This window comes from Platalea leucorodia (genome assembly GCF_965183815.1).
Source record: "Platalea leucorodia genome assembly, chromosome: 3".
In the NCBI taxonomy this organism is placed as follows: Eukaryota; Metazoa; Chordata; class Aves; order Pelecaniformes; family Threskiornithidae; genus Platalea; species Platalea leucorodia.
The window spans coordinates 113,074,909-113,146,997 of NC_138825.1; positions in this window are offsets into that span (position 1 = coordinate 113,074,909).

Consider the following 72,089-nt stretch of genomic DNA (forward strand, 5'->3'; position numbering starts at 1 on the left):
GAATTTGTTTTATCTTTTTGTGGATTAATCTTATTAAGAGTTATGACACTACTTAGAACTCTAGATTTAAAGCAGCTCAGTCTTCTGCAGACATACAGTTTTCATTCCATGGGTTAAAAACAATGATGTTGCACATTCAGTCTGCTAATAATCTCCTCAGAATCAATGGAGTGGTAAAAACAGGTAAAACCTCACTTATGAGGAATACATGAAATGGAGGCCATTTTCCATTGAGAGCTGTCAGGCTGAATATGGGATGTGTGCATAAACGGCAGCCCAGACATACCTTTTAATTCCGGAAATATGTGATAAATCATGCATACCAGTTGCTCTAGGACTTCACCAGTAAAACCATTATACAAATTTTTTCCAGCTTTGTGCATATCTAGAGAAGTTGTCTGAAAACCACATATAAAGGGAATTAGGTTAACTTTCAAAGATTAGGCTATAGCAAAGAACTGGAGTAATTTAACGTTATTCATATCTACAACTATATATGTAAATTGGTCTATTAAGGTGCTTGATTACCCAGGCACTTCTACACAGTTTTCAGGAGGTGGTTCATGGTGTGAAGGTGATTTCTGATGAAAGTAAACCACACAAGCCATTTAGTTGAACTAGCCTTAATTTTAATATTTTCCCCGCTTGGTTCTTTAATACTTAAACTGCGTGAGCAATACGTAGTAGTTAACCCAAGAGAGAATTAAAAAAAAAAAAAGAAAAAAGCAAAAAAAAAAGAGAGAGAGAAAGAGAAATTAAATATAAGGTTCCTTCCAGATTCACTCAAAACTGAATGACGTTTCACAAAAAGTTTCCATTTGTGCTTTTTCATGCAAGTGTTTGATCAAAATGTTTGGACGTATGAACTTTTTTTTCCTTTTCATCTTTTCTTTTTCCCCTTAAGGTTTCACACTATTTCCCTAATATTTTGCTGCAGAAACTCGATCGTGTTTTTGACAGCAAAATCAATTCTACAAGATAGAAAGGAGAATCACAGCACATCAGCCAACAATAAAGCATTTAGATGAAGCGCCAAGCGGAGGAGCGTAGTTGTTTTGAGGCTTCCTTCTAAAAGCAGGCACAGCAGGGAGATGCAGCTACCTCCAGGGAGCAACCTCCCAAGGGTAGGCGAGTCAGGGCGAGCCGTGGGCTGGAGCTGCCTGTCCCCTTGACTCCAGAGGAAGCTTGCAGCAGCTCCTTCCCTAATTTAAATACCTTGGTTGTGCATTTGTGGTTCAGCAGGGTGAATCTGAACCTAGCGGCATGCTGCAAAGGGGTTAAAGAACATTTTGGCTCCTTTTGTTTATAGGGCTTCACTGGTGAATGAAAGTGACAAAAAATGCTTATGTACACATGTCTAAAACACGCACAGTATCTGATATAATGTTGGGTAAATCCCTCTAATCCTGCCTCATAACAAACACGTTACATAGTCATGCTCAGCATTACTTTAGGAATGAATTCTGAATGCGAGATCATATTCCTCCAAAATCTGTAAAGCTACAAAAGTTCAGAGGATTAGGTTTGCAATTCAGTCTATTTACAGCTCAGTTAAAATGTACACCCATTTGAATTTGTTTGATGGAAATACTGAGCATGACTCACTGGTTCCATAATTTGTATTTTATTAAACCCTGTCAAAATACGATTTACGGCTAACCCAAGGCAGCCTTGAGACACAAAAGCACAAATCTTTTGTAGGTGTTATATGACAGATGTTAGTCTGAGTTTGTTTCTCGTGTTCACAATCCATAATTTGCATGAGAATAAGCACTCTGATTTCAGCTAATTGATAGGTGCCTCTAACTGTCATGTCAATCTTCTCTGTGGCAGGGCAGACACCTTCAATAGCGCAGGTGACATCCAAAAGTAACATTGCAAATGCACAGCCATGCTCTAGCCTGCCACCAGTTTCAGCCCACTGCTGAGGGAGTTTTAAATTCAAGGCATCCCTTTTTTTCCTCACAGCCCTTAGAAGAACTATACTGATCTAAACATGAACTAAATACTTCATGCTATTCCTGAGCACATGAGCAGGGTTTGCTAACATAGAGAAGATAAGAATAGTAGGACTGAGTCTGAAAATAGAGAGGGTAGGATGTCCCAGGCTTAGGTATTATTTGGTAAGGATGAAAAGGACCTTTCTGAGCATTCAGGGAATCAGTCATCTCTAAAGTATACAATGAATGGCAGTTCAATTTTAATTACTGGTACTCTAGCTATACAGCATTTGAAATTTTCTACATGCCGCCTTCTAAAAGTGGGTTTCTGAAAGAATTCTCTCCGTAAGTGCTGTAAGGATCCAATTAGAGGCAATTGCTTCATTTCTGAATCCTTTTGATCAGCCTTCGGTAGTGGCCCACTTCTGAATTCCTCAGGAGCTTTCAGCTTCATTGACAGTCCAGAAATAATGCCTCGGTAGGATCTCACTTGGTGCTCTGAGCTTGATACACCCTCTATTCAGGCACCTGCACTAGACATTATCAGGCCACAGCAAGGATCTTTTTCTAACAGCAATAAAGCTAGCCGAAAAATAGGAGGACTGGAATTGTTAAGCACTTTCCAAAGCTTCAGCATTTCAAAGACAAACAGCCGAGTCCTGTCTTCAGCGAACTATGGTGTCTTGCTGAAATCAATAGAAAGCTCCCGTTTTTATGTTTTTGTATGCTTAGGAGATTCAAACAAGAAGCATGAACGATGTAACATAGATACAATTCTCCTTTAAAAGGAACTTACAGAATAAGCACCACACATCTTCCTAGAAGAGTGTGATTTACATCATTATGTTAAAGACGAGTGAGGAGAATTCTGCTTTTCTTTTAGCTGTTAGGCAAACAGTGGGAATAACTCATATAACCAGATGGAACAGGTCAATACCATACCCAGTGAAATGTCCTGCTCTGTTCACAGAATCACATTTCCTACATTTTCACTGCATAGTTTTTTCCTTCTTCTGAAAGACTCTGGTGATAAAGAGGCTGGGAAAACTTATAGATTTCAGCACTCATCCTGGTTTCAAGTGGACAGTAGTGGGCTAAATATAACAGTCCACAAATCAGAAGAATTCCAAGACTCCTGCACGTAGACTGATGCTTTCTTCTGCCTTCAGCTGATAAGAAGACACTGCTTGCAGGATATTAAACACCCTTTAACTTGGATATAGCACCTTGGCTGCAACCTCAGTATTGCACATATCTGAGATTACTTAGTGTTTTTAAGGAAAGAGGCAGACCATATGAAAAGTCCCTTCCCCTGGAAAAAAAAAAAAACAACAGTTGTAAGTGGAAAATACTGCCTCGTAGTATGCCTTTGAAGATTAAGACTAGCTAAGCAACCATCCTTTCAGAAGTGAATGTGGTTTTGGAGTTTCATCTTGTGGAAAAGTAGTCTTTAAAACATAGTATAATTCTTTTTTCTCTTGCCTTTTTTACCGATGACAAGCCAAACCAAAAATCTTGTTATTCTAAAAGTTTGGCAGGACTCTGCAATGCCATAGTACTTCAACAAAAACACATTTTTCAACAATGTTTTCCTTCAGTTTTCTTAAAGTGTGAATGCTATACCATGTAAATTTGTCAGGCGTTTGTGAAATGTGTGTATTTAACTGCTTCCTTTCTATAAAAGCATATATTATTTTTACAGCTGATAGCAACTTTTCTTTAAGGGTGTTTTAGTTCCAATGGGAATGAAAGAACATGCTGGTCAGATGAGTTAGTGTTGTCAATATTCTTATAGCAACTGGTTTTAATGGAGAGAGCTCCTGTAGGATTAATTACAGTAATAAAATAAAAGAGTTAACACTTCTGTAACATTTTACATCTTCAATATCTAACCTACATGTGAATTAATGATGATCCATCCAAGTATGAGGAGCTATAGCAATTTACATCAACTGAGAATGTTATAGTTACATTTTAAACTATCACTTATGTAACAAAACTTTTATTTTGTGAGAAAACTTTTCTAAATACAATCCCAAAATGTAAGTGGAAGATGTTTTTAGGAAAAAAACAGATGAGTTAGAATAAATGATTGGGTCAAAACCTTCTTTTTAAATAAGTCTATGCTGGCTTAGCCGACATATCCACAGCTTGTTTTTTAACATCTTGATCTTTCTTTGTGACCTAGTGGCAATCTAGTGTTCAAAAACAACCTCTGTTATAAACAAGTTTAATTTGATGAGTCACATACTATTAAATGTTGTTTTTAAATGCATCTACCAAGCTAATAGGAATGGACTCTTCAGCTACTCCCACAGACTTTTGAAATAGTTTGCCCCAATTCTTCCCTGATTTATATTGGTATAAATCAAGAATAATGTGTTGCAGAGGTGTAAAAATTGCTTAAATGAGGATATAATCAAGGTAATACTGTGAGCATTTGGGGGGAATACTTTTGGTGAGTACATATAATGTAGATAGAAATATTATCTTTTTCCTAATGTAGAATTTTAATAGATTTCTTTGTTCCTTGCATGTTTCTCAATGGAGTGGAAATTTAATACTGAATATTGATCCATAAAAGAATTATGTCCGTGTAAGACTTTGTTAAACTCTGTTTTTGCTGTCTCAGTTCTGTTAGATCATCTCACCCCAAGCACCGAAAAAAACCAGTTAGTAGAACTGTAGTGTGGCCTTTGCACCAGCAAAGTACTGAAATACATAACCAGTCACATTGATTTGAGGAAGACGATTTCTTGAATGCTAGTACATTTCCAGTGGGGTAACTGCTGTGTTTAAAAACATGCATAACTATAAGTGCTTTTCAAATCTGAGGTTTGAAAAGTATATTTTGTATTCTATACTCTGCATCCACAATTAGAATATTTCATGGAATTTCCTGGATTCATTTAAAAAAGCAAGTTGTTTTCCTAGATTTTCTACAAGAGAAACCTGAGCCTGTTTTCCCAGAGAGAAAAGAAAAAAAAAAAAAAAAGCGTCAATTAAAGGCTAGCTTCCCTACAGCAATACTATATTTGGTCAAGCTCCATGACTCATCTTTCCTAGAAATACTACAATGATATCACAAAGTCCATTTCCTTCTTGGTCCAAGTAGGTTTAGGCTCCTAAGTATACAGGGAATTCAGTTTTCTGAAAGCTCTTTGATTTCTAATGCAGCAATGTTTCATAGTGCATTGGACATGTAGCAAAGTAAGCATTAGGCGGCTCTTCTCTCACTGTAGCAATTTTAAGACCCTGTTTTCTCCACTGGTTGAGCCAAAAGTTGTAACATCAACTCCAAAAATAGCCCATGTAACCTTTGTATAAAGGTCTAAAGTAAAATTTTGTGAAAAAACATACCTTTTTTTAACACCCTTTAAAGATATTTATGTAAATCTTTCAACTGTGTTTGTTTGTTTAAAAAATCTCATCTCTTGACAAAAAAATTAACTTGGAGGCTGAATTTTAATTTTTCATTCTGTAATTCAATGCAGCTTAAGTTTGTATATAGGGGCATTCTGGGATAAAAGACAAGCCTCCATGGTTTGCCTAGCACTGGGTATACATGACTGCTAGCAGGAGCATGTTGCAAAGCAGAACTTTTTCCACAAATAGAAGGAATAGTCTGGAGAAATCTGATATTCCTCACAACAGTTAGGAAGTCCTCTAGCAGTCCTCCCTTTGTTACTGAAGAAGCCATTGGAGCCTGGGTGGAGCAGTGGGGCACTAAGTAGCTAAACTTTGTGTAACTGATAAAGACAATTATCTGACTGTATCTGTCTCGTTTCCCCTTAAGCTTACTGGCTGAGAGAGGAAAGACACAACAGTCAGTGATGGTGGGGAGCACGTAAACCAGGAATAGAGTGAATGTCCTTGGAGACCTACTGGAAGTGAAATTATGGCTATAGCCTGCAGCAATAGGACTGTAATGTATGCTTAGCAAAGGAAAAAAGGATTAGAGCCTGGCTGTGTGGCAGAACTTTGTGTTTTATTCTAAGTCTGGCCTATTGCTTTCAAAGACAGTATCTAACATTCACTGATAATTATGAGGCTAAAATGCACAACAAAATGGCTCCCGTTAAGTCAGCAGATGGTGCATTTCCTGGGATTTTAAAAGTATACAGAATAACTGGTTTTCAATGCTACCAGTGAGTGAAGATTTTTTTCTGCAGCCACTGATTTACTCAAACTGAGAACAAATGGATTTAGTAAGAGAAAGATACCTAAGATGTTAGTGCTGCAATAACGATGTGAAATCTATGTGGCAGACCACTAGGGGTCAAACAAAAAGCACAGCGTGGAGCACTGTCAAAGGTCAAGTGCTTATGTTTTGGGAAATAATCTCGTGATATTAACTGTTGTCAATTTTGTGATAAATATTGTGGAGTCTGCAAGAAGTTAGGGCTCTTAGAAGATGTGCAGGTCAATACAAAAAGCACAATCACTGTGATATAAGAGTAATGCCGGAAGATTTCACCGTCATCAGTTTACAGATGAGTGTGAAGCTCATGGGCAATACAGAAGCAGTTGTATAACTGACAATGAATTGTTATATGGATTCTTCCCCTTTATAAGGGGAAGAAACAAGACGAAACATAGAACTTGATAAGGACCTTTTTGATCTATTCTGTCACAACAAGGTTATTAATGCCTACTTTACAAGGAGATGTCTTAAAAGCAACTGAGCTTTTGGTGCCTGCAAAAAGGAAGTCTTTTCTTCCATAAATATTACAGAGAAGACATATGTTTAGTACATGACATGTACTAAACATCTATGTTGTGTTCATATCATCATGAACAACATTATGTGGTAGAGAATAACCAAGAAAAAGTCTGTTGAACTGGCAAATTGAATAAGATTTAAATTCCTTAACTGCAGCCACCTAGGTATTAGGGACTGATCTAAGCTGGTTTCTAGTTTGCCTCTACAGCTAACGGGGAAGAAATTATCTGAGGCTGGGAAAAGGACCTGATGTTTGTAGATGCCTGTCTCTTTCCATTGACAGTGGCTGATACACCAGATGGGTGTGCTGTCATTCAGAGGGACCTGGAAATTTTGGAGAAATGGGCAGAAAGGAACCTCATGAAGTTCAAAAAACGAAATGCCAAGTCCTGGACCTAGGGAAGAACAACCTCATGTATTAGTACATACTGAGGGGACTGACAAGCTGGAAAGCAGCTTTGCAGAGAAGGAGCCGGGGGTCTTGGTGGGCAACGAGATGAACAATGTGTCCTCAGGGTGAAGAAGCCTAACAGCATCTTGGGCTGCATTAGGCAGAGTGTTGCCAGCAGGTCAAAGGAGGTGATCCTTCTTCTCTGCTCAGAACTTGATGAGGCCATACCTGGAGTACTGTGTCTAGTTCTGGGCTCCTTAGTACAAGAGAGATATGGAGCTACAGGAGAGTGGGCAGCAAGGGACCACTAAGATGATTAAGTGACTAGAGTACCTTTCATACATGGAAAGACTGAAAGACGTGGAACTGTTCAGCCTAGAACAGAGAAGGCTCAGGGGGATCTTATCCATGTGTATAAGTGCCTGCTGCAGCAGGACTAAAGAAGGTAGAGCCAGGCTCTTTTCAGTGGTGTGCTCAGTGATAGGATAAGAGGCAAGGAACTGAATGGAAATACAGCAGATTTTGTCTAAATGTAAGAAAGAGCTTTTTTACTGTAAGGGTGGTCAAACACCGGAACAGGCTGTTCAGAGACTTTGTGGAGTCTCTTTTGGTAGAGATATTCAAAACCTGACTGGTCACAGTCCTGGGCAACATGTTGCAGGTGACCCTGCTTTGACCAGGGAGGCTGGACTAGGTGATCTCCAGAGGTCCCTGTCAACCTCAACTGTTTTGTGATTCTGTGTAAGGAGCTCCTACCTAGCTCACTAACTAACCGGGATGCTGAACTTTTAGAAGTTAGGGAACATGGCTTTAGCACAGAATATCTTCAGCTTTGGAAAAAGAATCAAACAAAATTTGGACAAGGCAACTGATGGATTCTGGGTTTGCACTGCAACTTTTACACACATGAAGACAAAAATTGATTATGAAGAATGAATGATTACTGAATTTTACAAAAAGTTTCTCAAGCATCCCAGTCAGCACCTTGATACTACTAAAGATGCTTTCAAATCTTAAACCCTTCTAAAACTCTGAACTTATCTCAAAGACTAGACTGCATGCAACACTGCAAAAGAATCATTAAAAACAATGGGGACATTCATATTTGTGATGGTTTCTGTGCATATGCTTGTACTGTGCATGTAACAGACAGCAAAACATTTCTGGGTGAAAGTATTTATCCAAAAGCAACTCAGGATAGACCTATCTGTGAAGGAAACTGAAGACAGGGACAAAAAAAATATGTGATGCAATACTTGTGAATTTACGGAGTCTTTATATTAGCTGTATTTTATGAAGAATATAATTTAAGGTCTTACTGGAATTTACTAAATATAAATCTACAGAAGCACATATGTTTTCAGTTTTAATGTAAAAAGAAGATATCCTACTACTGAAATCTTACTGAAATACTGAACTACTGAAATTAAAAATAGGTATTTAAGATGTGGGCTAGTTGGACTAATGCAGGCTCTGCTTCACCAAACCCCTGCCTACCTTAAAGAGGGGGCAGGGGCAGTCCACTCTTCTTAATTAAATAATATCAGTGGACACAGCTGGAAAATTCTCATCTGAAGAGCTGTCATGCAGCTCAGATAGGTGAGCCTTGCTCCCTGTGGAACACAGGCAATTCTAGAGGGTTTTCTAGTCCACCTGGGTTGGTGCCTAAGGAGTACAAGGCAGGCAGCACATCATCTATCTATGGTGCAACTCCAGCCACAATCAGCTGAAGCTGGGATTACTCACAATTTGTTAAAATTGAGATAGGTTTTTCCATGTCAAATGTCTCTGATTCATTGAGCTGACCTACCACTCTAGCTTGTTGTGCGAACAAATACAGTAGACTAGAGCTACTCAAATCAGCTCTGATGCTGGAAGCAACACCTTTACTTTGCCTAATTAGCCTTTCTTCTCGCCCTGAGATTGGGCAAGGAGAAAAAGGTTAGTCCCTGTGATGCTCCATGCTAACACAGAACTGTTGTTTCTAGAGCTCGGGCTAGCGTACCGCTGCACAGCACTGCACAGTGTTGTGGAGAAACGCTAGCAAAAGAGCTGTCTCGGGCATCTCCGCATGCCACTGACTGCACCCTGTGAATCTGTCTTCTCAGTGCTGCACAGAAGCCTGACAGGCAAAAGTAGCTATTGAACTCACTCTTTCTCAGTACTTAATTAAATACAGAATGTTCTCCACTCTCTATGCTCTGCTTCATTTTCTCTATATTTCCAGTTTTTCACAGGAGCAAGGTTAGGGTCCTAGAGCCAACAGTCTCTCTTGCCGCAGTTACTTTTTCTCAGCTCACAGACCAACATGTTTTCTGACATATTCTTTCCCCAGTGTCATTTTTGACAACAGCTGAACTATTTTAGCCGTGTCTTCCTCTAAGAAAGAATTCAGAGACAGAAAACTGGCCTAAAAACTTGAGCTTGAATTGCTGAATTTGACAAGTATACAACGAATGAGAACAGACTCTCACTGTGAAACATTGTCAAATGATTTTCCTCTAGCTGGAGCTGCTGGGTCTGCCTGCTATATTCTTGTGGTTTATTGTGAGGACCTGTCATGGTTTAACCCCAGCCAGCAACTAAGCACCACGCAGCTGCTCGCTCACTCCCCACCAGTGGGATGGGGGAGAGAATCAGAAGGGTAAAAGGGAGAAAACTCGTGGGTTGAGATAAGAACAGTTTAATAATTGAAGTAAAATAAATTAGAACAGTTAAACAGGCAAAGCAAAAACCGTGCACGCAAACAAAGCAAAACAAGGAATTCATTCACTGCTTCCCACCAGCAGGCAGGTGTTCAGCCATCCCCAGGAAAGCAGGGCTCCATCACACACAGCGGTTACTCAGAAAGACAAACGCCATCACACCCCATATCCCTCTTTCCTTCTTCTTCCCCCAGCTTATATACTGAGCATGACGTCATACGGTATGGAATAGCCCTTGGGCCAGTCTGGGTCAGCTGTCCTGGCTGTGCCCCCTCCCAGCTCCTTGTGCCCCCGGCAGAGCAGGGGAAGCTGAAAAGTCCTTGACCAGTGTGAGCGCCACTTAGCACCTATTTAGCAACAGCTTAGCACTACTTAGCAAGAACCAAAGCATCAGTGTATCATCGACATTGTTCTCATCCTAAACCCAAAACACAGCACCATACCGGCTACCAAGACGAAAATTAACTCTATCCCAGCTGAAACCAGGACAGTCCCCTAATTTCATCCATTTTGATAGAAAGCAGTAATATAAGAGTTAAGAGTTGATGTCTGGCTCTAAACAGGTGTAGATGAATAAGTCAGTTCTTTCTTGATGTTTCCTTTCTTTTTTATTTTGCAATTAATTAGTGTGTACTGGATGCTCTCTTTCATTATAGAACCACTTCTCTCTGTTTTCATATCACCTATGGTATTTAATTTAGTTTTAAATAATTTTGCTCAGCCATGGTCAACCCTTGCCACCACAACATCTTAATTTCCTACCCTCCTCTGAACCACCCACGTGCTACAGCAAAAAGAGTCTATGTGGTTTTATCTTCATTTGCAAAAGCAGCTGGTCTCAACCTGTTCCTACACTGAGCATTTCATTTCATGCTGAGAGTGTTGCTCCACTTTTGTTTTATCATTCTAGGCTCTAAGAGGCTCCCGATAGACCGCAAAAAATCCCAGCAATGCAATGGAAGGAACTAGCTCCTTAGCAGCAATCTAAATGCCTTCAGATGTCACTTTTCGTCTGCAGCACAGCACGAGGCTTTAGAGATTTCTGGCAATTAAAACAATGCTATTAAGGGGCATGTCAGATAAAGTCTGCCATGTCTTTGCTATCTGAGGCCTCATTACCTGGGTTGTTCAAAGTTGATCATACTGTCTGCTTTGAAGAGAGGGAAGCCCAAGCCTGCAATTACTTATCTACATGTTTGAAGCCTGATAAGGCTTGGTTTTCTTTAGCACCTCATTCACTAAGAAAGAAACCTTTCTAAGATTTATAGTTTTCAGATTTGCATTTTTTCAGTCTTTGCCAATTGCAATATGACCTTTTTCATCTTTTTTTCTCAAATTATAGATAGCTTATCATATCTTAAATTGATGTTCTGTCACATGATGAAGGCATCCCCCATCTCAAGCTCCCCAAAGAGGTGTTCAGTCCTGGTAACTGTCATTTGTTGCTGACCTGCGTCAGTGCTGGGCTAGCACAGTCCTAAGGTTTGACTTCAGTTCCCATACATGTGGTCTGTAATGTTGAGGAACCATCAACATGTGTTCCCAGCACTGCAGCAAGGGAAGGAGTTTGCTGATGGAGCAGTAAAAATGACAGTGTAATAAATATGAAATCTGACTGTGCAATGCTGCAGAACTATGTGATGATAGTGAGTCAAAACAGCAGATAAAATATAATTTTAAACACTGAAGAATTATGGTAACATTAATAAGTGTAATGTACATTGGAAAAATATTTCCTCTACTATACATAATTAGTGTAGTTAGCTCTGAGGTAGTTATAACTACTAAGAAAAGGGATCTTGTAGTGTCTCTAGTCAGAAATACAAACCTCAGGTCAGTCATCAGTGGCACGCAGAAACAAACTGCATGATACAGTGTTAGAAACAAAACCAAATGTCACTGCAACACCCTATGAATCTACGGTTTGTCCCTCTCCTCTCCTCTCCTTTCCTCTCCTCTCCTCTCCTCTCCTCTCCTCTCCTCTCCTCTCCTCTCCTCTCCTCTCCTCTCCTCTCCTCTCCTCTCCTCTCCTCTCCTCTCCTCTCCTCTCCTCTCCTCTCCTCTCCTCTCCTCTCCTTTGATATGTTATAGTCAAATGAGAAAAAACAAATTACAAAAAGTAATGTTGGAGAAGTATATTGGCCAACATTCATGCAAGTCCTAAATAGACTATGACTGGATAGCCAGAAAATGGATGACTGAAGAGGGATATGATAGTTGTTTACAAATTGCACCAAGAAAAGTTATTCATGATTCTTATAATACCAGAAGTAGAAGGAACTACATGAGGTTACCAGGTGGCAGCAATAAAACAATCTGGAAAAGGTTCTTGTCCATACTACATTTATATAAATTGTGGGACACATTGCTTGGAACACTGTGATTGTCAAACTTGGCTTCAAAAGCCAAAATACCCATTAAACATGGGATGACAACTCAGGCGCAGGGAACCCCTGAGTGGCAGATCGCTGCAGCCTGGGAGGTGCCAATGAAGCCCTGCTATGCACTCGCCCAGATCCCATGCATTCCCACAGGGACTGCTAGTAAGCCAAAAGTTTTTTCTCTGGGTAGCCCAAAATGGCAGTTCTGCTGTCTACTACAGCAGTATATTCCAATTTTGGTATGTGTGCCATGGATTTTACATCTCATCCCTCTGTTGTGCTTTTTTCCCCCTTTAGATTAAGGACATTAAGTCCTAATATGATGAGATAAGTGCAAGAAGGTGGCAAATTTTATTGTTGGCCAAAAAAAAAAAAAGTAATTCCTAATGTAGGCTTGAAAAAAAGATAATGTGAGCTACTGATTACTACTCCATTCTTTTTTTAACAAATGCTGTTTTCAGTTCTGAAGGTCTCTCATCAAATCTCAGTAGCAACAGGTGACATCAACAAAGCACATCAGGCACTCAGCTCATGTAAAGCTGTTGTTATTTTATTTTTTTCCAAGGGCTCATCTATTTGTACTATTTACAATATCATTTAAACCCACTTTTTTTACTTAAGTGAACAAAATGGCTTATGACCTGAAGAGAAAGTATGTGTATTACTGAGAAAGAGACTGATTTAATCTGTGTTAAAGATTAAAGGACCACAATCTATAACTCTTTTTCACAGGTATAGTGCTATTCCCTTTGGCAAATAACTTGAGAGGAAAGATTGTTTAAACTTCTGGACAAGTCACCAGACTGGTTTCAAACCTCTGCTTTGGAAACAGACTTCTTGTGTGTTGATTCCAAGCTGAAAAATGAGGATACTACTTTTTCTTTTCACCTAATTTTCAACAATTTCTTTCTCCAGTCAATCAAGACTATTTCGTTATGTGTAAGAGTAGCTTCTATCAAGACAGAATCCTGATTTTGTTTGAGGTTCTTAGGTATTGATACAATATCACTGATGTGAATAATTAAAATAAGTAATAATTTGGCTCTGGTAGTTTTGCATTTCAAATGTATTAATTAAATATTTTTCTGTCATAGGACAGAGTAACTGAGAACTGGAATTCCCTACCAAATATACAGTATTGCAAATGACACATGTGCCAGCTGAACACAAGCATCTGAAATATATCAGAAATCCATTCAGCCATGTTTTTTGTTGTGTTGGAAGAATGATACAATTGAGCAGTTCTGTAATTTCATCAGCCTCTTGGATATAAGCTAATTCAAAATTTATTGTACCGAGAAATATTTATTCAAAGATTTAGGAAAACAATATAGAATATAAACCATTAAAGCCACCCTCAGGTTATGTCTCTATATTCTATTAACTTTGTACAATGATTCCAGGTTTTATCTGTTTTAGTTTAATTCAGATAAAGGAATGAAATGCAGCTATTTTGTTCTGTAAGTTTTGAGAGAATAGAAGCAATAAAGTGTATAATCTAGCAGAGTTGTCTCTTTTGATTTTATGCATTTATGCAATATTGCATTAACAGCTTCATGTTTTTTTCCTTGTTGTCTAATAGTGATTTAGCTCCCAGTTCTCTAAAAGCCTTGACTAGAGGCACCTGACGAGTCCCATTGAGGCCAGCCTAAGCAATGTTTGAAGGTAAGTAAACTTGTGTACGAGTCTATGCAGTCCATCCCTCTCATTAGCACCTTCTTCCTGTGTTGTTGAGTCTTGTGGCCCATCACTGTTTTTGTGTCTCACTGAGCATGCAGTCCTCAACACTGCAATGCTGAACTGCTGCAGCCCAGCCTTCACCAAGCAGATTCCTTTCTGTGTTTCCAGAGATGATTGTTCCCACAGCAGCTGATGTTTCTTGCTTCCGCTGAACTTTGTCTTCTTTGCCCTGCCTCTTTTGATGCCTGTCTCAGTAGCTTCGTGCCTGCCTTTTTCCAGCCACTCCAGACTTCCCCATGGAAACTTCCCTCCGACCCTACAGCACTGCTTGCCAGCAGCTCCTGTCCAGCTTTCCTCAGAGCCTGTGCCAGCTTTCCCACTTCTAATTTACAACCCAGACCAACATCTTCCTCAGTAATCATGCCCCTGTGGCTCCTCTCCCTCCCCTCTCTCTCGCCTGCTCCTTCCCCTTGCTCTGCAAACAGCCCTTCTCCTCTAGTCCTACATGGCTCCACTGCTCCTCCCAGGAGCTTGCGGTGGGGAGCAGGCAATGTGGCAGGCCATGTCTGTGACAATGGCTTTTGTTGTCAGAAGCTCTGTTCCAATATCAACACATTTGGCAACAAAGTATACAGAGTTTGGACAAGAGTATCATGGGCCTGATCCAATTTCCATTGAAGTCAGTGGAAGTCTTTGACTTTAGTGGGTGCTGGATCAGCCTCTGATGGCTGGTGACTAATGCTCTTTTCATTGTATATTTCATAATGCAAATATTCACAGAGGAACATGACCCAGAGAAATATAAGGTACTTATTTTTCAGTATTCATTCCCAACTCTTGGCAACAGCAGTCTAACACAAATATTGTTTTTAAATGCTATCCAAGGAGCTTGTTTATCTCTATTCTTCACCTAGCAGCCTAGAAAAACAAACTTCCAGTTTAGAAATCTGTTTGACTAAGGTGACATTTATATGAAAACAGACTCATTGAATCTTTGTTAAAATAGAATATATATTATCTTTTACTGCCAAGTTGAAACTCTTTGCTACCTGGGCTCCCTTCCTACTTCCAGTAAAGCTGTCACTTGCAGAACACAGGACCATCACTTTGCTGCTGATAAAACATTTACTGTGGACTGCATCTTAATCTTATCCTACATATTTATCATGTTAATTCCTACACTTGGAATCTGAAATTAGTGTATTATCTTGACCAAAATAAATAGCAGTTAGAAATCCATTGACATTTTTTCATCCTTCTGCAGACATATTCCTCATCTAATTTGGGGTGTGTACAGTAGAACTTATGAACTATTCAAGTTAGTATCAACTACTCCCATAAATAATATAGATATTTTCCATCCTTACTACTCTACTGTATAGTGAGAAACACTTGTCTGTGGTGCAGTAGGACACAACATGTGAATATGAATGTAAAATCTACAGCCACTTCAGTAAAATGCATAATGAAGATATAAAAAAGTAATCCAGGCTCTGCATACACTTAGATTTAGCCTCAAGTAATTGGCAGCTAATATCTTCAAAGATTTCATCTCTACTGAAGATGCTTCTGGCCCTCACAGGTTATTAAAAAAGAAAAGAAATAATTATGTCTCAATCTTTGTCTCCTTAGTTCTCTATCTATAAAACGGGAATAACACTGCCACCTAATCTTAAATTGATACTTTAAAAATAAGTGGATAGATGTATCTATGAAGTACCCACACTTAACGGCAAGGTCATATCCAGGATATAATTAATAAATTTGTCTATATTGCAGACTTCAGATTAGCTACGCTAAAAAAAAAAAAAAAAAAACCACCAAAAAAAACCTTAAGCAAAGAATAACTAAGTAACAAGAAACAGTGGATATCTCACCATTCAGTGGATAGGGGAAAAATAGGATTTTGCAGTGTGATAGTATTATGATACATTTCATCATGAAGATTAACACTCATTGCCAAGCTAAGCTCACATTTTATATTTCATGAGTTCTTGCTTTGTATTCTTAAAATCCTATTAACTTTGAGTGGTGTTGCTCAATTAGTAGATCAGAGAGAGGCTCTCAGGAGATGTCACCTTGCCTGTACCTTGGCACCTTGTTTCTGCAGGTTCCTGGGGGACGGTGGGAGCTGGCCGTGCCTGGGATGCACCATCCTGGCAGAGGACACCCTCGCTCCCCAGGGCTCTGCAGGCAAACACACGCCCATGGTGGATGCTGGGTCTTTTCTTGTGTGTGCATTCAATGGTTTTCTTGCATCAGGGCATAACAACAGAAACTTTGGGCATTTCAGATTGAAAATAATGCCAATATTTACTGAATTTTATTTTTTATGACTATATCTTAGTCCGTTCTCCTAAAACAGAATGTAAACTTGTAAATTCATATGTTGGTATTGAAATGAAATACGGAAGATACAGGTGTTAAAAACAATATATGGAATGTGTGCATATGTCTAAAGTATTATAGTACCCTTAACTGTGAATTTCAGTGATATCTGTGCAACACTAAAGTATAAAACTTCAGTAAATAAAATACTAAAATTGTAAGAAGATGGGCCTGTTTTCTCCATATAAGTTATCTTTATCGCTATAAATTCATGTTAGCATGTTTTGTTAGCCTTTTTCATGACAATAAGATTTGTGTTGTCTAATTTATTATATTGATTACACAATGATGAACTGCTTTGGCCTTTTCAATATGTTGTTATGGGATTGGTTATCCATTCCAGTTCATTACTACAAGTTACTTTGGTTTAAACATGAAAGAAGTGGAAAAGCCAGCCAATAAAATGACATAGCTGTAGAAAGGTTAAAGAACTATGCATCGTTCGACTAAAGCTGACAAGCATTGAAGTCTGGATTTCTCATTCTTATGACAAAGATGGTAATGGGAAGAGAAAACAGCAGTATCTAATCCATTTTTATGACAGTGATTGTAATTAAATTGGAAAGGATATAAAAGCAACGTGTTCTTATTATAATTTATATATCCTTATCTTACGGCCCTTCCTTGATTCTTCTAATTTAGAGTCAGTATACCAGTGTAACCTTTGGACAGTGATTCTTTGGGAAACATGCAAGATGATATGCACAGACCACTGTGTTGTAAAGTGGCTTATATATTTCTAAAGAGATTCATATCTACTGATATTAATATTCTAGACTAGAAAAAGAGTGGTTTAAAGTATAGATAACAATTTTACTGCTTGATGTTCCCCAAAGTGAGCATGTATGTCATATGAATCTTTTGTGAATCATTATTCACAGCATTTAATAGGATTGATCCTTACTTTGGAGTGACCAGTGATTCTAGATTCAGGAGTTTCTGTCTTCTATTAACTCAGACATTAACTTTTCTTAAGAAAATGGACGATAAAAGTGAAATAAAATTATAAGAATCAATCATTTTTATCAGTATGGTAATATATAAAGGAACCCGCTTCCTACAGAACTGAATGAAAATGTGGGACTGACTAAATATTTCACTATGAAAAATTAAATTTTGATTAAATTATTTTTTTTAAAAGGCTGTCCTACGTAGAAAATATAAGGTTTTAATTAAATTTATCATTGTGATCTATATATTGGCATAAAGTTTATTTTTCATAGACCAAATAAAGGTCGTGTTTGGCAAAGTAATTTCTTGTATCCCCTACACAGACAGTTCTAAACAATTCCTGAGAATTAATGACTGACTGGCTATCATTTAAAGCCTCAGTCATGCAAAAATTTTTAACATATGTTCACCTATAAGCATAGGTACAGAAGATTATCCATGCTGAGTTAGCTCAGCTTCTTGCAGTAACCAGAAGCGGAAGCTTATGGCAGAGCACAAGGAATAAGATGTCTATACAAGTATAAGAAATGTCTGTGTCGTGAAGTGCCAAACACAAATGACATTTGAGAATGACCTTAGGTACTGATACAGCTGAATTTATGGAGGTCCTACTGGTCCTAGACATACAGTATATATAGCACTATGGCTTTGCTCCTCTCCCGTGTGTGTGTGTCATGCTCTTTATGTTTAAGGATACAAAGCTACTAGAGAGTGTCCAGAGGAGAGCCACAAAGATGGTGAAGAGTTTAGAGGGGAAGCTGTATGAGGAGGGGCTGAAGTCACTTGGTCTGTTCAGCCTGGAGAAGAGGAGACTGAGGGGAGACCTCATCGTGGTCTACAGCTTCCTCACAAGGGAAGGAGAAGGGGCAGGTGCTGATCAATTCTCCCTGATGACCAATGATAGAACCCGAGGGAATGGCAGGAAGATATGCCAGGGGAGGTTTAGGTTGGATATTAGGACAAAGCTCTTCACCCAAAGGGTAGTGGAGCACTGGAACTGGCTCCCTGGGGAGGTAGTCATGGCGCCAAGCCTGACAACATTCAAGAAGATTTGGACAATGCCCTTAGACATATGGTGTGAATTTTGGGGTTGTCTTATGCAGGGACAGGAGTTGGACTCAGTGATCCTTGTGGGTCCCTTGCAACTCAGGATATTCTATGATTCTATGTCAGTCCAGCCCTCAGCCTAATGTTGCTGCTGTTGCTCTTTGCCTTCAGAGTTTATAACAGCTCAGTACATTACTGCATGAGGACCCACCAAGTTAACTGGAAACATTCTAGGAGAAAAGCAGCTTCATTTTTATCTGGTATTTAATGTACTTATCTTGTATTTAGTCTTACAGATCACAGTGTTTGGGTTGCAAGCAGTGGTATACTAACTATCGTTTCTCTATTTTCTCATTTAAAAAGAGATAGTTTCCTTTAAAAGTTTCCTATTGGTAAATATTTATCATGATAAAAAGCATGCATGTCTCTGTATTATTAAAAAAGTAAACAGATTTTTGATTAATTTTAAAGTTCTAGTCAAAGCTTTTTTTATCCCAGCTGGCATCATTGCTTTGTTTCTGATACTGTGATGACACTGTATGCATTTGAAAGGTTAGAACAAACAGTTTTAGTTTGCAGGGTGTGACGGACAATAACCATTTTATCAACAGTTTGTCTATTTTGTTTCTTTATAAAGGTGACAGGCCTCTGAGAAGATGACTGTTGTTTGCTTTGTCTGGTACAGATGGAGCTTTTTGAGGGAAGATGTGCTCCTTGAAAACCACTGCACACACGAAGGATGCTGGACAGAAAGAAGGGGACATGTGAAAATGCAGTGAGCAAGGAGATGGAGCACACCAGACTCTGGGAGACTTTGGAGAAGATCATAAAACATGTCTGCATGTGGCTAGGCTTCTGACAGGGCTTTAAAGAGACTGTATGGAGTTTGTTGCACCACAGAAAGCTGTTGAGGTGCTGATCTCAGGTCAAGCCTGGTGGAAGAGCTCACCTGCAAGAAAGCAGTGGGTGGGGAAGGTCCATCCAAGGGCCCTTTTGGTTGTTTTTGGGTAACACAGTACTGAAAAATCCTCCTCAAAACTTTGGCCTGACCTGGGGTCTTACCAAGCTTTTTCAGCTGAATTAGTATAAGCTTGTGCTTTGGGATCCTGAGATCTAAATGTCTGCAGGTACTGTCTCATCAAAAGAATTAATGATGCAAGTGTGATCTCCAGGGGCACGTGGGTCAAACAACACTATGAACTTGGTATGGGATTTTGCAGGGGGAAAGGGGAGACTACAACTCCTGTGTGTGCATTTTGGTGCTGTGAAGTCTGAGGCAGGTTGGATATAAGATCTGACTTTCAGCTGTAGTAACAGAAGGCCACAGTTTAACTTGAATTTCCAGGTTCAGTTCCTGCAGGTGATGACTTACTCAACTAATAATGAGGCTGGAGATATAGTACTGTTGGGATATACTTGCTAAATGCACCATTACTATAATGATTTGTAATTAGACACTAATCACCATATAAAACGCTAATAGAATAAATGTACTTGATATTTTTTTCATGCTTCTGGCAAAAGTCCCCTAGGCATGCCATTTTCTCAAGGGCATGCTGAGCAAAAGCAGACTGAATAAAAGAGTTGGGGAGTGGCACTCACTTTCTGCTATTGTTTCTCTTTTGAAAGAGAATTATTGGTGATTTGAGGATCATTTTAAAATGATGAAAGCATTGGGTGCTATTCTGTTCCCAGTCGCTGCCCATGTGTCCTGCTGTCTTCCTTGTGTCTGCAGTAGCAATTAGTTATGGGGCTACGGCTCTGCTTGTCAAGAAAATGATCCAGGTGGAAATTAATATTGTTTTGTTATTGTCAGATTACATTTTAGTCTGTTTGGTTTTCCCTTGTGGCAGGAAGAAGAATTTAGCGTGAGGATTTGGGGAAAGAGGCAGGAAAAAGGGCAAGATACTTCTTTTGGCAATGGTCTTTGCTTATGTCAGCTTAAGTTAATTTTCAATAGTAACCTGATTTAGAAGGTAATAGCAGAGCAACTGAAAACCTTCTGCTTCTCCTTGTGTGCACTCAGCAGACTCAGTCTCTGTTGTTTTGTGTAGGATACAGGGATCCTTCCACATGTTCCTCTGCAATATGGGAAAAAAAGCGGATGTGTAGGTCTCCATGGCCTTTCTCCGCCCTGCCTGTCTGCATGCACCCATATGCTGGTACGTGCACCTGTGTGTACTCTTTTCCCCTGCTTCGCATCTGAATACTTGCGGGCTTAATATACGCAGGGCGAGGTTCCCTCACAATCTCTCTCTCTTTAAATAAACCATATTCCTTTTCAGTTTCTTATCCCACATTTTGATTTATTCCTTTTGTAAATACGCAGGTCAGCAATCTCCGGGTGTAGAGAAGGTTTCGATAGCTTTGGCTGGTTTCCATGTCAGTTAGCAGCACTGTGTCATGTGTCTGCCTTGTGAGAAGAATGAGGACTCTGTACCTGATCTAGACACCCTTTACCATCTGCGGTTGATGTGATGACTAACTGGCTTATTCAGTTCTTACTCTGACACCGGAGAAGACAAAAGGAACAATATTTATAGGGAAAAGTAATGTCCTTTATTTAATCAGTTGTGCTATTTAGACTGATTTCTTTTTTCTTCGTGCTGTGTAGTCTTCATTTCAAATAGAAAATTTAGTTAATTCTAGTGAGAAACAGTGTCATAACTGGCACATTGTTTATGGATATGAGAAGAAAGGTAGGAAAAGATAAGCCACATGTTAGCATTTTTCCTTTCAAATCCATGGCTAAACTACCACAGCTGCTATTACAACTGGGATATATGGATGAGTAAAAGACTAGTGTCAAATCCACTAATCTTGTAATAGCAGATATTTTTATAACATTTCTGAATTTTTGTCATTAGATTATTAATTCATTCTTTCATATCTTTGGAAATATGCAAGGAGGAAAGCCTTTCTATATGTCCTCTGTACTGTTTGCTGAATCTCAAGACACTTAAATCTCTGTAAATGATTCAAAAGGGATAGAACTGCATACTGGTCTGAATATTATAAATGGTTTGGTTATATTCAGTGTAAGATTGAACGTCTTTTAGTACTCCCAGATCTGTTGCAACTCAGCAAAAGATTTTCTTGGATGCACTAGCAATAACATGCCACTAGCATAACTTGTTATGTAGTGACATCACTTTTTCACTTATGTGAATGCTAAGGTTACCATAAATCATCTATACAAAAAAAATGTGAAACTTAGATTAAGTAACAGGGATAAGAGAAGGTCAGTGTTTGTTAACACTTTTGCTTCTCTCTGTATTATTAATAGCTAGTGATCTGCATGATGCGTATGTCACTAGTATCTAATATTGGCTTACGGGAGTTCTGCTCTGGTTTTAGTGGTAACAGCAGATGCTATGGCACAGTATAGGTGGAATGTGGTTTTAAACAGATAAAATTCACAGACATATAGAAACTTCTCAGCTATAATTGTTTTCCCTTGTTGTGTAACTTGGGATAGATGAAGACTCAGATTTTAAAGTGTTTGGGACTGCAACTCTTAACATCCATGCAGGTGGCACTCATTTGAAATCCAGATTTCTGCACTGTGCACCTACACAAGAAATTTAGAAAACTCTTAAAATGAATACCCAAATACCAGCAAGCTGGGTAAGACTTAAACTAGACAGGTGAAGAACCACAAAGTCTGAAACTCCCTGGGCTCTGCATGCCTTAGGAAGACATCCCCACCCAGGATCCACGTCTTGGACTTCTTTCCTAGCCTCCCTCCTTGGGAGGTGTGATTTTTGACTTCTTTGAGGTAGTAGAAAGACCTGAAACATGCTCTCCTGCTTTCTGCATGAGTGCTCAAGCTATTGGTGAATTACTCTGTTAAAGGGGGACTTGGCCGTTGCAAATATCAACATAATTTCAAACAAAGTATTGGCTAATGTTGTGTTTTGCACACAGCCTGATTCAACTAGATCAAGGTGAGACATTGCAATGACAGCAGTGCTTGGGAGGCTCTGAACAAGTGCAGAAAAAAAACTCCTTAGGTATATGTGGCCTTCAGACATCTTTAGGTTTAGGCACAAGAGATAATGAGGCTCAGTTTTGAATGGGTTTGCCTCTATTCTTTCTCATTCCTTCTTCTTTTTTATTTTTCTTTTTTTTTAAATCTGGTCCTACTTCTCAGTTTTCAATTGCAATCATAGCAGTAACAATATTAACTGTTTGAAAAACATATTGTTCTGTGACCATTTTTTTGTGAAAACAACAAACCACAAAAATAAGGCTGCTACCCCTGCCTTGTTAAAAAAAAGATTGAATCATTTTGACAAATCCATGTAATAGCAGTGTATCCCACAGAGTTATTCTGATGGTTAATTGCTCTATTTGAAATATCTGCAATTGTTATGAGGTTTTCAGATACATGATGAGCAACATGCAAATGGCTGCAGTTTCAAACTACAGCAAGCTATGTAAGAGCTAAATTTTTATTACAAGATTCAATCAGCTAAAGAGATTTATGAGCTTGAACTACAATAGTAAAAATATATAGAGTTAAGCACAAGTTATAGCTGATATTGCCCTCTAATGTGGAGTTAACAAATGCTCAGTCAAACAAAAAGACCCTAAACACGATATATATTCTTTTTGTTACCTTCTTACTTTGGCTGCATGAATTTGCAGAGAGTTTTTTGAGTTATATTTAACGCCCACAGAAGACAAAGTCAGACTTTCCATTCACTTTAAAGGTAGGTGGACTTGTTTATTAGTCATTTTAGCAAAACCCGGTGATTTTCCTGTCAGCTTTGGGGTGCTAGTGACCCCAGACTGTTCTAAGATACATTCTGAAAACTGAAAAATGTTGGAAGATGTTTGAAAGACGTAAAATATATGTTGCAAAATATTGAAAAGCTATTTATGAAATCACGACTTTTTATAAATAAGCAAGAACCTACAAGGTTACTTATACAGAGAAAATGATATAATTTCCGAACCCGTGCCTTCATTGCCAATGAAGCAGACCAGTAAGATAACAGATTTAGATGTAACAGCAACATCCAGCAGTAAACAGATTTCAGAAATCTGTAGCCTTCAGATGATTCACATGTGTTGTAAACTGCTTGGAGGAGAGACCACTTTTCTGTTGTGTTTCTGGAGTGCCTCAGCACAACAAGGCACTCACTTGTGCCTGAAGCTTTATACAGTTTTGCAGTATAAATACTAACGGTAATGCCTACTAATTGTTCTTCTAAAACAAAAAATCATGGGCAGAACAAAAATTCTCCATTCTATATGAAATGGATTAATGCAGCATGAAGACGTCTGTACCTGCATGGTTATATACCCAGTAAAAAAGAAAAGAGAGAAACTGCTACCAGAGTTTTATAGGAGACATCATAGCTTTTCCTTGTAGCGACATCAGACGATCTGTCAGCATGTTTTTCCTTTAAATATGTTTTCTTACATATGTAAATATGTGATGGGTTGTGCCCACTGAGGTTAGATTCTTTTTGAAGCTTTGGAATAAATCAAATGTGGTTTGCAAAATTGTAATTTTATAGACTGGGATATGACATCCAGCTGTCTATAGGGCTTCACGTTGTTCAGCCAAGTCAGGAAACATGGATTAACACAATGTAAAAAAAAAAAAATCAAGATGATTTAAATGTACTGATGTAATGTTTTTTCTAATGTACGGTTAAAGGAGGGGTTATGTCATGATGTACTAGCCACTGACACTATCACATGGAAAATTAACTTCTGATCAAATGCTTCCAGATCAGATATTACAGGATTACATTAACTTGTGGATTGTCTCAGTGGCATCTCTTTCAGATGCAGATCTTCGGATGTCTTAATTTCAGTCAGTATTTTAACTGGGTAAAACAGTTCAACAGAGTTACACTCAGGATTAATTTGTTGGGTTGCTTTAAATGGCTTTCTTGCTCCATCAGAAAGCATCTGATCATTCTAATTCTTATTATTATGGGTAAACCAGTATGGCATGACCATGCTTGCTAAAATTAGATCTAAAGGAGGGCTAATTAACTTATCCTGAGCTTGGTTATAGTGATACTGGTCTTCAACTGAGCTTGAATTCCAAGCATTAAGAAGTATCTTGAGAGAAGTTTATTAACCAAACTTTGATTTACTACTGCAAATCTTTGTATGATACACCACTGTCCAAATTTTTCATTTTATCATCTGGCAATTCTGTTGTAGTAGCCAGGAAGATGTGACAATATAGACTGAGCAAATCTGTAGCGAGGAAGTAGTATCTTTTATTAGGCAGATGTAGAAGAAAGAGAAAAGATCATAAATGCAATAAGAATAGTAGTCAGGGTTTCATTTTCTGAGTCATAAATAAATAGTCAATGTAAACAGGCACAGAACAAGCCTTCTTAAACCTTGCTTATATTGAGATTTTGGCACCTAGCTTCCACCTAATTCTCAACCAGCAGCCAGATCATCTATTTGCTAGCCCTGCCTTATCTTGTACATGCAACTCTGGTTGAACTGGATGCCTTGAGCTAGGTACCCACACCATAGTTCAGACTACCTTGCTCTGAGGAAGGATGTGGGGGAAGCTTTATCTTTTTTGCATAACAGCTTGTCCTGGTTTCAGCTGGGATAGAGCTAATTTTCTTCTTAGTAGCTGGTATAGTGCTGTGCTTTGAATTTAGTATAAGAATAATGTTGATAACACACTGCTGTTTTGGTTGTTGCTGAATAGAATTTACACTAGGCAAGGACTTTTCAGCTTCCCATGCTCTGCCAGGTGCACAAGAAGCTGGGAGAGGGCACAGTCGGGAAAGCTGACCCAGACTGGCCAAAGGGCTATTCCATACCATGTGACATCATGCTCAGTATATAAGCCTGGCAAAGAAGAAGAAGGAAGGGGGGGACATTCAGAGTGATGACATTTGTCTTCCCAAGTAACCATTATGCATGATGGAGCCCTGCTTTCCTGGAGATGGCTGAACACCTGCCTGCTGATGGGAAATAGTGAATGAATTCCTTGTTTTGCTTTGTTTGTGTGCGTGGCTTTTGCTTTACCTACTAAACTGTCTTTATCTCAACCCACGAGTTTTCTCTTTTATTCTTCCAGTTCTCTCCCCCATCCCACTGCGGGGGAGAGACCAAGTGGCTGTGTGGGGTTTACTTGCTGGCTGGGGTTAAACCACAACATAACCTAAAGCCTAAACTCCTGCTCCCAGGAAAGGGAAGGGATTTTCCTGCCCCCCACATTCTGGCAAGGATGACCTTGCACCTCCGGAGTGCTATAATCACCAATATTGGGTATTCTGCTCTACCTGCCTGCAATATTTGGTCCGTTGTGCAGACAGCAGTGCAGGAGTCATAGATCTGGAAACCCAGTCTGATGGTAGTCTAGGCTAAGTTCAGATTCTAGCAGTCAGGGCACACATTCGATGAACAGTGCTCTCACATTTAGATTCTTATTCCCAGGATTGTACAAAATGGAACTATTTATGGTCTAATACTCAATGTCCATATGTATTGCAAGGAGTGGGATCTGAAGCACTACCTGTCACAGACTTTTCCCTGGTCTGCCTCAGCACTCATGAGTATATGATATTCCCTCTTCAACAGCAAGGGTAGCCACAGACTAGGACTGGGGTTAGGGTACTCTTCTGAAATCCTTCTTAGGCTGGGTGCAGGAGATCAATGAGCCCAAATATTCTGTTTCTTGGTCAAATGAGCAAAACTAAGGCAATTATATGAGATAGTGACTAACAGGAGGGGACAGAAATCCCCACCATATGCACCTTTCTCTTTATAAAGGGCCATCTGTGCTCTGTGAGTTACCTGTGTAGGGACCTGGGATCTGGCAGGGTGGAGGTGCTCAGCTTTCCTTGTTGGTTCCTTAGGCATTCACCAGAGAAAGACAGAGCCTCATTTAGGTGTCCTTACAGTGCCCCCCGGAGGTCTTCAGGGCCATCTACAAGTTGCCTTCGTAGGGAACTTGTGCCTATACAGCTGTCCTCGAGTTAGTGGAGCTGGGTTTGATCTCTGATGGCCACCACAAAGCACAGCAACTGAGGACTTTTATTAAAGCCATACAGAGTCAGAAACATTCAAAGGAAAAAGGAGAAGGATTGCCAAAAAAAGGGAAAGAGAAAGCTCTTCTTCCAAGTGTGATCATTGGGAGAAGAGAGGTCAGAGTAATGGGAAGTGTGGAGATAAGTGTAACTTGGAGTGGAGGGAGATGAAAGATGAAGAATGAACGATATGGAGGTGCATGCTAGAAGGTGAAGAATGAGCAGTGGGAAGTAGGGGTAGGAAGAGGGAGTCCTCATCATTCATAATGAACTGGGTCATTAACGTGCTACTGTCGTACAGGTATAATAATAGGACACTTGCTGATGAATGCTTTCCGTATAGATCAGTAGCTTGATTTACTCTACAGATGCCTTGTATTTTCCAATCTGCTAGTGTTTGGCTATATTAAATAGTTCACTGTCCTCTCTTGTAAGGTAAAACTAACTCTTAATGAGAGCAACAGTTCTAATTAAATGGCCTATCCTAGGATTTGTCATTGTTGTGATTAATTTCTCCAAGGTGATCAATCTTAGTAGCCAGCTCAAACAAACAAGAAAAAATAGTAAGTCTTAGGTTGAAATTACTTGGAATTTAATCAATGCATAATGGTTCCCAGATGAGACTTGTACACTGTCTCACACAAGTCTGCAGTTTGTATGCCACAGCACAGTTTTCCCATCTTTCTCTAAGTGAAAGGGTAGCATTTTTCATGCAGGGAAAAACATTTCACAAAAGCAACTGAAAAGCCACTCAGCCTATCCAGACCAGGATAGGGATCTTATTGTTTCCTCACTCTTATCAGATTCATATCAGACTTGTTGCAGGGGAACTGAATAACTAAGAAATAATTTAGCTTAAAAAGAAAATCTAAGTGGGACGGTGATTCCCAATAACATAAATGGAAGCTGTGGACACTATGTGCACAGAAGATGATGAGATTTAAGTGCCTTCCTCCCTTTTGTGTTTTTGAAAGTCTTTGTCTAAGCCCTTGTCCCTTGTTCTTCCGCTGGCTTTCCAAGGAAGCTTTACCAAACAATCTGAAAAAGTAGTTGTATTGTAAAGTAGTCAAGTTGGTGTAGCTCTGTAGATGACAAAAGAGCTATGATAATTTTTGCCTCTGTAATGATCTCAAGCTTTTCCAGTTGTACTTTTGCTAGCAGTGGTGGGATGTATGTGTGGGTGTGGGGTTTTTTTGTTGTTTGGTTGTGGTTTGGTTTTTTTGTTGTTGTTGTTTTTTTTTTTTCATCAGGAAGCCTGTTGTGTTCTTCATATATTTAATAGCTACCTTAAAAACAATGGACTGATTTTGTTCTTAGCTCCACTAGTCTAAATTTAGAGTAACAGCTAAAATGATTGATTCACTTAAATTGTAAATTCAGAACATTTGGTAATCCACTTAGCTGAGAGAAGTATTAACATTGTCATTTTTCTGCTGCATATAAAGCTTCTACAAGTTCCTCCACCACAGCACACAGTGGCCTGTGATTTCTTTTCTCTTATTTTGTCGTTGCTTCATATTTCTTCAGTGAAATGAGTTTCAGCTTACACCAGAAGGAAGCAAAAGGAAGGCCCCTTCCAGTATCCTTAGGGAAGGCAAAGTGTATTTGCAGAGAAAATACATGGAGCAACAGCAGGAATAATGTGTTTACTTTGCTGTCTTCACACAAACACTTTAATAAATATAATTGAAGAGGAAGACATTGCTGTTGGCAAACAAACTTCTATCAAGTTCAAGTGTCTGGAAAAGTTTATGCTTTTCCCCTGATCTATCTGTTTTGTAAGCTTTCATAGTACAGACCAGAGCAAACATGAGTTTCAAGGTGCTAAGAAGAGAGAGGGCATATAAGACATAAGAGCACAGGCTTTGATAGAGAAATTCATTGGAAACGCCTGCCACTAGCTACCTTTCAGAGAGAAGGGAAGTGTTGCTTAGACTTACACTTGTGCTCCTAGGAGAAAGAAGTCATTGCTGGAAACCAGAGTTTAACAACAGATGAACTCATCCAAAATGAAGGAAGTTGCTGTCTTCTGCCTCCCTGCCTATTCCTGCTAAGGGAAAGCATATATTTCTCAAATTAGAGCTCTTGAGTTTTTTCTACATCTTGATAAAGAAGTTTGCCCATCTTCTTTCTATTAGCACGTTCTTGTACCATTGCTTTTCTCTTTGTCAGTCCATCCTGATACTGAGAAAAATATCTCTGTGGCAGCTGCTAGCATTGTTTGGATTGAAAAGTAATATCCTGAATAATAGTCATGTATTTTTAGCTGCTTTTTAATACGATTTAGCAGGTGGGACCAGGAAAGTTATCACCATGTGAACCGACACATGCTGAGCAGGACAGGGACATCCTTTAGATTGCAGCATGTGACCTTTTTACCTAAAAGGCTTTCACTGGGGTTTTAGGGGAACAGTGAGCAAAGGGTGACAGGGCCATTTTGACACAGCCTGTATCATGGCTTGTGGACAGGTGTATATTGAAAAGAAGCACAGAAACACTCTCTGTGAGCTGCTAGGAATGCAGTAACTATGATGTCTTCTAAAAGCAATTTTTGGATGATGTAGCCCAGCTGCTGATGTAGAATTGAGGGTGGAGAAAGCTGAATCATGGCCACCTCTCTTCCCTGCTCTCACAGGGAGCTGTAATTTTGCCTGATCCCTATACATGCCCCACTGAAAGAGGGACAAAGTATTTTCCACCTTTGTCACCACTTCTGTATAACGGCTTGCTGAAAAAGGCACACATGTAAAACAGAGAGAAAAGACCATGATTTATTTTCTAACATGCTCTATATATTGACTTAAGCAATGGTCCTCTGGAAAACTGCCTCCCCATCCCATCAAATAATATACATCACAGAGCTAGGGAAAGAACAGGATTTTTTTTTTTTTTTCACCACAATGTTGAAGTTTATTTTCATTTCAGTTTCAAACAAAATCCAAAATATTATTCCTGAAATAGATGTCTAATAAATTTGTTGCAGATGTACATGGCATTTCAATTCTTCAAGACTGAAATGTTCTTACTTTTAATTCAAGAAAAAGCTATATATTGGAGTTAGAATTTGGTTTTAAATTGAATAATTGGATGCTTTGACATTGATGAGCTTTTTCCTTGGGAATGAAGTGTAGACCAAAGTGATTGAATTTTGAAGTATTTTGGTTTTGATAGAATTGTATTTTCTGTTAGAGAACTGCTTAGCTGAAGTTATTCTGACAGCCTGGAATCATGTCACTTGAGTAAATAGGGTTCAGTAAATACACTACTCGAGTAAACAGACTGTTTGCATTAGTAGGTAGTTCTTCCCTCTAGAGGAGAAAATCTTTCAGTGTTCTAGCTATTCTATGACAGCAGAAGGATAAGAATGTTCAGAGGACCAAGATCCAGAGAAAAATGTGTCTTGTAGTGATTTGTAGACAGTTTTGTTCTTATCCATCTAGTTTTCTGCTCTTCTGCTCTACTCCAACCCAGTCATGCTTACCATCCTTATTTGTGTCTATCCATCCCTGTTCCCTCCTGCAACCTTCCTGCTCAGACATGTCACCCATACTCACTCTTCACAGCTCTGCATTTCTAATTAAGCAATGATTTACTGGCAAACAATGGTATCTATGGTCTCAGTTCCCTTGGTGAGTGGCACAGTAGAAAGAAGAACAAGCAACCCATTTGGCCACCAAACTGAAGTGTCCCCTCTGCAGAGAAAAAAATCATTCCCACTTACTGCTGAATGAACATATCTGTGTTTCTTTCAGTGTCTACAAACTGAAACTTTGAAGGAATAGTGGTCTCACGATATTTTGGTCACTTTTCCCAAAGAACAGCAAAAGATATGTTGTTGCCTGCTTATGTTTCTCTGTCAACTGGAAAGGTTGGGATATTGGAGCATATTGATAAAAGGAGACTTACTTCTTTTTTAAAAGCAGAGCCAACAACTTAAGTTTTCCCTGTGCTCCTTCTGAGGGGAGGAGAAAGCTCTCAGTATGGGACAAATAACCTTTTGCAAAAGCCTAAATTAAAGGACAGAAACTAAAAAGCAACTGGAAACTGAGATGTTAAACAAAAAGAGTGAGCATACATTTACTACCTGTGTCTCTACTCAGTAACTCAAAGCTTTATAGCCTCAGTTTACAAAGACCACATGTAGAAAATTTGCAGCTTCCCCCATGTTCTGTATCACTGTTGGGCCATTTACTCACTTGGATGACATCATTCAGGTCACAATTAGCCCCTAACAAAATAAGGCTGGGCAAATTATCTTTTACATTCAGCAAAATGCAGATGGGGGAAATAATTAGTCATGTATTTCCCCTTTTGTGAACAGCTTCCTTGTACTCCAGGAAGGGATGTCACCCTGTAAATTAGTCACTTGCAATCTGTCATTTCTGATCCATAATGGTAAAATGACTGTCCAGCTAAACAATTTGCAGAATGCCTGAAAACCCTTGTGCTGCTATTGACTGCACATGAGTCAGATTTGCAACTGATTGCTTAATCAATCTGCACTTTGGATCCTGTATGCTGTTCCTACTCTGCTTGGATGAAGCAGCTAGGTAGCTAAGCCTGACGTGCATGGCCTTCTGCACTAAGTGATTTCTTGAGGTTTCTGACCTCTAATCATCCTCTCCGATACAGGAAAACCAAATGACCTAGCTGCCTGTTTTGTGATCTTCTCCTGTGCTTGTACTGGAATCTTCTTCCACTTAAATGCAACTAAGCCCTTTCCTGGGTAACATGTATCATCAGAAAAGGGCTTGGTTCACCAAAAGAAGATATTTCATAAGGGATAATTGTGGAAGTTCAAATTGTGAAATCACTTGGAGACATATTAAATAATGCTAAATTATTCTGCCTTCATAACTAACTGTGCCTGTCCTTTGTTTGTACAACACCTAAACTCGATTCTTCTTTAGAAATAATTTAGCAAAAATTAAATTCTCTATATGATCTATAAATAAAATAACAGATGTCTCTTGAACTAAGAGTAGGTCACTGGGTGTGCATTGGTGACAGACCACAATAGGTGAGATAAAAGAAATCAACAGTCTTGGAATGATGATCTTCTGCAGTGAAAATTTGCAACAGGAAATCCCCCTTTGGGCAATGCTGTAAATGAAGGAATTCTGTCGTTCGGAGGGGACTCCCACCGAGTCCTTCCCAAGATGGAAGGTTGGGAGCTGACCACAGACAGCATTAGACAATCCATCTGTTCCCCATCATAAGGTTATTTCGCCATCCTAATCTTACATTGCAGCAATGTTATGTGATTGAAGAATATTTACCACCAAGGTTATCAGATTGTAGCAAAGCATATGGGTACTTTAAAACCCTGAGAAAACAGCTGTGTCTGCTCTGTTGGAGGAAAGCATGCAGGTGTAGAGTATTAGTTGATGTTTTAAATAGATTCAGCCCAGTAAGAGTAGAAATGGACTCTGCTGGAAGAAATTGAAGATGTGTAAGAAGCAGGATTGTTTTTCTGGAAACTAGTACCTTCTAACCTGCAGTCTGTCAATTTTGGTGATGAGAGACATAAATGACTTTAAAGTGAACTCATGAAATGTCCATTAAAAAGTAGGCTTTGCTCTACTTGTCCTGTAGCTCTGTTGTCCATCCCACGTTCTCCCTGAAAACTTTGTGTTAAATTTCTTCATAAACTGGAGAAAATATGAGCACCCACTAACCTGATAGTGAAAGAGATAGAAGGGGGAGACTCTGTGCACCCCGGAAGAGCAGGTAGGTACTTAAATGCCTGGATGTCTCTTTCTCCTCCTACCAACAAGAAAGCTGCTTGCAGAGGCTGCCGAGCCGAGCAGCCGCGGGCAGGAGCGGGGCCGGGGCCGGGGCCGGCCGCCTGCGCTCCCCGGCCCGGCGCCGCAGCCCCGAGAGTGGTTTTGCCCTGCCACCTCGTGGTGTTCCGTGAATCGGGCAGGTGCTGCTGCCTGCGAAAGCTGAGCTGCTGAGACAGCTTTGTGGAGGAGGCAGTGAATGGGTGGATCGCCCCAGTTTAAGTAAGGGCTCTCTGTCAGGGTTTGGATCAAGTTATTTTTCTTCTTAACAAGTCTTTAGCTTTAGTGCAGCAGCTGGGATTGCAAAGTTGCTAGTCAGGATACATATCTAGCCCAGTCTGCTAGAGGACACCTATTTCTCCACAGGAAAGCAAAAACTGCACTAGTTAACTGATAGTTTGATAAGAAAGGGAAATGCAAAGACAGGGACAACTGAAACTGTTTACAAATCAAACGGGCTTTGGGCAGGGCAGGAAGGGAGGGATGCTGCAGTGTTCAGCAGTGCTTATGCTGAGTCGCTGGCAGAGGCCAGTGGCAGACCTGGGAAACAATAAGGAGGAAGGCAGAAGTTGTAATTTTCAGCAGTCCTTTGTTTTACATCAGACAAGTTTGTTGGCTGATGTTTGTTGTCACTTTGTAACCTATGATACAAAAACTCCTACTGTCTGGGTTCATGAGACTAAACTCAGAAATGGGATAAATGAGGTAAACAAGATCCAATTAAAAAAAAAAAACAAAACAAAACAAACTATTAACAGGAGAATAAATTGTTTCTTTGCAGAGTGGTACTGGCTTTGTTCTTCTGTGTTTCTTGGATTGAACCTAACTGGAAAGAGGCTAGGAATGCCTGCTAGAAATATCTCGGCAGGTTCTGAGTACCTTCTTAATCCTTACCACATTAATAAGACAGTGGATAACACAAAATTTAGAAACATATTACAACATATAAATGAATGAATGCACATTGTAAGACGAGGTAACTTTGCAAAATTACAAAGATATAACATTGCTTGGTTATTGTCTTCAGGTCACACCCATTCAACTCAATTGCTTTACAATATTTTGAAATTATGGTTGCTGTTATGTATAACTTCTGTATAAACTGAGGAGAGTTTCATGTAGGACAGAAATGGATGGATAAAGTCACTTGACATAGGTGCCTACAACTCCTAGTTCTGCTTACAGAAGGTAGAGAAGATAATCCTCTTTTTTTCCCCCTTCATGAATGTGGTATGTGGAAAGGGAAAGTAGTGATGTTGACTTTGCCACTCCTAAAAAATGGGAAAAGAGGATAAGGCAGTGTGTTGAGAGGAATCATGACAAACGTAACGAGGGAACAGTGGGAGAGGAGAGCTGCTATCACTCAGCCTGATCTTCCCCCCTTACTGGGCAGAGCTTTCTGTTGCCTTGAATCTATCATCTGGGAATTATTTGAGCTGGGAATGTTGCAATAACTTTCATAATTTTTTTAAAAAAAGTGGGATGAACTATTGATATTTCATTGGGAAAATCGTTCCAGTAAAACAATCCTTCTGCCTTTTACTACCAATTGACAGATTGTGGTACAGTTCTGTCAGTTGTACACGCCAGGGTTAATCCAGAAGACATTGGCTGAGACTTTCAAGAGGTGTAAGAAAATTAGAAACAACATTTTTAGACTTCATTCATAATGATGGGTAACAGTAGTTGCAGCACCGCATGCTGTTTTCAGAGGTAATCACTGATACAAAATTGAGGAAACTCCATTTCAGTTTGCACTAAGAAAGCATAGCACAATTTCAGTGAAGTTGGGGTGCATCCTGGGAAGACAGAAGGAGATCTGTCTGCAAAGTAGTCCAGGAAGGCTGGACATTCTTCAAGAAGGAAATCTTAAAGGCACAGGAGCAGGCTGTCCCCATTTGCCAAAAGACGAGCAGGCGGGGAAGAAGACCGACCTGGCTGAACAGAGAGCTTTGGCTGGAACTCAGGACAAAAAGGAGACTTTATGACCTTTGGAAGATGGGGCAGGAAACTCAGGAGGACTACAAGGATGTCATGAGGTTATGCAGGGAGAAGATTAGAAGGGTCAAAGCCCAACTGGAACTTAATTTGGCTACTGCCATAAAAGACAATAAAAAATGTTTCTAGAAATACATTAGCAACAAAAGGAGAGCTAAGGAGTATCTCCATCCTTTATTGGATGTGGGGGGAAACATAGTGACAAAGGATGAGGAAAAGGCTGAGGTACTTAATGACTCCTTTGCCTCAGTCTTTAATAGCCAGACCAGTTGTTCTCAGGGTACCCAGCCCCCTGAGCTGGAAGACAGGGAGTGGGAGCAGAATGAAGCCCCCATAATCCAAGGGGAAATGGTTAGTGACCTGCTACACCATGTAGACACACAGAAGTCTATGGGGCTGAATGGGATCCACCCAAGGGTACTGGGGGAGCTGACGGAGGTGCTCACCAAGCCACTTTCCATCATTTATCAGCAGTCCTGGCTAACCAGGGAGGTCCCAGTTGACTGGAAGTTAGCAAATGTGATGCCCCTCTACAACAAGAGCCAGAAGAGGGATCTAAGGAACTACAGGCTTGTCAGCCTCACCTCAGTGCTGGGGAAGTTTTATGGAGCAGATCGTCCTTAGTGACATCATGTGGCACATACTCCTGTATGCCATCATGTGCCATCATGTGGCACAACCAGGGGATCAGGCCCAGTCAGCATGGGTTTATGAAAGGGAGGTCCTGCTTGGCTAACCTGATCTCCTTCTATGACAAGGTGACCTGCTTAGGGGATGAGGGGAAGGCTGTGGATGTTGTCTACCTGGACTTTAGTAAGGCCTTTGACATGGTTTCTCACAGCATTCTTCTGGAGAAACTGGCTGCTCCTGGCTTGGACAGGCGTACTCTTCACTGGGTAAAAAACCGGCTGAATGGCCAGGCCCAAAGAGTTGTGGTGAGTGGAGTTCAATCCAGTTGGCAGCTGGTCACGAGTGGTGTTCCCCAGGGCTCAGTGTTGGGGCCAGTTCTTTCAATATCTTTATCAACGGTCTGGACGAGGGGATTGAGTGCACCCTCAGTAAGTTTGCAGACAACACCAAGTTGGGTGGGAGTGTTGATTTGCAGGACGGTAGGAAGGCTCTAGAGAGGGATCTGGACAGGCTGGGTCGATGGGCTGAGGTCAATTGTATGAGGTTCAACAAGGCTAAATGCTGGGTCCTGCACTTGGGTCACAACAACCCCACGCAATGCTACAGGCTTGGGAAAGAGTGGCTGGAGAGCTGCCTGGTGGACCTGGGGGTGTTGGTTGACAGCCGCCTGAACATGAGCCAGCAGTGTGCTCAGGTGGCCAAGAAGGCCAATGGCATCCTGGCTTGTATCAGGAATAGTGTGGCCAGGAGGACCAGGGAAGTGATTGTCTCCCTGTACTCGGCACTGATGAGGCTGCACCTTGAATACTGTGTTCAGTTTTGGGCCCCTCACTACCAGAAGGACATTGAGGTGCTGGAGTGCATCCAAAGAAGGGCAACAAAGCTGGTGAAGGGTCGAGAGCACAAGTCTTATGAGGAGTGGCTGAGGGAGCTGGGGTTGGTTAGTCTGGAGAAGAGAAGGCTGAGGGGAGACCTTATTGCTCTCTACAACTCCCTGAAAGGAGGTTGTAGCGAGGTGGGGTTCAGTCTCTTCTGCCAAGTAACAAGCGATAGGACAGGAGGAAATGGCCTCAAGTTATGCCAGGGGAGGTTTAGATTGAATATTAGGAAAAATTTCTTCACTAAAGGGTTATCAAGCACTAGAACTGACTGCCCAGGGAAGTGGTTGAGTCTCCATCCCTGGAGGTATTTAAAAGCCGTGTAGATGTGGTGCTTAGGGACAAGGTTTAGTGGTGGACTTGGCAGTGCTAGGTTAACAGTTGGACTTGATGATTTTAAAGGTCTTTTCTACCCTAAACAATTCTATGATTCTATGACATGAAGTTGTATATCAATCAAACAAACCAAGCCAGCACCCAAGTCCTAGCTCTTTTCCAGGTTTATGTATTGTCCTTATTAATGTCCTAAATAATGGAGACACTACTGATGATATGACTATGGAAGGAATGGACATGCTTGCAATATATCTTCACTGGTGCTCAGCTTGCCCTCTTCTGAGAATTCCTTGTCTTTCAGTCTCTTCTCTCTCCTCATGGGATGCATGCATCTTGATCATGCTTGTCCTTTTTTCTGATTTTCTTTACAATAAACCTACTTTTCTTTTCTGTTTTCTTGCTTTACCCTTCCTAAGAAACTTGTTATCCATACAGAGGCAAACAGGGCAGTGTTCTAAATGTCATCAAGACAAAAAAAAAATTAGTCCTGTAAGAGGCAGAAAATGGTTGGGGAACATGAACAAAGAGAGATCTAGCTTGCTAAAACTCAGAGTAAATGTCAAAAGGAATCGAAATATAGAAATACTATCTAGGTGTATCATTTGGAAATTATTGTGTAAGAAAGGATAGGAGATATAGGAATGAGAGGAATGTCAGAGAAGTGACTAAGAGCATTTGCAGAAGACAAATTGTAGGTAAGATGAATATCCTATGGAGATGTGAGGAAGTCTGTTGATAATTAAAGTTAATGTGAAAACTGCCTTTAGCTGATAAAACCCAAATACATACCGTTCCTTCTAGTTGTTTCTAATCATTGTTCTGAGCTTAATCACTAACTCCAAAAATCAAGATTTGGCATAATGAAGACTGTTCATGCAATCACAGCTCTGACCTTTGTGATGTGATTTATTGCAATATTTTGGAAACAAATATATTCTATCTCCTAACATTCATTTCAATGTGAACATAAACCTTTCAGAGACAAGGGAAGTCCTAGCTTGGCTTCCAATGCTCTGGCAATGGCTACAATCCAAGTCCTACAAAGCAGAAAAGAGAATGAGCATAACCACTGCTTGAACAACACACCTGATGTTAGCTTCCGGCATCTTGTATCCTGTCTCTTTTTTTTTATAAGCGGTAGCATAATTGCAAGACATTGTGCCAAAACAGGCACAAGACTTGTGATTCTTTACGATATCTGTTTATGTACATTATTTTCATTATCAAAGTAACTTGAACTTCAGTGAATGTGTAGTAAACATCTATTGCCATAGTACATACTTTAATTCTATGTGAATGTAACAGTCACAAACAGCTGATGATGGCTCTTGTGTCTATTCTTTGCTGCAAAGGATTTTAAGAAGATATGTTAAATAAACCTATGGTGTTTCTTTCCATGAAACAGAATATATTTCTCTAGTACTAAGAGTTGTCCAAACACTTTTTCCGTTGAGTTCAATAGCTTTTCCATTTGCTTTAGTGGGAACAATTAGATTAATATGAAATAGTATTTAATTTTAATAATAGAATTCATAAATATATACATAATCTCCAGTAATATGCATTATAAGTATATAAAAATACTATCAAATTTCTATTAGGGTGCTGGTTTAGGCCTGTAAAATAAGGGGAACATGTAAAGATATCTACAACACAGTAACATCTGGAAGAATTTTTTTGTTAAACTACCATTGAATCATAGAGGAATTAGCTCTGATAAAGGATTTTAATCATGATTCCAAGGACTTAACATTTGTCTACACTTAAAGATCACTTTTAACTTTTGGTGGCCTTCTGGGTTAGAGAAAGAAATGACAGAGGTTGTTGGAACGATGTGCAGATTGTTCTGCCAACTCTTGATTCCCAGAGCAATCCATGCTCAGGTAAAGGGGGTCATTACGTCAATAATTAGCTTGAATTTTCCAGGAAGAAAAAGTAATGTACATGTTGTCAGGTCTAAATATGCAATGGGAACAAAATTCTGCAGTTATGCCAAGACTAACAAGTGATGGAAGTGGAGATCTATTTTTAAGACAAATAGGATTGTTTGGTACCCTTATTCAACATATGATCCCACTTATCTTTTGATAATTTTTTTTTTTTCATTGAGCTCACACATGGTTTTAATTTTCTCCCATATTAATCATAACCTTTACTTCTGTCTTTTTATTTTCAACCCTTTTTCCAATGTATGACACATGCTTTTTTAATACATTTTTCTACTCTTGCTTTCTCCTTGTTAAACTGCATGCAGCTTTATTGTATTTTATGCAGATAGATTATAGATACAATAATATGAGAAAAAAACATTTGGACAGAAGAAAGTGAGGTTTAGTATTCCTCTCTCTTTGCATTTTGTTTCAACAAGATAGCAGCACTTAAGATGAAAACTACACCTCAATTTCTTTTGTTACTCCCAGTTGCTTTATTCCGGGCACATACTGAATTTACTACAGCAAAATCTAAGATTGCTGAAGATGGTGTTCATCAGAAAAGTTGAAAGCAAAGGCTCCTGACACCACAGAGCAATTCTTTTTTGTATCCCTAGTCACCTTTGCAAACCTTAATGCAATTCCTCAGTCAACCATCCTGTGTAATGAGACCTGGGCTGGAACTTTCCACATTGATTTGTGTGAACTCTCTTCCTCTTGGGACTTATTTATTCTCTTTCCCTCTACTTCACTCTCTATTTCTATTGTTTCCCTGATCTTTATGTCTCCCTGTTTTTTGTACTGCTCTATTTTCCCCCACTGCTCATTGTGATAAGCGCCGAGGCATTATTTTTTTTATTTCCTAACTGTCTATGTGAAAAGACCTCTCTTCTATTCAAATGTGATCTTCATGCATAAATAACTTTACACTGGGGTAAATTTAAAAGGAAAAAGTAGCTGACGTTTATGTACAATCAGGGAGGCAATGAACATTTCAATTTTTTTTATGCTATATTGGAGAATTCTAGAACAACTGTTGAAATATATCTGTGTTTGCTCAGCCTGTCCCTAACAGTGTGAGATTACTTGGTTCCTACATGCCTACTGCATGTGAAAACTGGTGCAGTTCTTCCAGTTCTATTTTTTTTTCTCTATATGTCATTGTTAAATGTAGGGTTTTTCCAAAATGTATCTGATATCTTACATTTATGAGAGTGCATTTAAAACAAAAACGACTTTTTCATAAAATAATTTATTATTTTGAAAATGAAAACTCACCATAAGGTCTTTTTTTGACATTACAATATTGTTATAACATTTGTGAATATTTTCAAACCTGTCAACATCACTAAGAACAAGGATCATCAAGTAGATCTAGTTTCAACCTCATCTTGTGTTCCTTTGTTCCCCCCAGCTCTGTGATGCATATTAAAATTTTAGATACTTTGTATGTGTACATAGTATCTCAAATCTGTGCATTCAAGAAACAGGTCTTTGCCACTGAATTTTCTTGACAGTTACTGTTACTACGGTGGAGCAGAAGCTCTGGTACTGGATTAACAACTCCTTGTGATAGGACCATTTCAAATACACCACAAAACCATATTTTTTGTTCTAAAATTTTATAGTCTATCCATTACCCTGACTAAGGTACAGCACTGTACACTCTCATTTCATACCCTTTTTCTGGTGGATTATAAACTGGGGGTCTCAAAAAACTTGGACCACTTTCTGACTGATGGCATCACACGGACAATGTTCCTTCTTCTGTGTTGTGTACTAATTTCCTCATGTATCCATGGGCCAGCAAGGAATGAGAGCAGAGCAATGCCTAAAACTGTGAAGGAAGAGGAGCAGGAGAACAAGTTATTAAGGAGCAGTCAAGAGGAATTACATTTGCTGAGGTTTAAAGAACAGACCTGTGAACAGATCTAGGAGTTAATCATGGATTAACACTGCTGGGATTGAGGGAGTCAGCTAAGGCTCAGTGAAGCTTGTGCTGGGTAGTGTTTAAAAGCATTATCTCACAAAAGATGGGCATTGCCATGGAAAATGTAAGCAAGGACTGCAATTATTTGCATTAAAGCAGCATGACTAATCTGCTGGTTTTGCTGATCTGGAGTAGGACTGACGTTCCCAGCCTGATGCTAAAAAGGGTTTATGTGCACTTCCAGCTCATGTGGATTGTTTTTGATTGTCTCTAAGACTTGTTTTGTGTGACCCCCTTGTTCTTATAGAGTTAAGCAAAGAGACTGGCTGTATGCACTGGGAGGATTTTTATACATTATAAAGGATTATATAAGTGGGAAGGAAGCTGGGACTCCAGTCAGTTCACTTGCATGTGTGACTGTATTTGGCTCTTTCCAAAAGATGTAGAACCATCAATCTATGCTAAAGTTTTAAGTGGATTCTTCTAAAACATGTTTTTTACTGATTATTAATCCATGTTTTATTTGTGAATCTAACTACTGAGTAAATGTTTTTCCATTGGATAGTTTCTAAATACTAGTTAAACTAAACAAGCAACAGTGCAGTGGCTTAGCTGAATGTATTTGTGTATGAGTGCTTCAATTCTGAGTTTTGGATTAGCCCTGAACAGAGCTAAAAGCATAAGCACTGTCCTTTTCAGATACTCTGCCTTGGAGTGAGCGCCTGTTGTCCACCTTCCCAGTCTGTACCCTCAGGCTCTGCTTGATGTTGTCGGCAACAATTCTCAATAGATGTTAGAATTCCGTGAGAGACTTAAAAATTATAATAAAATAATTTATAGAAAGTATGCATTAAATTGGCTGCTTCAACTGATATTTCAGGGATATAATATAGCACAGCACAAAAGTAATAATTTTTTTTGCTAGAAGTCTTGAATTGCTATTCATGTCTGATATTATTTAAGTAAATGTAGAGGTATTATAAAAGGGTGGGAAGTATCCAGCCAAGGAAAGTGGGATTCTTTCACCACAAATAAGCAAATGCCTCATCTGAACAGTCAGTTCTCTGATGGATTTAAGACTCTCCTATCAATCATCTGCATTTTTTATACACATATAGAATGGTGGCTTCCAGGGTGCCAGGCTACCGCAATAATTTTTATCAGCTCTGAGGAGCTGATGCTACATTTAAAGTAACTATAGGAGACAGTACAGGTAAAGGGCAGGAAATTCTTCTGTTTCAGCATAGTCATCTATAAGCTAGTTATCTAACTTGGGGCTAGCTGGGCTATATTCCCTTCAGAAACACTTCCTGAGAATAATTCATCTCGATATAAGATAGACAAATTAAACAGTTCCAGTTAGATGAGTCCCACGCTGAATAAATATATCTGTTGTTTGTTATTCAGGTCCCAAGATTTACTGTACCAGTGTTAGCTAAAATAACTTTCTTCCCTTTCCTCTCCACCCCACTCTGTTCCCTTTATGTATTTGCTGAGAAAAAGCACAAAGACTCCTTTTGAATGTCAGTCTTGTTCCACTTTTGATCTTGAAAATTGTCAGTGTCCGAATTGCCACAGACCATTCTGAATACTGCTGGTTGTGGTGTTTGGTGTTTTGTGGCCTGCACGGCAGAATTGGGCCTACAGAGAGATTGAAGAGCTGCTTCTCTGGAATTCCGTGTTTCTTTCTGTGCAGCACTGTTATAACTTTGCTGGCTGAAAAGCCACACAGGAGTAGTCACATTACATCTGCTTGTCCAGGATCCATATTTCCATTTTACTCTCTCTGTATGGGATTTCAGCTCTTGCATAAAGTAACCACTCCTTGATGTACCACCTTTGAGGTATTTATACTCTGATGTTACAATGTCTTAAATGTTAGATACGAATGCATTTCCTAAAATAAAAATACATGCAGTGACTAACAGAGCGTATTTCAAGATACATGTTCTACCTTCTATGGCAAGGCTGGCAACCCTTAAGAGTGATTTGCCATGGAGTTAGGGAAAGAAAAGCTTAAAGTTAGTGGTTCCAGTAGCAACTCAGTCATAGTTTGGAGATGCCACCTTTCAGAGAAGGGAGATGCAGCTAATCAGGTAGTTGTCTCATGCAAAGCAGGGTCTCCTGGTTGCCAGCAGGAGCCAGGACACCACTGATACCTCTGTGTAGGAACAAGGTGCTGGTCACCTCTGGAGCAGTCTCCCACTGCTGTCTGCAACTGTAGCTCCCACATAAAGCCAAATTTGGAAGAGGCAGTGTTGCTTCCAACCCCCAGGCATGCAGCGCAGCAGTGGAAATTCTTTGTGTGCTGCCCCTGTCACCTCTGCTACAGGTTCACACATGTGGTGATGCCTGTTTGGTGGAGTTTTTCTACCTAAAATACATTTGGACAAGGTTTGCCAAACTATCGAATTGGTTTGCTGTTGTAATTCTCAAATTAGTAAGAAAAGTCCAGACTTGGTAGTATATTTTATTTTGTTCATAGTGTATGAATTTTTACAGTACTGTCCAGTTATCAAAGAACTGAGGGACAAAAGAATCAGGGTAAAAATCAAAGGGAATATAACAGAACAGAAAAATTCAAGATTTCTTTCTGATATCACACTGTAAACATGTTTATTGCACTGTCCTCATCACCACAGGTATATGAGCCCCTACAGAGCAAGCTGAAGTTTATGACCTTTATAATAAATTAGAGAAAACAAGAGGGGGGATTGTAAAATAAAGCACATGAATTCTTCAATGTTCCCCCAGAAGGAATTTCTCTGAATGTGTTTCATTCTTTAGTTCCTTTACTCCCTGTCTGCTTCAGTTCCCCAGTGCAGGAATCCTTTCTCATTACAGCAGCTGCTCTGATTAAAAACTCATTGGGTGAGGAGGATATCTCACTTCTCAACAAAGGGGAACACATGCAGAGCTGTGCCACCTCTGATCAGCATTGTGGTAGCCTCCAGCTGTCGATCATTTTCATTTGTTTAGTCACTGAGCTCAGCAGGACTACTGGGGTGCTTAAAGTTAAACAAAAATGCAAATGTTTGCAAGGTCAAGGCCCAAGAGGCTTTTAAAAGCACAGACTGTTACTTGTTTCTGCCAGGACAGAATCATTTGGGGCACTTATTACTCAACATGAGAAGCACAGTCATCGTCGTCCCCAATAGTATAACTAGTAATAATAATTGGAAGAATCTGTTAGTTAAAGGAAACTAACAGAACTATAGCCTGAAAGGCCCAGGCTTTGTCCTTCAGTTTGTAGTTTAGTACTTTATCAAGATGTTAGAGTCACATTTATTTGCATTGTTTTGTCTAGAAAGTCATTAAACAGATTCCAGGCTCCAGAGCAGTGTGAACTGTTGATCTTCAGCCACTTACCAGTGTTTCAAGTCTTGGAGAGATCTGTGTCTCTGTCAATGGAGTTTTTCTAAGTCCTTGGGTTTTTTTAAGTTCTTGTTGGACTTCTATTTCTTTTTGTGATGAAGGAACTATTATTTGTACTGTTTAATGTTGATGTCAAACTATCTTATTTCAAATTACACAGCTGAATTTGTTTGTGGAGAATAATTTTCTTACAGATTTTGTAACTAGATGCTAATAAATTCATTGTGCTCCATATATCAACCTTTCTCTTTCCTAAACTTAATTGAGGATGCTAGAATACACTAGAAAAATAACAAAAAGAGAGCTGTTAATATAGGGCTGTTTATCTGCATACAAAGTGTATGACTTCTGTGAATATTTTCACAATATACCTCAGAATAATGTACTGATGCAGTATTCAGTGAGAAGAAGATAAAGAGCAAAGTCTAATTTGGTGTTTTGTGTTCTGAAATGATGAAAAATGATCTTTGCTCAGAGTTAAAGCAGAATTAGCAGATATTTAAAACAAATCCAGAAGGATTTAAAAATCATTACAGTATGTTGTATGCTACTGTCACAAAAACAAGAAGTCAGAGTAAAGAAATGTGTGAAGAATTCTGGGGAAAAAAAAATTCTTCATTACAACTGCAAATGGAAACATTAACCAGCTGCTTAGGTCAGCTACGACTCCTACTCTTTTTATCCAGTTAGTTCAGTAGATGTAGGAATTCTAAAGGTTTGTTGGTTTGGATCCCTTCCACACTTATTCTGGTTGAAGGATACTCGTGGGGTATCTGAACTAGGCCCACTGAACTCCATCAGTCATGAGTAGTGGTGGATCAGGTCAGATAGAAAGTCCTGAACCTATTAAAAGGTGCTGCATATGTCAGAACAGCCTTTCTAGTGACATCTTATGAAGATTTTCCTTTCCAAACTTACAGGTCAGAATTAGCCTCTTGCTGCCCACTGCAGAGGCCTTTCATAATTTTTAGAAAAGCCTGTAGCTAGCCAAAGTTAAGAGATTGGCCTCTGCATTAAATCAAAGTAGTGGTTTCGCCATTCCTGTGAGGCTTATAGAAGCTACTGTTTCCCAGTTGGGACAGAAATACAGTAAGGACAGTCTTGTCTGAGTTTTCTGCATGTCTGATGAAGCAAAGGTGAGCTCTTTAGGAAGCAATACAGGGAAATTTTGAACATGCACACTTACTAACTGATGAATGACCTCACATCTTTGCTCAGCAACAGCATTCCCTTTACTTGCAAATTAATGCTAAATTCTAAAACAGAACAGAATCCTGTTTCCAGCATTAAAGTATCATGACGTGGTGGTACAATAACTGTAAAACGGCTTTTTTAACCTGCAGTGTTTATTTTTAAAAGTCAATAAGACTGAAAAATTAAGAATATACATATACTGAATCTATTTTTTCCCCTCTACTTTTCTCCTGCTTTTAGTTTTATACTTTATATAGTGTATAGGAGGTAGAAACTCCAATTGGATCAGTGCTAGCGTGCACTGTATGCATAAAGATGATACCTACCCAAGGTTCATACATCCCAAATGTAGAATAATAGGCTAGCAATACAAACAAAGAGTGCAGGTAAGCACATGAAATAATGGGAGCACATTGGTCTCCAACACCACAAGGGGAATGGAAATTGTCTGTCCCTCTTCAGAGAGAAGAGCTGGCTGCTGTGTCATGATGCTCTGTCTTCCAGCAGCTCCTGGCACGGTCAGGGCAGGAAAACATTGATATTTCCAAGAATAGGAGATTGACATAGCAGGGTGCAGAGGATCCCCAGGTTGTCCTGAACTCTGTTGAGGTCAGGATTACTGCAGAGCCAGCCTTGGATTTGTATAGTTTTAACTCCCTTTTAGCACTAATGTAAGGAAACAACATGTTCTTGGAAGTGATTAAAATTCAGGTCGTATTTCTGACACTGTTGGTTCTAGTTTCCTGACTAAATTATAGCACAAGAAAATACAGCCTGACCTACCTGCATTCACCTGTGGGTACAGGAGGATGAAGTAGCCTTCATTTCTATGTTAATATATAGCGTAGTGTTCCTGCCAATGGTAGATGTGTGCTGCTTTCCAACCCAGAGGGGTCTATATTTCAGCGTGAGTGCAGTGATCCATATACTGTTATGTTACACCACACAACGCAATCTCTAAAGCACCTTGGGGTCCATCTCTCTTGGATGAAAGGCATTATAAAAATGAAAAGTATGTTCATAACGGTTTGCAGTAGAATACTGCATTAGCCTTATTGGGCTACAGTGATGGATTGAGGGGAACCGTTGCCCTCAAGAAGAAAAGGCTTGAGTGAGTTATGTACTTCCTTCTCGATGTATTCAGAGTGTGCATATATTAAGAATAGTTTTGGCAGACTCTGGCAGAAGGCTGAAAAAGTCACAGGGAGGTGACCAGCTTTTGATAATAGCTCATTAACATTATTTGTCATACTCATAACTCTCTTTAAAGTATACATAGAGATGGCAATTCACTGCTGGGCAGAGGGGAAAACAGAGCAGCAACGTAAGGAAGGAAACATAATTTTAAATGTACTTGATTGAAAGAAAGCTTGAAGAGAATTAGCCTCCTGAATTATTCATGTGCTTTTGAGACATCTCCTTTAAGTGACTTAATGGGAGGTCACAGTTTGAGCAATGGGACAGAACTAAGAATATGACACTATCTTTAGCCTCACAGCCTATAACTTTATTCCCAGCTGACAGCAGTGAATGTTTTTATGGAATAAAGCTTCCTGTGGAACTATACTAGCTGCAGTAAAACTTTCATGGAGAGAGTTTCCCTAAGCGAGACACACACAAGGGAGGTCTGTTGGTGGGCAGATCGTAAACTTGGGAGGTGGGAGACCTTGGTTTGTTAGTTGTGCTCCAATTCAGAAAGAGTGAGAACATCCCAGATGAGCTGCAGAAATACTTTTCTCTCTTTATCTCATTAAAAGAAGTCAGAAGTCTTGGGTTTGTTCCAGCCCAGAGCAGCGGATGTTTTTGTGACCCATGCATGTTCTCCAGGGCAGGAAAACAAGTTTCCTGTTCCACTTTGCTCTTCCCAGGGCTGATCATTCTGGGGTGGGGACACGGTCATATTGGCACTGAATATATAAAAAAGTATCTAACTAGTTCATAACAGGGATTGGGTTTAGTTAATATTAGACTTTTTCTGTTCTAAGTTGCCTGCCAGAAACGGATTTTTTTTTTCTGGAATAAGAACAACTGAAATGTGGCTTTGCTGAGCACAGGAAAGTGCTTCAGGAGGCATTGAGCAAGCAGCTGGATTGCACTGGAATCGATCTGCATCTCAGATTCTCTCATCTGAGGAGGAAGTGTCCTTCAGAAAGCTCCACACACATCCCTGGCACAGCTGCCTGCTGAGGTTATAAGTGGAAGAAGGTCGGGCTGTGACCTTTCCTTCTTCCTTCCGTTCCACATGGAGGAAGGAAAATGTCCTTCCCCTGCTGTCCTCTCCATGGCACTGGCAAGCAACAAAGTGGGAGTGAGAAACATCTTAAATCTTCTACATCCTCATCCGGGTATGTAGATCAGATAGAAGTTGACATGCCCCAAGTCAAAAAAAGGTCCAGTGAATTAAGTATTGAGCAGTGTATTTTGTTCCCCTGCTGCACATCTTTGCAGGTTTAGGTTCAATAATTATCTGCCAGTTGTTTTTCTTTCATTTTCAACATATTTTGAACTTTCAATTTTTAATCTTAACCCTCAGCCTATCCATCTTCCTCTAGATCCACATGGTACATCTGTTGTTTAATTTGCATTGTTCCTTCTCTTCCTCTACCTTTGACTCTTATTGATTTTTGTAACATTCAGTTAATATTTCAGTATATTATTAGTTTGTGTGACATTTTACAGTCCATTCAGTTAAATCACAACAGGCCTCTTGAAATTACTGGGTATGTAAGTCAAATAATTAAGTTAAGTTTCAAGAGGGAAACTGGCAAAAAAAAAACAACACAGAAGATTTTGACCCTGTGGAAGTAATCACTTTTGTGTTTCCAAAATGCCTGAAGAAATGAGGGCTTTTTGGTTTTAATTTTCTTTAAGTTACTGAGGTGCATAGGTATTCTTAAAAATACCTACTACAGGTTAGCTGCATATTTAGCTGTCTACATGACAGAAATTTCATCTTTAATGTATTTATGTCCTGGCAAGGAAGCCAGACACTGTGATAGTTCACTGATGTATGGACTCCTCATGCTGGATCAATGCATTTCCCTTTGGCCTTTCACCAGCTGGCCCTCCGCTGGCAAAGCCGCATTTGATCACTCGTACCTCCATGGGAAGGAAGGGGCAAGTAGCAACTAGGGAAGATTTTAATTACAAGTTTGGTACAGCAGAGATAATCCTATGGGACAGATAAGGTCATCTGTTTTGGGGTTTTGTGCTGTGAGTTAGCAGTTACTAATTAATGTTTTTAGATCTGTGGCGCAGGAACATGCCATCTACAACACACTCTTTCAGCCTTCAATATATATGAGTATGGGCCATAAACATGGTATATGGAAGCGTTTGTTTTAAGGTCAACCGTTCTATGCATTATATTGAATATTATCTTTCTCACTTATGAAGAACTGGACTCTTATTTCTTATGACATGGATCTTGCACAAGCAATATATAAAACTTTATATAGCAGCTCTGTACAGCCATAAATTAGTTATGTATAAATGCCTGAAGGAGATGGATTTCTATTTCCAATGCTAACGTTCAGCTCAGAAAAGTTGGTGTGTTCTCCCTTTTGCCAATAGATGGCAATATGTTATAGACATGTGGAATTACATAGCCCAACTTTAAAACTGCTTTTTTTTTCCAAGAGGCTTTTTGAAATATTAATCGATCTGCATAGATACTAAATGCAGGAAAACCAAGCCAAAAGTTATTTAAAATCACCTTTTTTTGCTTTGTTTTGTATGTGCCTCTAATTCAAGGGGAATGTATTTCAGGGAAAGCTGAACAAAAGAACTCTCTCCAGGATGCAACATTACATATACATTTTAAGCAGAACAGAAGAATTACCACATAATTCTTTCTTATGTGAGACTATAAATACCTGCCTATAATATAATATAATGAAAATATTATGGAACTTGTAAGGGCATTACAGTAAAGTCAATATTTAAAAATGAGAGGGAAGAGTGGTGTGAGAAAAGGAATAAAATTATGGCTGGGGGAGGGAAGGAGATGAATAGAGGCAGAGGTTTGTTTCAGTTCTTAGCAAGAACTTCTTTGATAAAATGAGCCTTTATCCAGGTTGTTAAAATACTCGGATGGGTACTAAATTAGCAATTGCTGAACGGTGGAATGCGCTGAATAGTATGAAGGGGACAGGGGTGGAAGGTATTTCTGTTTCCCTTATTTTCAGGTATGACCTTTGCCTGTTCTTTAGCTTTGCCTCAGTGTCACTATTTGATTGCTTTTGCTTATGGGCTTCAGGGGAAAATGGGGCAAGAGCTTTACACCCACTATGACTCTTTCATGGCATTGGAAATCTGCTAGAGGATGCACAGCTGGTTTTCTGCACCCGTTGAGGAACTGCAGCTGCACAAGCTTATTGGAATAGACACTGAGCTGCACCAGGGAACTGAGTCTTTTGTGTATTAAAACGATGTTTTCTGTCATATTTTGTGTTGTTAGAAAAGATATGAATAGCAGCTTTGTAAATTAAAGGACAAAAATATTCAAAGAGCAAAACTAACATGTCCAGTAGAATACGTAAGTTAATTATAAACTCTCCACATCATACCAGCATTCATTTTTATTTTAAATGGAAAAAAAATGCAATGAGGTGGAATGAAGATCATTGCGATATTTAGCTAAATAATCAGGTGAAATCTTCTTTTTTGGAGGAAACAAGTCATGAGATGAAAGTAATGTAGACTTCCACTTACTTACTTTAGGAATTAACCCGTATGCACACGATAATTTTTATTTTTTTCAGTAAGATTGCTTATTTTAGTTGCAGCTATTTAGATTTCACAGGATCTATATTTGCTGCTGTTGAAGATGTTTTTGCAGTTGGAAGGGTTTAAAAAAATCACTATTTACATGTTTATTTGGAAGTATGTGATCAGGAAAGTATAAACTGAATTTAAAAAGCCCACGGTCAGTTAAAAAAATCAATTTTCAACACCTGTTAATTGTTTCTTCTGTATCAAATTTGCCCACTTTAAAAGTCCAAAAAAGTTTTTTTCTAAACTGTATGCACTGAAAAGGAGATAAAATCTATTGTCTGAAGAGCAAAGCTCTGTTCTTTTTACTTTGCAAGCTGTCACCAGAAACAGAGATTACAGAATTGGAATTCAGCTGACAGGTTTGCTAATGGTGCATAACATGAAATAAAGAAAAAGGAGGCTTTCTGTAGTAGTTGCACACTGACTTTACAGAGCAGTCAGCTAGAGGTATTCTGGCAATTGTGACAGGTCTGGGGTTTTGGAGCAGACTCATTAAAAAAATTATTCTTGTTATTCAAAGTTGGTTTAAAATTATCACAACCATTTGGACTTGGAAAACTGAAATGGAATCTAGAGTTTGGTCATACTTCAGATATATTAGTATTATAATTGCTGGTGATTTAAAAAATTAATTTCAGAAAATACCAAATATGGAAGGTCATTAGGAAGAACACATTTTTTGAACTCCAAAGGTGTGCGAATTTTTTATTTTTTACATGTTTAGTTGAAAATCTATCATAATTTGAAAGATTCTGCAGTATATAGTATTGTAATCTTTAAATCATAGGGGGAACCAAGAAAAATTACTCACTATTTGAGAACAAAACCACATTTTTTATTTATTAAATTTTTGAGGAAACATAGCTAGTAATTCAACTGTAAATACATGCATCAAGAATCTGTTCCTCATCTTACAGTAGCACAAAAAGAAATCCTGTTGAGCTGGTTGCCTTCTACTCAATTTAGAGACATAAAATGTGATTCCTAGTTCCCCTTAAATCCACTCATCTAGGATTTTCTCCCTCAAACAACAGAACTTTGCACATCACCATAACCTCAAGCAATAGAGAGAGATTAGTTTGTTATATGCAGAGCGCCCATACTTCTGCCTGCATTTTTATGAAATTTGTGGAGATGCTGTGCTGGGTGCGTGCAATGACTCCAACTCATCTGAGACGCACTGAATTGTGTTGTTAAACTGTGGTTTTTCCAGGGCTCCACAATAAGTGCAGTCCAGAAGGGCTTTGATATATCTGTTGCTGTTCATCTTCTTGGGTCCATAAAGCCCAGACATGCTGAGTCCTAGGGAAAGTGATTTCCACTCTTCAGGTTGCTGGGCTTTGTCAGGTTGGCAGAAAGTGACACAAGATTGTGGAACACAGCGCGTTTCATCCTCCATCTCAACTTCTTCCTCAGCTGCATGAACTCTAGGCCTGTTGGGGAAGGTGGAGAAGAGAAAAAAGAAAAAAAGAAACAGATGTTGAGGCTGCATATATTAATAAATTGTTCACTATGCTGTCTTGGCAAGTTGAGGGACAAATCATATAGAAGAGATGGGAATCCTTCCAACCGGGAACTACATCTATTCTTCAAGACTGAGTCTTGCAAGGTGCCCTGACTCCAATGAGCAAATCACTTAAACTCATTTCCCCATGGGAATACTTGCAGGCTTAAAGTTAAGCAGTATTAAATACTGTGCTGCATTAGATATTGTAGAAGTGAATGAAATTTCTTTCAAAGCCTAAATCAATCATGACACATTGTATTTCTGTGATTCTTGTAGCAAAACTGCTCTGCACCAGTGGATGTCACTGTGTGCACCCAGGCAGAGTAGCTTAATGATGCTGCAGATGAATCCTTGCAGAGGATGCATGGGGAAAAGAAGATCCGTTTGTGATTCAAATTGATACTGTCTTGCCATGCACTAAAAGATAAGAATACAGTGCTTTTGAGAGTCTAAACCCCCTCCATACAACCCCTCAAAACCAAACAACCCCCCTCCTGTAATTTAGCTTGAATTTTTTCAGTGTGTTTTATCATCCAAAGTCATGTATTTCTAGTTCTTTTCTATCTAGAGCAAGCAAGATAAAAATAACAAATGTACAGCTAAAGCCAGTGATAAATATTGCTGTGTTCATAAAGTTTCTGGTTGTGTTGTTACAAGTAGGAGAGTTGATAAATTGGGAAATCCCTGAAGCACCATTTAGTACCCAGCACAGAAATTTTATTTATGTAGATAAATAGCACTTCTTTAATGCGGTAAATCTGTTAGAGTGAAATCTGTGTGGTTTCAGTATTTGTAATGTGAGCATTTCAGAAGCGTAAGTACCAGTTTATGCAAATAGGTCCCAAACTCATCAGTTTTACCTACCTTATTATTGATATCTATCTTCATTGAAGCTATGTACTGAGTGCACTTCATTAAGGCTGACAAGCCAAAGGCTGCTCCTTCTCCCTGGGAATTGCCATCTTCTTTACAATGCAAAAGCCATTAAATGAGCCTTTTACAGTAAGTCAACTCTCTCTGTTTCTCTCCCCCAGTGGGGGGTATTTTTTTTTTTTTATTTTGCTCCACAAATCCTGCTTAAAGAGACATGGTAAGATTCTTTACAATGAAGAACATTGTACCTTTGTCCTTCCTCAGAGGAATGTATTTATTCCCCAGGGTCCTAACTACACAATAAGATATTAAACATGACCTTGTAGTTAAACCCTGTGTAGGAAGTTAAACATACATTTTTTTTAACGTCCATTGCAAAGAAATGTTCTTTTCTCTCCATTGTCTCTAAAAAGGTTTCGTTTTTTCCTACAACATGTCACAATGCATCTGTTATACAGTGATATTTAAAGGTAAAAAAACGCAAGTTCTCTATATACAATGCTCTGGCTACAACTGCTGGATGAGAGAGATTTTACTCACAGGTTTGGTGTTTGTACAAGCTTTGCTAGAGCCTTTTCATACAGGTTTCTTACTAGATCAGTTAACATATGGTCACATGTGAGAGAAGGACTTCTTTTAAAGAACAGTTCGGTATCTTGGCTGCAGAGAAAAGGGTTTCCTTTGAGTTGATATTAAAAGATAAATCCTGATGTAGATGGCTAATACAAACCCATTTTTGTATCGTACAAACCAGGCCCCTCCCTGCCTTAAAAAATACACCCTTGTTCTTGCTTTATCATGTGTGTACTTCTGTATACTGCTCTAAATATATGACCGTTTCTGTGTTTGTATAATGACACATCAGCAGTTAGAGCTGGAATAAGGTATTTGAGTTTGATTTTTTTAACAACAGTTCTTATAAATACATGCCAAAATAGTCAACAACTGCTTTCTTCTTCCTGACTTTCTGCTCAAGCCCTAGATGCAAGCTCTTGCTGTTACTTCTTAGGCTGACCACATTAGAGATGCTGTAAAGCACTGCAGAGTGAATTGGTGCTTTTGATGTAGATCTGAAACTTTGTATTAATCTGTGAGGTGCTTTTAAAAGAATACCACACCATTATTCAGTCTGGCTTTTTTCTAATGTGATTTATCACCTGCAGTCAGAGAGATCAGTTCAGATATCCTGATGTGCCAGGTGAGCACAGAGGCTGCAGTTCATGTGCTAATGGCTGAGGAGATGCTGATCCACTCTGCATGTTCTTCCTTCAGGCAGGAATAACCACTCCCAAGGACTTAAATGGCTTCTCAGATTTTAGTGAAGCAAAGGGAATTTAGGATTAGGTCCCTGTGGTAGCAGGGAGGAGAACAGAGCATGAGACTCGAGGTTCAGAAAAAAGCTTCTCTTGGGTAAGGTATTATAGATGTAGACTGTGTGCATATTTAAGGTAGGGTTTATTTCACCTATTTCAGAATTTCAAAGCATGGTTCAGCTAATTCTCTCACTCATGATACATGTAGGAGTTGTTTTTATCTATCTACTGTAATGTCTCAGTTTTCTCTTCTGCTCGTGTTTCCCCTCCACCTCTTAGCAGCAGTTCTGCTACAGGCTGCACTGCCTGAAGATCTCTATGTAATGGTCCAAGGGATGGATGCAGGCCCTGGGCACTAAGTGGGGCACTTAGTGGGGCTCCTTATCTCTGTGGAACACTGTCTGAAGTGAGAGAAGACAGCTGCTCTTCACCAGGCTTTTTAATGGTAGATGTGCAGTTGGATGTCTTCAGTGCTGACTTTCACAGCTGTTCTTCATCCTTAGCAGGAAACTATCTGCAGGCTTAGGCACGGTTATCAGCCTTGGGCACGTGTTTGCCTTTTTAATTTTATTTTCCAAAACCCTAGGATTATGGGCTCTGTTTTATCTAAAATAAAACAAAAATAGACCTACGTCTGCTGTGCATACACATTACAGGCCAGCAGGCTGAGATTTGGGAAAACTGATGCTCAAAGATTTCACTGTTTTGTCTTGGAGGCTGTGGGATGAGAGAAGGTGTCTACAAAGGAGGTGAGGTTTTTCCCCATTTATTTACAGTTATCTTTTCCTGCCCCTAGCACATGGATGTGTGCAAATCCCAGGATGGAGCTGAACTTGAAACCTTGGATTTTGATTTTTTTCCCCAATGACTTCTTATTGTTCCTTTCTACACAGTGACATAGAGGGGATGACCATGAAGTTCTGAAAATCCCTGAACTGTCTACAGAAAGTTTTGCATCAAATTTTGACTGTCTTTACTAATAATCATTAGACAGAGTTGTCTGAATGAAGAAAACCTTTCTCTTTCACACTCATTGATGAATGTGACTCCAAATATTACAAAAGCTTGCAGATTCACTGGCAATAGCTTTCATTGGGCTCCCATGTTGTATTATATTGTTGTTCTGAGCAGCTGAGTCCACAAAAAAAAATGAAGAGGAGTAGTTTTATGGCCTCAATGGAACTAGTTCTTATAAATCAAGTCTAACACATGGTCTAGAAATTCAGATAGACTACAAGTGACTGCCTGTTTGCTATTAAGGTAGCAGGATTACAGAGGGATTGACTTAGTGGACATTTAATTTTCATAGAATTATAAAATGGTTTGGGGTAGGAGGGACCGTTAAAGGTCATCTAGTCCAACTCCCTGTGCAATGAGCAGGGACATCTTCAACTCTGCAGGGCTGCTCTCAATCCCTTCATCCCCCAGCCTGTATTGATACTGGGGGTTGCCCTGACCCAGGTGCAGGACATTGCACTTGTCCTTGTTTAACCTCATGAAGTTCACATGGGCCCACTTCTCAAGCTTGTCCAGTTCCCTCTGAATGGCATCCCATCACTCAGGCGTGTCAGCCGCACCACTCAGCTTGGTGTCATTTCCTAAGGCAATACTGTTGAATACAGAGTTCTTCCCTCCCTAATCAGACCTATTTTTGAAGTACTCGTTCTGACCAGGAAGTTGTGTTTGGAAGAACTTACTTAGTTGGGTAATAGTCAGTTGGCTAATTTCACTGGTTAAAAGACTAATTCATAATACTGTTTAAAATACATATAAAATCTGAAGTTACACATGTACTCATGTGCACTGCTTAAATTGTAAATAATTTTTAAAGTTGCAAATATTTTTAATAGGTTTCAGGTATAAAAAAATGAAATAAAACCTCACAGGTTAAACACCCAATAAGTAACTAAAACTGATAATTCTTAGCAGAGTTTAAGTCAACATTTCTGAAGGAACAACATCAGCCAGGACCTCATTCTGGCACTGTCATGATGAGAAGTATAACCTCTGGCCTCTCCAAAATAATTTCAAACAAATTCATTTTTTATTCTTCACAGAAGCTCACCAAATACAAGCTGTTTTGACACAGGCAATTAAAAGAAGAGTTGAAGGTCCTGCAGCCCTAGCAGCCCCCTTTTAGAGGATTTCTAGATCTAAGTTCACACTGAGTGCGATAAGAGCTAGTGATAGAGACGGGTACTCAGATATTTGGGGATTTGACCTGCCAATTTAGTCACACACCCTGTTGGGACTGTGGACACAATTTGATTGGAGCACCAGTCATTTTTCATCTTGCACTGAGAGGAAATCTTTTTATTTTCCTATGTAGGTCTAAACAAATAAACCTACAACAGTTGTTTTAGAGCAAATGTTCACGGGTTATTTTCCATCAAATCTGTTTAGAAAGAGTAGAATTTAAAATTGTAATGCTCATTTAGTAGTTGTTCCTATTAGCCTCCCCAGCAGTTGCATTTCTTTCCCTCTTGAGTTGTCTCTTCTTTCTTATTGTACTGGGTTTGGCTGGGATAGACTTAACTGTCTTCAGAGCAGCCCATACAGTGCTATGCTTTGCATTTGTGGCTAGAAAAGAGTTGATAACACACCAATGTTTTGGCTATTGCTGAGCAGCATGTGCACAGCGTCAAGGCTTTCTCTCCAACTTGCCCTCCCCAAAGACCAGGAGGCCTGGAGTGGGCAAGACGCTGGGAGGTGACACAACCAGGACAGCTGACCCCAACTGGTCAAAGTGTTATTCCATACCATATGATGTTGTGCTCAGCAGTAAAAGCTCAGGGAAAGGAGAAGGATGGGGAGACATTCGTGGTTATGGCATTTAGCTTGTAATCACTATGCATACTGAGGCCCTGCTTCCCAGGAAGTGGCTGGACATCGCTTCCCGATGGGAAGCAGTGAATGAATTCCTCTTTTTGCTTTGCTTCGGTGCACAGCTTTTGCTTTTCTTATTTTACTGCCTTCGTCCCAGCCCATGAGCTTGTCCATCTTATTTTCTTCTCCTGTCCTGTTGAGGAAGGAGACTGGGTGGGGCTCTGGCAGGTGAGATGCAATTATTGCCTTAATGAATCAGTTATTACAATATCACCGTAAAGCAGGAGTTTATTTTTTTTGTTATTGTTGTGAAAAAGCACAGAGATGGGAGAACATGATGGTGTTTGAGTGGTGTGAATTATCACAGTTTCAGTTAGGTTCCAGGTGAATGGTTTATTTGTCCTCTCAGCTCATGCTGTGTTGGCAAATTCAGGATATATTTTTTTGTTTTTTTTCCTGTGGTGTCAAAGAGCTTTTTAGGCAGGTTTCCTGTGCAAGGAAAATAGAAGACAGCAGCTTAAATTTCTTCCAAGTCATCAGGGAAATCACATTTTAGTCATGCATCAATGGCTAAATTGGGTGTGGAATTATCCTGATGTGATAAATCACTGTATCTAAAGGACTTTCATTTTTTTGTAATGAGATGGTAAGTGTTTAATTAGGGTATGGTTTGTTCATTGCATAGATTAAAATTGTCTAATTGCTACTTTGTGCACCTATATGTTTAATTTCTATAGAGTAATCCTTGAGTTTATGAAGAAGCTGTCCAATTTTCCATAGATTTTCTGTTGCGGTAGTAATCTTTCTGTGCAGATAATATAAATTGATACTCATTTTATAGACCATTTGAATCAGGAGAATAGAGTCCTTGATGGAGCAAAGCATTATTCATACCTTCAAAGTGATGTGACTTTCCAGAAACTTGCTTTCCTTATATTGCATCATTATGATCAACACACTTAGGGCAGGATGACAAACTAGGTTATCTCTATCTGGATCTGAGACGAAATTTTTACCTGTGAGGACCAGGACCACCATTACATAGGAAATACATTCTTTGGCTCAACTCCTGCTTGCATTAAAACAATGTGAAATCATATTTTGTTGTTTTGGAAACAATGCTACATATGGGGTAGATATTGCAGTACTTAATCAAACAGTACTTCTGGAGAATCAGTGACACTTGTCATATGTTTAAGTGCTATCCAGCACTTCAGTATGACTAGTGAGATCCACTAGTGAATAGGTAAATCAAATGTGATTAAAAATCTTTTCAATTGTTTAATACTTTTACAAAATTTTGGAGTTGTCTAGGAATAACAACTCCAGATGAGCAAGACAATACAATGTATCTTTATTTTGATCCTTTTCTATTAACAATATTTACAAGATTTTTAGTATTATATCATTAGAGTCACGATTTGGAAGTGAGAATGAAAGAAAAACAGAGACCTATAAGTTAGGAAGCTAATATGAGGGGAAAAGAAGATTATTTTTAATTCTTTGGAATCTGAACTAGGTTTGACTGGGATAGAGTTAACTGTCCTCATAGCAGCCCATACAGTGTTCTGTCAGTTTTAGATCTTTGGAATCTGATCTGTTTTTTGGATGCTATAAAGGGGCACCTGTTAGGATCCCTATTCAGGAAAGGTCTTAAAATATGAACATTAAAATATTAACACATTTTAGCACTCTCCTGAATTGGAACATACATGAGTACTTCTTTAGGTCTTATTTAGGTGACCGTGTGCAAAAATGTGCAAAAAAACCCTCTCTTGGTGGTTAGTAGAATTCAGTTAAATTGTTGTCTGAAAGACTGTTATCTGTCTTTGAAATTAGAATATTAGACATAAGCCCTGTCATTGCCATAAAGCCAGCCTAGTCTCTAGATTCATATTTGACCCCGCATCTTGGGAAAGGCACTACATTAACTGTACTATTGCTCCTGTACAAACTAAACAATTTCCTCAAACTGTATTATCACCTAATATCTGGCACCAGAGAATGTGATTATCCCATTCTGAAAACAGTTTAGACCTTATGAAGGAGTATGTCTAATCCACTGGCTTTGGAAGTAAATATTACAAGCTGTACTTGCTGGGTGCAGTCTAATCCAAAGAATTTGAATGTAAAGAGGCTGGAAGCCTGAAAGAAGAATAGTTCAATGTAATTAGGTTTCATTGCAGATTTCTCTTCCAGTATCTGTTCAGAGCTTGTCCATCATGTCCTGTCACAGACTAGCCAATATTTAATGAGTTCGTTCAGTCCTTTACCTTCTCTTCCATGATGTCTGAAACAGCTTCCATTTATCTCAGTAAATTGAAGTCCTATACAAAAGCTCGTTCACTTAAATATTACAGAAAGAAATCGCTCACCTCATTGATCGAGTGTCCCTGCACTGTCTGTAAGTGTACTTCTACTTAAAGAAATAAGGATTAAGGTATTGCACTTCTGAAGCACAGGCATCTATTTTAGTGAGAAAATTCCCTAAAGTGATGATGACTCTAGGACACATTCAGAATTTCATTCCATTGTCACTATCAGGAATCACAGATATTTTCTTTTCAAGCAAGCTTGGAAAAACTAAAGTTGGAAACTTTAGTACAATTGTACGGGTTTTGTTAAACAAATGACAGAAACCTCCTTCTTTAAAGTATTTTTTTCCTTTTTTTTTCCCTTGCATTTGATGTTACAGTTGAGTTTAGAAATACTGTGCAGAGTCACAGCACTCTGAGAGCACAACAGATCAAAGACACAAGAGCTCTCAGATAAGGTTAGTTTTGCTCAAGTCTTTTGTTAAACCTCTGGGTCATACTGGGTAGTCTCGGTAACTAACATCAGTGTTTGTATAATCATTCTGGAGCTACCGCTGTATTATCAATCAATCAGTTACATCACACCGATACGTCTATTAATGAATCCCTACAAAAGCAGACAAACTAGGAAGGCATAACAACTTTCAGGAACAAGATGAGAAAAAAGTAACTTGTTGCTAAATGCAGAAAGTTACCATAACTTTCTGGTTTTATTTCTCCTCTTCAGCTGATTCATCATTTTCCCAAGAAGTAACTTCTTTCTTTGCCCTTTCCTAGTATGTTTCCATCCCTTCTTTTTCACAGGACTCCTCAGTTCTTTCATTCCTGTAATACCTGAATGTGGCTGGGCTGAGAATCACATAAGGAAAGCAATATGCTGCAGCCTTATCTTTCTATAGCAAAAAATGCAGCTAAAGGCTTTCACTTGCTGAGAGAGAAACTGAATATAAGGCAAAGAGCTGAACATTCAGCATAAGGAAATCTAATTTTCTTACGTAAGAAGAAAGATGTCTCTGAATCAAATTCTAAACAATAAATTTAAAAATATTTGGAAGAAATAATACATAAATTAATCAGGGTGACAAGATATTTTTGTGTAGGGGTTTAAAAATGGTCTTTTGAATTATTTTTATAACATCCTTATTAATTAAAAAAAGTCTTTCCAAATTAACATTGTTCTTCGATATTCTGTACTGTATCTTTCTCAAATTTCTGTGACTACTAGCATTATATGTTGCTGGTCAGTCCTGAGGACATGGAAATCAATTATCCGTATCATCAATAGCCACACTAATTTTGCTAATTGTTCGTTCGCTTCCTTATTGCTTTTCCCCCTGCATATTTTGCAGGGAGTGTTTAAAGGTAGAGCTCTTTGGGAACAGAAAAAATCCAAATACCACACAAGAAAGACAGGATCATCTGATGTCTACTTGGCTAACAAAGAGAACACTTTGGAAATTAAACAAAATTATTAGTGGGGGCAGCATCAACTTGGGATAAGAAGCAAGAGGGTTAGAAAGGAAAAGTGTGTGAAGATTGGCTGTATCAGAGGGGAAGTGATATGAGAAAGAATTAAGACTCTTCCCTTCTTTGGCAGGAAGAGTCATAAGACCTGTGAGGAATATATTTAAGAATATATCTCTGTTATAGATATGCTTGATGGGATGTTCGGGGTGGGTAGATATGGCCTATGGATATAGAACTAAAAGAAGCCTCTCAGTGCAGCGATGATTCCATTGCTAGACCTCATCATCTGGCTAGATGAAACTTTTAACTCCCTAGCTAACATTGGTGCTCATGGAAACTATTTCAGGTGACAAAACTTAGATTCCACTAAAGGATTTTTTTTTAGGGGAAAAAGCCTGAATTACATATACTATTGCAAAACTGCTGGCCTATCTCATTCTTTGCTTCTCTCAAAATGTCAATGTCATCTTCTCTCAATGTCCCAGTCATCTAACACATATGAAAATAAATTGATTAACATGTTGTTCTATGTTCCCATGTTAAATTAAAGAAGTTCTGTGTATCTGTGCTTAAAATTAACCAACCCATGAACAATTACTTTGTTAGAGATATAAAAAATAAGTGTGATAAGATTTATGGTAATCTGAGGAGTGAGGTACAATGTGTTCACTTATCCTGGTCCCAGAAGTACTATATAAATAAATATAAGGTCTTAGGTTTCAATGATCAAACACCCAGCTAGTGGCTTTGATGATAATTTAATGAATTATATATTATTTAGTTGTAGAAAAATCATTGACAGGAAGTCAGAAATTTAAGGAATATGGTGTTTAAAATCTCTGCAAATAATTGCAAAAACATATATGTAAATTAGACTTCTAAGAAAATTGCACTAGAGTAGTTTGTAATTGAAAATGTGTGTATTTTCCTTTTAATAGCAGCTTCTTCATCTGTATTCTGTCTTTCAGTACTATGAATGTGTACAAAAAGGTAGATTTTACCTAAAAATGGTAAGAATTTCATCCATTTTATGTGAAGGAACTTATGAAGGTGTGGGTCCGCATCTAAGCAAGGAAAGCAGTGCTCCTCCCTAAAAATCTCCTTTGTCTAACTCAGCCAAACTTTAGATCATGTGTAAAGAAAGACTAAGTAGCTTTGCACTCATTAGCAAAAATAAAACTACTACTACCTCCTAAAGGCTCTAAAGGTTGTAGAATATCAAGGAATCTTGTTCTGCTTCTAATTGGCAAAGAAAGGAAATGTTCTTCTCTGCTGTTGTACAGGTGTATTAAGTGTAAATATGCTTTCTGAATGGTGTGGAACAACACCCTAGCTAGACAATGTGATGCTGGAAGGTTAAAGGGAGGGAAGTGAGGAATAAGAAGCACAGTTGAAAAAAGGGGAAATACATGGAAGAACACATATAGCTAAACACTAACTTGTGCTCAGAAGTGGGCTGAAGTCCACAAAGGTAGACAGGAGCAAATGAGGGTTTAGAAAGGATGGGAGAGAAAATTTGATATTTACATAAAATGATAAGTGGACAAAAAAAGAGCATGGAGGATCACAAAACAGGTAATTATTTTTCCAGAAGCACAGAGAATCAGACATGCAAAGGGATTTAAACTCCTATCTCCCTCTAGAGATATGTAAATCCATTCTTTGTTTCCATAGGTATCCTTAAAAGAGTTCTTTAGGTGACAAACATCATGTCTTTCATTTAGCAGTCACAAAGCTTTCCAAATACTGTTCAAAGGCTCTGAAAAGCTATTAGAAAACTGTTATCCTCCCTATTTAACCCAAGACGACTGATCTTGGAGGTGTTCTCTAAGATATGCACAGGCCATGATGAGAGGTAGACAAGTTAGGCTTAAAAGGAAGACTGTAGTTGCATTCTTGCTGTGGCAAAACAGAACTCAGCACAAGTTAGTTCAGCCAGGTTTTTCCTGGGGTGGGCTTTGGTGGAAGCTGCGCAGGTAAGCGTCTATCATCCCTCAGATGGTGACAAAACCTGTTCAGATAGATTGGGCTGTAGCTCTCCTCACAAAACAGCCCAGACAGTGCTTTTTACAGGACATATCTAAACTACGGTGCAGTATAACCATACACTGTAGTAGAGTTGGTTGCTACCAAACAAAGGGATAATGGCAAAGTTTTTATCATCTTTCTCTCAGCAGTTGCACTGCTGATCACTCCCTTCTGCAGAGCTGCTTTCTTTTTGATATCTAGTACTCTGCTGAATTTCATTGATACTTTTCATCAGTATAAACCTTGCTGCAGTCTTTGTCTCCTGATAAATAAATTGGGGACTTTTATCAGAGCCATGTCAGGCTCACGCAATAATTTCCTCTAAACGGCCTGTACAGGCTTCTTTCTGTGGGGAAGATATGGGGAAGGCTGGATGAAACCATGAGCTAGGACATCCCACAGCATAGCTGTAGCCAGAGGACCTGGAAATAGGTATGCCAAGTCTGTGCTTTACATAGAGAAGGAAAAGAGCTATTGTAAGAGTGTGTTGCAAGTGTCTCACAGATAAACAGGTGCAGAGGACGTGGTTTTAAAACTTAGTGAGACACTCAGTGAAAAAAAATTTAACATGTTAATGTGTCGTTAGGAAAAATTCTCACTGCATTTTTTTACTGTTGGTATTCTTGAGTCTAAACATATTTATTTAATAAAAAAGAAAAAGCCTGCATTTCTGGGTTATAGTCATATAATTACATTTTTTTGTGTAAATTGTGCATGGTTTTCTTTCCATGTTTTCTAACCATGAATCACTATCCCTAGCCTTACCCCTAGAGATTAAGGACAAATGCTCTTTCTGTTATCTCTTTATGGCCATTCCAGTACTAATCCATCTCCTTGTTTAGCTGTTTTTCATTATTCTTTTTAATTATTTCTTGCCTAAAAAGTTCAGTGGGCCATTATCATAAAACATTAAGCCATTTTGAATAAAGTACTTTTTCTATGTTCTGTACAACAATGCTCCAAATATACTTGTTTACAATCCTATTAAATTATGTCTTGATGTGTTGAAAGACCAGTGCATGTGTCCAGGTATATATACTAACTTAATAAATGTAGCACTCACAAAACAGTATTCCTTAGAGAGGTTCTTTAACTTCTTCCCAAATGCCAAAGAACCAAACCTCTCAACACTTTTCTCACAGAGGTGCTAATTATTAATAATTTTTAATTGGGGGGGGGGGCAATAAGGAAAAGAATGATTTAGATGAATTGATAAATTCTATGGCAAAATTGAGAAAGAAGTGACTGATTCATGGACCTACTCCTTCCAAGAACACTCTTTTTTTTTTTTTTTTTCCTTATGTTGCAGTTTGATGAAGGTATTATGTATTATTTTTCCTTAGGAAACTGGGTGACAGCTACACATTTTAGGAAGAGGAACGAGTAAACAAACAAACAAACAAGCAAAAAGATGAGAAAAATGATACTAACCATGAGGTCAAAAATTTTATATAGAAAAATGGAAATGAATGGGTGAGGAGGAAGTATAGCTGTAAAGCCTATTGTCAATAAGAACCCATGCTAAAAAGCAATATATTTTCACATACATAAAGTAGATGAAATTTCCTTCATTTTTATAATGGAGATCAGTAAAACTGTAACAGTAGTTTCAACGTGCTCCCTCCTAGCCATGTGCTCAGAGAATCATAATCAAAGTATTTCCAAATGGGTATGATCTTTTTTACTACTATTATTATTTTTGCTGCAGGAGTATCTACCTGAAGACTCTCACTCTTACAAAAGAATATCAGTATCTGGAAAATCACAGTGAACAGTTAAACAGAAAGTAATGGATTCAGAGTACTGAATATCTGCTTCTCACCTACTGCTCAGCTGGTGCTGGGCGGAAAAGCCTCTGATTTTAGCTCTTGTTTGGCTATACATCTTCTCCCCTGGCCTCCTTTCCACTACATTCCCAATTGCATATGCCAGCTCTTTTCAGCCAAAAAAAAAAAAATCATAACAGAAAATGATGCAGTACATCCTCCAGAGCCTGCATAATGCAGACATTGACAACTAAAATCTTTTCATATGTCCTCTCAGGGGCAAAACAGTGTGAACAATCAATTTGTGAACAATTAATTTTCTGTAATTTTCAACATCTAGATGTGTCTGGCTCAGGAATGTGTTGCTTATTTCAGGGACAAAATGATCATTTAGCTAACCCAGTTAAAGTCTGTTATATCACTTTGAACAAATGCTTCTGCAGTCTGGTATGTGAAACATCCATAAGGATAAATTTAATTAATTTGATTTTCCACCAGAAGAAACTGAGGTGCAGAAGAGCCTGATTTCTGGCTTTGATGCATTGTTGATGCTACAAAAAGATCTCCAATTTTAGCTTGCTCTTTTTTCCCCACCTTTTTTCTCTTCCCCTCTGGAAAAAACAACTTCTTTTGCGATAAATTAAAAAAAAAAAAAAAAAAGATAACCCTAAAAACCAACACTGCACCCTCTCCAAATCTTTCCTCTTCTCCCATTGCCACCTCTGCCACAGATCTGCTATGATGTTTCATAGTAAGTGCAACTGAGTGGTGAATCACATGCTTGAAGCTGTACACAGAGAACAGAAAAATAGGTCACTGCTTATCTAAGAAAGCATATTTCAATCACAATTCAATCTTATTTTTGCACAAATAGTCAAGATTCAAACTTTGACATAAAAATTAATGTAGCCCTACTGGTTTGGCTTATTGACTGAGAAGAATTTCAAACTAGTAATGCAAATTTGCGCTTGCGAGTTGACTACCTAAGTTCACTCATGCATTGGAAAACATATAAGCATTTAAGTAAGGATTTTTTCTGTGCTGGTGCAAACTATAAGGGTTGTATAGTACCTTCTCTAAGAAGCTTAAATAAACCTACTAGGATGACAATCTCTCTGTCTAACTATAAAACTGATGATTAGAGCCCCAGGATTTTCTAGCAGCAATGATAACACCACAGAAGGGGAAGGTGACAGCTCAGTTTCACATAGTTCCCTTTGCTAAGAGCTGTCCCACTGCTGTGAGTAATATACCTAGCAGCCATGTAAGAGTTGTGCTGAGGCACAAAGTTTTGCTCCTGAGGTAAGGGTTTGTTGTAGGTTAACCCTGGCCAGCAGCTCAGCCCCACACAACCACTCACTCACTCCCCCCGGTGGGATGGGGGAGAGAATCAGAAGGGTAAAAGTGAGAAAACTCATGGGTTGAGATAAAGACAGTTTAACAGGTAAAGCAAAAGCTATATGCAAGCAAAGCAAAACAAGGGACTCATTCACTACTTCCTATCAGCAGGCAGGTGTTGAGCCATCTCCAAGAAAGCAAGGCTCCATCACACATAATGGTTACTTGGGAAGACAAACACCATCACTCCAAATGTCCCCCCCTTCCTTCTTCTTCCCCCAGCTTTATATTGCTGAGCACGACATCATACAGTATGGAATATCCCTTTGGTCAGTTGGGGTCAGTTGTCCTGGCTGTATCCCCTCCCAGCTTCTTGTGCACCCCCAGACTACTCACTGGTGGGGTGGTATGAGAAGCAGAAAAGGCTTTGATGCTGTGTAAGCACTGCACAGCAGTAACTAAAACAGCCGTGTGTTATCAATATTGTTTTGGTCACAAATCCAAAACGTAGCACCATATGAGCTACTATGAAGAAAATTAGTGCTATCCTACCCAAAAGTGGTACAGGTTTGTTGACCGAAGACAGAGATAATGACAGAGGTTACTGAAATAATTTGGCTGAGGTTACTGGAATAAATTAAAAACCCATTTGTGTTCAGTTCATTTTTCACTTTAGTAGGTGTTGCTTAACATTTAACCAAACATAGACTTCAAGGATGAAGTTATGTAGCTCCAAGCAATGCATATGGGAGAAGAAATCTTCTACTGACATAGAAGGGAGTCACCCCACTGAAGCGAAATAGAGACAGACTGATCCAGTGCCATCTGGTCCTGTGAAGTTAAAGAGGAGAAGCTATGACTAAGAACTATGACAGTATTCAGTGGACTAGGAGGAAAATCTCATGGAATGCGGGATAGTGGGAATTGTCTTTATTACTGCCTGGTGGCATGAAGAGTTTCAAGGCACAGTAGAGTAATATTAGTAGTTTTGCAGGTGTGACACTAGACAATAAAGCAGAAGTATTATCCCATATTTTTTGCTTGCAAATGTTATCATTTAGCTGAACTAATAACAAGCTATATGTTTTGAGAAATGCATGTGGGAAGGTCTGTCAGAATGTTCTGCGCTCTGGCAGCAAACAGGAGAAAATGAATGTAATCTGCATTACAATACTTTTATCTTGCTGGAATGACCTTCTACCTTACTGTTTTAGCAAGGATGGCAGAAACTATTTGCACAGTATTTATTTTTTCTGTTCATCAAAGTGCTTCTGCATGGTTACTCTCACATGATAAACATTGCCCATGTAAATAGGCGCTTTTAAAAGGATAGTGTAAGATTATTGGGTACATAATAAAAAATAAAAACAGCCTGTAAACTTATCAAGGCAAAAATTGTCAAAGTCTGATAATTTTAAATACTTTTAAATGCCTTAATATGAAAAGTATCGAGAAGAGAGAATGCATGGATTTTTCTCACCTTGATATAACTGTATGTTTTAACTTGAATTTTCCTGGGCCACCTTGAGAAAATAACACTTTTGAAGAGTTTAATACTCTTTTTCATAAGTACTAGATATATTGATATATGCTTTCTGCCATCCTCAGCTCTCACAGCATATTTATATGCTTGACTCTCAACTGAACCACTCTTTCTCCTCATCAAGTACTTTTGAAATAACAGTAAGCAACCAAAAGAATTAAGTACTCCTCATTAAGACTATAATAATGAACAAATATCAGCCCCAGGGTATGAATGAAATAGAAGAAGAAAATGCTAGAAAAAAATAATTTGTTACCTATTATTAGTAAAATACTGTGGTATTTATGAAAATAGAAGCTGCCAAGAAACTATATTTGACTTTTTTTTTCTCTACCATGCAAAAGACTAATCTAATAAACCACTAAGAATGTAATATGCACTGATCTATCTTAAATAAACAAGATGTCTTCTGAAACCATAAAAGAAAAAGTCTTTATTATAGATAAAATAAAGTTCAAAGTTTATAATTGAAACTGTTTGTGCCTCAAGAAAAGATTAAGCTATAAAATAACTAAATTTAAAGGAAAGCAAAATGTTTGAAGGGCAGATAAGGTCACCACAAAGAAGGGCAACCAAAGTCAGAAAGATGAAAATAGACTAACAGCATGAGAAAATAACTAGTTTATTTGATCTAGTGTAAAAAAAGTGAGGCAATGAAGTAAGGAACCAGACACCTGAAAAAAAGAAAATGTCCAGAAAAGGTAACATACCATCAAAAATGGACCAGAGTAAAGAATTTAGGGATTATTACAAAAAGACAGTATAGTCTTCAGCAGAGAACTCAAATAAACTTCCCAGACATGTGACAAAAACTAGATGCCAGGGAGACAAATACCCAAAATGTAAGAAGACAAAATGCTCAGAGGAACATAACAATTAATTGGATATTTGAGTGCTCTTTTTTTTAATATTGTTTTTATCACATGAGAAAGTAATTCCTATGTGCTGTACACATGTGTCAATGTCATGTTGCAGTATGATTGGGTACTACAAGATATCCTATAAGCATAAAAATATGTTTATATTAACCGTATAATGTGGGTGATAGGCAAAAAACACATGTTTTTTAAAAGAGTTAGATGATCAAAAATGTACAGTAGGATGAGATTAGGACAAAAAACATCTAGAAGAACTTAAAAAAAGTGTTTAATCAACTTCTCAGCATTTTCAAAGCAAGATCTTTAAACATCTGATCCTAAACTGGTCCTAAAACCTTCATCAAAAGAAATTTATTTTTGTCCTGAAGCCAGACTATAGTAATGATAGGCCTTAAATTTGCCATTGACAGTTGTTTAAATGGTTCCTTAACAGTACTGTGGAAAGATATTTCATCATGAATCATGGTCTGAAGCAGCTACACGGACATTATTTGCAGAGTCAAAGCAGATGACAGCAAAATATTATCTAGCATTGCTGGTTATTACTGTCTTTGCTTGTTGATTTAATGGTAGACAGAAATGAAGCAATTGAATGATGTCCACTCTATTTCTTCTTAGGTGTGACATCTCCACATGCTTCCACGATCTGTAGCCATGGGGTATATCAGCAGTAAAGGAGACAGGGGGTCTGAAAGAACCCAGGCTGCCAGGAATCTTGTCCTGGCAAGCTTTCTGGCTTTCCAGCCAGAAAAATGCTAACAGTTAGAGCCATCTTTGAAAACATTTATAAGGGAGATCTATATCTTACTGAAAGTCATAAAGACCAACATGCTAGTCACCAATGCAATTCAATTTCTGTAACTGAAGCAAATAAAAGTTTCCATGTTTGTCTTAGTAAGACACTTATAAGTGAAGAGCACTGTTAAATTAATTGTTTAACCTTGCTACTAAATTGTAGTCTTTGATCTGAGGAGAAAATTAAGCCCAAGTCTGAAACACTTAGCTATTGTGCAAAAAGAGGTTGTTGACCATAAGTGAGTGTGGTGGGCCTAATTTTCCTGAATTCACTGTGGTGGTTGTGTATTAGACATAGCTCCCAATACAGCTCCAAGATCAACACTCTGGATGCTTCATAAAGCAACTTGGTCAGGAGTTAGCCACTCTCCCTGAAGCCTTTTTGGTCAAGACAGAAATCTAAATACCTATAAGGATCCTATGAAAAACTCAAGACCAAAATTCAGATGCTATGCAAACTTAGGCACTGTAGAGGTTCAGAGGCCAGTGGAATAGGGAATTTATGGTCTGCATTTTTTGGAATGTGCATCCCTGCATATGCTTAAAAACTGTTTTAAAATCCAAAGAAAAATCTCTGAGACTTACCTGTAATTAGCTGGCTCCTGCACTGTTTGGATAATATTAGGTTTTGAACAGTGCAGGAATTCCCTCTATTCTGCAGGGTCCTGTCCATTGCACAAACTGTTTAGTCCATTCTGGGGGACTGTGCTTATTCACAATTAGGCATTATTCTCTCCTACAGTCTACTTTCTCATTTCACACCATTTGGGAGTTTTCATTCACCTATGCTGCACATTCCATAAATATCACAGAGGCAGAAAATTCAAAGCGAGGAAAAAAAGTTCTTATATCTCAAGTGTATCAAATCTTACAGTCCAAAATGTTCTATTTGGCTATTACATTTTGCTAAGGCAAGCAATACTGAATCTATTCAGAAAATATCCACCAATGACATTTTAGTGTTCAGAGATGTTTCTGCTTTACGGCATCTCTGTGAACTGTGGTGGATATAAGATATTTGGATGACTCTTGTGGAACTATAGCCTCAAGGTAGAGAATTGGTACTTTCTGGAACAATTACACCTTTTCAGAAATAATAATTGCTGACATTGTAATATTAACTGAGAGCTTACGAAAGCAATCTTACCTCTCTACTGCAGCTCTGCAGCGTACCTCCATGAACTCTTGTTCTTTCAGTAGTATGCCTACAATACACATTAGCGAGATTGATGCTCTTAACTTGACAGGAAAATCTTCTGTGGTTGTAAACTAGGAAAATTTGTTTGAAGTCAATGACCCTGTATTCATACAGACCAGATGGTCTGCAATACTATTATTTGAAGAAGTTGAATCCTTTGAGACAGATAATAGAAGCTACGTATGTGTAACTCTGTAGAAGAACTCTAGTTGAGAATATATTTTTTCCAAACAGTTCCTACTTTTTCTTATCATATTCAATGAGGAATGTCTGGAATCCTCTGAATAAGTGCAATAAACCTTGTTTTTCAGAAACTGGTATAGTTAATAAAAGCTCAGAATTTATGAAGTATGAAAGGAGAAAGGTAGGTCAGATCACAGAATCACAGAATCACAGAGTGGTTCAGGTTGGAAGGGACTTCTGGAGAACATCTTGTCCAGCCCCCCTAGAGCTGGTTGCCCAGGACCATGTCCAGATGGCTTTTGAATATCTCTAAGGATGGAGACTCCACAACATCTCTCGGCAACATGTTCCAATGTTCAGTCACCCTCACAGTAAAAAAGTGTTTCCTGATGTTCAGATGGAGCCTCCTGTGTTTCAGTTTGTGCCCATTGCCTATTGTCCGGTCACTAGGCACCACTGAAGAGAACCTGGCTCTGTCTTCTTTACTCCCCATGCAGCAGGTACTTATACACATGGATAAGATCCCCCTTGAACTGTCTCCTTGAGGCTGAACCATCCCAGCTCTTCAGCCTTTCCTTACAAGGGGTGTTCCAGTCCTTTTATCACCTTAGTGTTTGAACTCTCTCCAGTATGTCCTTATCTCTCTTGTACTTGGGAGCCCAGAACTGGACACAGTGGTGTGGCCTCACCAGTGCTGAGTAGAGGGAAAGCATCATGTCCCTCAACCTGCTGGCAATCCTTTGCCTAACACAGCCTAGCATACCACTAGCCCCTTTCACCACAAGGGCACGTTGCTGCCTTATGTTCACCTTGTTGTCCACCAGGACTCCCAGGGCCCTTTCTACCAAGCTGCTTTCCAGCACGGTGGCCCCTAGGATGAACAAGTGCATGGGGTTATTCCTCCCCAGGTGCAAGACTTTGCACTTCCTTTTGCTGAATTTTATTATGTTTCTGTTAGACCATTTCTCCAGGCTGTTGAGGTCCCTTTGGATGGCACCACAACCCTTTGGCATATCAGCCACTCCTCCCAGTTTGGTGTCATTTGCAAACTTGCTGAGGGTACTTTCTACCCTATCATCCAACTCATTAATGAAGGTGTCGAACAAGACTGGACCCAGTATTGACCTCTGGGATACACTGGTACTTGCTGGCCTCCAACTGGACCCATATGTTCAGTCAGTTTTCAATCCTCCTCATTGTCTGCTCATCCAACCCATACTTCCTCAACTTCTCTGTGAAGATCTGTAAGGATATGGGAGACAGTGTTGAAGGCCTTACTGATATCAAGGCAGACAATATCCACCCAGCAGACAGACAATATCCTCATGTACTAGGCCAGCCATTCAATTGTAGAAGTTTACCAAGTTGGTGGAGCGTGACTTCTTCTTGGTGAATCCATGCTGACTACTCCTGATGACGCCCTTGTTGTTCATGTACCTGGAAAGGGTTTCCAGGATTAGGTGCTCCATCACCATTCCACGGATCAAGGGAGGCTGACCAGCCTGTAGTTTCCTGGGTCCTCCTTCTTCCTCTTTTTGAAGACAGGAGTGACATTCACATTCCTCCAGTCCTCAGGCACCTCTCCCAGTCACTGTGATCATTCAAAGATAATCGAAAGTGGCCTCACAGTGACATCAGCCAGCTCCCTCAACACTTATAGATGCACCCCATCAGGGCCCATGGACTTGCATATGTCCAGTTTACTTAAGTAGTCCCTGAGTTGATCCTCTTCCACCAAGGATAAGTCTTCCTTGCTCCAGCTGTTCACCCTGGTCTGTGGGGCCTCGTATTCCTGAAAGCTAGTCTTGCTAGTAAAGAATAAGGCAAACAAGGCATTCAGTACGTCAGCTCCATGTCCTGTGTAACCAGGTCCCCTGCGCCATTCAGCAGTGGGTTCACATTTGCCCTACTCTTTCTTTAGTCACCTGTGTACTTATGGAAGCCCTTGTTGCCTTTGACATCCCTTGCGAGATTCAACTCCAGGTATGGGCCTCGGCTTTCCTAACCATGCATGCTCAGATGGTATCTCTATATACCTACAAGGTTACCTGTCCCTGCTTCCACCATCTCTATGCTTCCTTTTTTTTTTGAGTTTTGCAGGAGCTCCTTGTTCATCGAGGCAGGCCTCCTGGCATTTTTGCTTGATTTCCTGCTCATTGGGATGGACTGTTCTTAAGCTTGGAGGAGGTGATCCTTGAATATCAACCAGCTTTCTCGGGCCCCTCTTCCTTCCAGGGCCTTATCCCACAGCACTCTTTCAAGCAGATGCCTGAAGAGGCCAAAGTCTGCTCTCCTGAAGCTGAGCACTGTGATCTTGCTTTTTGCCCTGCTCTCTCCTCTCAGGAGCCTGATGCCAGTAGCTAGTTAATATCTACAGTGTTGAGCAATCCAAGTAAGATTGTTCTTCATGGACAAAATTTATGTCATAACACTAATAGTTTTGCAAACTGAGACACATCACAAGTTCTAAGATTGAATGTTGTCTTTTACAAACACTGTAAAACTCTTTTTACGACTTCCCTACAAAAAAACAAACCAAACCAAACTCCATGAAAAGGTATCTACAGTTATAATAGGAGTATTAGGCACCCAGTGACTTACAAAGTCACCCTTCCTTTGACATTTTTCTATCAGAAGGCATGCTAGTGACAGAGGGGTACCTAGAAGGGTACTTATAGCATCATGTAGAAATCACCATATCATTTCTGATATGACTTAAACTTTTTATGAAATGGTCTTTATATATTTCACAAATTTCCTCAGGATTGTATTCATAATCTTGAAAAAAAATAATTTAGAGCTTGTGTTTTTCTTGAGACATTTCTGAGTTAAACAATTCCTTTTCAAATGATTTCCAAACTTGTTCTTATCTAGAATCCACTTTTACTTTTGTCCCATGATCTCATGATTACATCAATGCCTGTTTATGGCCAGTTTCCCCTCTAAAAGAGATGCTTCCTGGTCTCCCAATTTAAACTGATTTTACTCTGCTTGC